The sequence below is a fragment of the Nelumbo nucifera genome, chromosome 2, assembly GCF_055504915.1.
Source record: "Nelumbo nucifera cultivar China Antique chromosome 2, China Antique-T2T, whole genome shotgun sequence".
NCBI classification, from domain to species: domain Eukaryota; kingdom Viridiplantae; phylum Streptophyta; class Magnoliopsida; order Proteales; family Nelumbonaceae; genus Nelumbo; species Nelumbo nucifera.
Genome location: NC_142650.1, coordinates 74,703,651 through 74,775,739, shown reverse-complemented (window position 1 = coordinate 74,775,739; position 72,089 = coordinate 74,703,651). Strand labels below are relative to the sequence as shown.

Here is a 72,089-nt window from a genome sequence, read left to right as displayed (position 1 = left end):
TGTTGTTGTTGGACTCTGTGGGGTCAGCCTTCCCCTGGCCGATGAGGCATTGGCCTGGTGGTGCATGGGTGGATCATCCACTATATTGCCCATGGCTTCCAACGGGGCAGCAACCCTATAGGCAGTGTCCTATCGGACGGCCTACCTCATCCAACTGCTGGGTTAGGTTGTCCATCTTGTCTAGGACCAGCTTGAATTGGTCCATCGTGACTATGTTCTGAGCGTTAGAAGTGTTGTCTTGCTTATCGACCATATTAGAAACTTGATGGATTAAGTTATGTTGTTTTTAGAGGGAAGTCTTGAATATGAGGCCAAGGGCAACAAGGTGATTTCACTAGTGCCCGAGGCCACCAGGTTCGATATGAAAGAGGAGAACAACACACGTAAGAGGCCTCGGGTGTTATCCTAGGGGCAAAGACTCTGACGGTCAAATTAGTTGGGTGCTTAAAGAATGGTTGGACCAGGCAAGAGATGAGTTCTCATAGCTTAGTCCTTAATAGCCAAGAATGGTTCTTAGGATCTTTACCTTTGAGGTGAATGCCCCCTTTTATAGATACTCTTGCCTTAAGAATCGTTGAAAGCAGTTGGTAATGTGTGGCAAGGATTTGATATGACCAGCACCACGTGGCACGATCTGAGACCAGAAGTATCCCTACTTCATCTATTAATAGAGGCGTTGATCAGGCAAAAACTACTCTTCAAATTGTGGCAGAAGATGAAAATTAGTCGAACGGTGATAAAAAGCATCGTTGCAGTCGAATGTTGTGCTTATGTCACACTTTTTTTTCATGAACTAATAACCCTCTGATTGCAGTTGAACGGTGATAAAGCACATCAGACCCATTTACATTACCCTTTAAAAAGTGATACAACGAAATTATATAGAAACATGTGATCCATCCTTGATTTTGGGCTTTCTTTTTACACATAATTTGACTAGTTGCTTCAATCCCTTCTTGTGGGGCTTCGGTCTCCATCATGACATGTCCAATGGGACGGCAAATGCTTCTCTAGTCTCTTGGGGTAGAAATCAACGGAGGAGTTGCCTCAACACATTATTGAGGCGGTCAAGTCAAGAGAGAATGAGTTCCTCCATGTTGCCATCCGTTTGATGGCAGGGGAAATCTCTTCAGTTCCCACCTCTTCATTGTTGCTACTGCCTACAATCGTCTATGGTGGGGTACACACTGCCCTAAGCTTGGGTGGGGATGGAGACATTGAGAGGATAGAGAGGAATTGGAAGGAGAAGGGGTTCTTGTCAGCCACTTTGTTGTTCGTCTCAAGGTTGAGGATGATGAACAATTCATAGGAAGGGTATTTTAGAAATTTCAAAAAATTATCAGTTACGTGATGTCATATGTGAGTAGAATTTGACGATAAGTTAACGACAAGAGAGGTTTTAGACAATTGTCAGAAATAGTAGGAGTCTTTTAAGACAATATGTAAATAATAAGGGTAGAGTTAATCAATTAGCTAAACCATAGGGTAGTTTAAGAAATTTGCCCTATAACTAATATCATATTTTGATGTTCATACGTCATATGTAAGAGAAATTTTAGAACCTAAATTAGAAAGAATTAAACTTAGAGAAATCTTGTATTTCTTAAAAATTTTTAAAACATCAAGCCATGTAAAACTTAAAATTCTTTTATTTAAAAGCCAATTTTCATCAATAAAATGGCCTGTAAACCAAATATAACTTATATTAAATTTAGATGTTCAAACATTAGAAGTAATTGCAACTTCAGAATTCAGATTTGATAACAAAGAAATTAAATTTTGTTTATATGAATAAAAAATTTCTAAAGCGTCCAATCTAATAGTATTCCTAGAAACTTTTTTATACTGTGGGTTTAAAGAATTACGCAACCATTTTCAAACTTTGGATCTTCAGCTAATAAATGGTTGTTCTACATGTACAATATACTTAGTTAATTCTTGTTTCATTTTTTTTGTGAATATTTAAATGTACCAAAACTACTCCCCCTCCCAATTTGTGTTTGTGTTGTTTCTCTCCCTTCATCTTCTTCCTTCTCATGTGTGAGCAAATGTCTGCTCAAATGACCTATACCACCCTTGCTACAATAGCTAAAGTCTTTTCTACATTTTTGGTAAACTGCCATTTTCCCTTCCTCTTAATATCTTCTACTTTAAAAGTTTTCCAAACCGGGCTACTCAACTTAGAGGCCCTCCTTTTTTCCCTAGTATCAGTACTAGGAGTGAAAGTTCCACTTCCATCCATATCAATAGCATCAGTGCTAACACTATCATGATGCGATTGAATATCATCAATAGTGAACATGTTGGGGAATCAGTTTTCGGAAGAGCCAGCCATTTTTTTAATTCTAAAAAAATAAAAATTAATTTAATTGGATTTACCTGGATTACCAGTTCAAAATCCCAGCTTGATTTCAATGGTTGAAGCCTTTCAACGTCCAAACCTCCCAAATTGAGATACTTGAGCTAGTTGAGCAAGCCTTCTTCTTGTTGAAAAGTGAAACTTCAATAAAGTTGAGACTTGAGAGTTGGAGAATGGAGAATCAGACAATTAGCCAATCAAAATTATTCAGATTGTAGAGAATTGAAAATGTATGAGTATGAGAGAGAGAGAGAGAAAGAAGAGATTAAGACAATTGTTGAATTAGTTTGATGAGATTAGTGGAGGATATGACTATTTATAGGAATTAAACATTATTCAATTACCCAAAATACCCTAAAAACTAGTTATTTAATTGTTGAGAGGGGTATTTTGGTCATTGTAAAGTTATTTATAACTTTATCCAAAAAGCCCCCTAAACTAGTTGTTATATAGTTGTTGGGGGCATTTATGTCATTTTTTCTCCCCTCCATAAGCAAAATACATAAATACCCCCTATATGCCTATTTATAGTTGTTGGGGGTATTTATGTAAAAAAACCCACCAAAAAGTTGAAACCAGCCGTTGGAGGGGGGGGGGGGGGCTAACGGCTAGTTTTCGGATGGGCCGAGTGCAGTCCACTACGGGTCCTGCAGGCCGTGCCATGACGGGCCATGGCGCGGGCTGGGCCGGGCCATGACGGCACACGGGCTACGGGTGGCACGGCACAAACTGTCGTGTTGTGTCATGCCAGCACGTGGACTTCGAACCCCTGGCCCAGTACGGCACGGACCATCGTGCCAGGCCTGGCATGGCCCGTGGGCTGTCATGCCATGCTGAGCCGAGCTGGTCCAATTTCATGCTGGGCCGCCTCTATGTTTCAGGGTTGGTTCCAAGGTCTACCTATGGAACCTGTTATTTGCTTACTTCCCCTCTTAAAAAAAATGTTTTTTAAAAACTTTATTTTTAATCAATATAATATATATCAGTTAAAAGTCATGCTATCTTTATTGATTAAATTGAGTAAGTTAATATGTAGAATATCATTATATGGCTCAAAACTTATAATTTAAATTTAAATTTTGTAAATATTACCTTTTACATTAACTATTATCCACATTCAAATATTAACATGAAAACAAATGATCAAATCACTTAAGTAAATGGTCAAGTGAGACCACTTGACCATGGCCTTTGTAACCATGAATGCTTGGGTTCAAATATTTACATCTCCAAAAGTATTTTGGGGTCTATTTCAAGGCAAGTTCGGTTCAAAGGTAGGTTCCACCAAGTCCAACCAACGCTGGTTCATCAGGTGGTTCGAGTAGGCTAAGCCCCTAGACCCTAGAATCGGCCTGGGTGGGAGTCGATTCCAAGACTTTGGAACCAAACCCTACCCTGTAATTGGTCAGGTGGGGTCAGTTCAAGGCCGATTCGAGGTCGGCTCCATTTGGTTTTGGGTAGAACCTACCCATTTGCTCACCCCTAAAAGGGGCCATGGAAGCGGACACCCTTCAGTGGTGGACCCGGTTGGAGGAAAGAAAATTCATAAATCATGGCCATTTTATTGTGAAAAAAAAATCTGTTATCTTTTCTAGTACATATGGGAAAAATGGATGCACTAAAATTTTCCAGAATAAAGATGAGAACCAGGGTAGGATTGTGGAAATTGCTGCAAAAGTATTAACAAAATGTATAATGTGAATTCCAAAACCAAGATAGTGATCCATAGTAGTTACAACAACACTTGGATTGATGGAGGTCCAAAGTTTGTCATAGATTGTATTCTACGAAGAGATCAACTGCCGTGGAGATGTAATTAGCTTATCAGGAATGCAAACAAAAATAAAGGTTGAAAATGCTCTCTATATAGTGTATTCTCACACGTGAAGAGAAGGAAATCAAGCTACCAATTGGCTCACAAATTTTGAGCAACTAGACCGTATTGTCTTTTTGATAGAGGTGTAAAACGGGTTGTAACGTGTCCGCGGGCAGGCCGTGCCGCCCTCCCCAGGGATAACTTAGGGGGTCGGCCTGGCACTGCCCATGGCCCGGGTCCGTGTTGTGTTAGGCTTCAAGCCATACTATGGGCCTAGGCCACAGGTCGGGCCTTGGGCGTGGGCCGAACCAAGCCAGACTGGTTTTTTACCTTTTTTTAAGTTTTTGATTTTTTATTTCTTTGCTAAGTAAAAGTGTAAAACTAAAATATTTAGTTTTCCTTTGGGCTTTGGAAACTATTTGAAAAAAAAAAATAAGAAATGAGAAATCTAACAAATAAACGAAAAAAATACTTAACCAAATAAGAATGGAATAACAAATTGGAAGAAAAATAAGAATTTTATTTCATTGAAATTTGAATGATACAAATTACAAAGCATACAATGGTTGGATACTTGGATGAATGAAATATGAAAATTGGAAAATGGAATAAATTAATAAAATATAAAAAATACAATATAGTTACAAATTGAAAATACAATATTACATTATTAAAAAAATAGTAAATAAATTAAATAAAATTAAAACAAGATTTACAATAATTTGAAAAAATGTTATACAACTATTGTTCATGATTTTCATCATCTGCTTCAGGTGAAATATCGGGTGTAGTGTCACACCTTTGTCTTGTAATTTGTCTTTAACATCCAGCTAATCTTTAAAACATATGCACATTTCTATACTTTCATCATTCATACGGTTTCATTTGTCATCCAACACCCTAGTGCCTGCACTAAAACAAAACTTTGATGGAACTGTAGACCCCAAAGGGGTTAGTAGATCACGTGCCATGGCAGCGAGAACCGGATAATATTTTAAATGTTCACTCCACCAGGCTAAAATATCAAAATTATTGGTTCCCTCACTTAAAGTAGAAATTTTGCTCGTAAATAAAAATTAATTTCAGTATATGAAATTGTTGTTAAGGTAGCAAATTTCTGCCTTCTAATTATTAAATAAAAAATTTTTTCTCTTCTACTATTAGGCTCAAGTTCAGAAGTAGAAGATGTAGTTGTACAACTTATAGAATTATTTCCTATTACTTCATATTCATATAAACTGTACATTTCAAATAATAAACTATTAATTTTATTTTTATTTTCAATTTCAATATTCATATTTTCACAATATGTTTCAAGTAAAGTATCAAAACAATCTTTCCTAATCCTTGGATCTAATATTGTAGCTAAGCATTAAAGAGGAGAAATGTTCTCCTAATAAATTTTAAATTTATTTTTCATTATTTCAACAATATTTTTAAATTGTGGATTATTTCTATATTTTGCAAAACAATCACTAATCACCACTAATTGATAAGGTAAATAACAACTAGTTGGATAATAAATACCCGATAATTCATTAGTTGCATCATAAAAAGGTTTTTAAAAATCTTTTTTACAAATTGTCATTTCCTAGTCTTCCTCAAATATAATATCATTAAGCATTTTTTGATTATAAAAACCGGTCAGAATTTGTTTACGGGAAATACAACTTTATAACATAGCATAAGTAGAATTCTATCTATGTTTAACATCTAATATAAAATGTTTATATTTTAAATCATAATTTTGACATAAATATTTAAATTCTTGTTTTCTTGATCTAGAACTTTTAATATATATTATACAATTTCTAATTTTAAAATTATGAGTAGAAATAATATTTAAAGCATCCTGAATACATAAATTTAAGATATGGCATGCACATTTGATATGAAATAATTTACCATTTAAACATGGTTTTAATTGAGATTTTAAAATATTTATTGTAAAATCATTATTACTATCATTATCAAAACTAATAGAAAATAAATTATTCTCAATTTCATAAGCATGTAAAGTATTTAAAATGCTTGCAGGAATAGTTGGGCCAGTTTATGGCCGTTCAAGCTTAGTAAAACTTAAATTTCTTTTATTTAAAAGCCAAATTTCATCAATAAAATGACCGATAACACAAATATAACTTATGTTAAATTTAGTAGTGCAAACATTATAAGTAATTGCAACTTTATAATTAAGATTTGATAACATATAAATTAAAATTTGTTTATATGAATAAAAAAATTGTAAAACATCTGATCCAATAGTATTCCTAGAAACTTTTTATATTGTGGATTTACAAAACTATGTAACCATTTTTCAAGTTTAGTATCTTCTGCTAGCAAAAATGGTTGTTCAACATGTACAATGTATTTTACTAATTCTTGCATTATTTTTTCTTGAGAATATGTAAATGTACCAAAACCCCCACCCTATTTGTGTTTGTGTTGTTTCTCTCCCCTTTTCTTCTTCTTCTTTCTCATGGTTGAGCAAATGTATGCCCAAATGGCTAGTGCCGCCCTTGCTACAATAGCTAAAGTCTTTCCTACACTTTTGGCAAAAAACTCTTTTCCCTTTCCCTCAACCTCCTCTACTTTAAATATTTTCCCAACCGGGCTAATCAACTTTGAGACCCTCTTTTTCTTTCCCTTAGTATCAATACTAGGGGCGGAAGTTCCATCAATATCAATAGCATCCATATTAGTGCTAACACTATCATGATGTGAATGAATATTGTCGGCATTGAACATTTTGGGAAATTTGTTTCGAAAGGAGCCAACCATTTTTTTTAAATTCAAAGAAAATGAAAATTAATTTAATTGGACATACACGGATTGTCGGTTCGGAATTCCAACTTGATTTCAATGGTTGAAGTCTTTCAACTCCAAGAGTCCAAGCCTCCCAAATTGCAAACTTGAGATAGTTAATTTGGTTGAGCAAGCCTTCTTCTTGTTGAAACTTCAATAAAGTTAAGAATTAGAGAATTAGTCAATCAGAGTTCAAACTTCAAAGAATGTATGGCAATATGAGGGAAGAGATTAAGAGAATTGTTGAATTGGTGTGATGAGAATGGTAGAGGATAGGGATATATATTTATAGAAATTGAAAATAATTTAATTGCCCAAAATACCCTAAAAACTAGTCATTTTTTATTTGTTGGGAGGGGTATTTTGGTCATTGTAAAGTTATTTATTACTTTACCCAAAAGTGGTAAATAACTTTTGGGTTAATACCTCCCCTATTAAGAGAATTGTTGAATTTGTGTCATTTTTTCTCCCCCCATAACCAAAATACATAAATACCTCCCCTATATAGCTATTTATAGTTGTTCGAGAGGTATTTTTATAAAAAAAACCCAAAAGCTGAAACTAGTCGTGGGGGGGAGGGGGCTACCAACGACTAGTTCTTGGGCGGGTTGAGCACGGCTCACTACGAGCCTACGGGCCATGCCATGTCGGCCTGTGGACTTTGAACCCCAGGCCTAGCACGACACGGACCATCATGTCGGGCCTTGCATGGCGCCGATTTACACCTCTACTTTTTGATAATCTCCCTTGGGCCCTGTCCTACATATGTTCAATGGACATATAGGGTAGGGCCATGCTTCAATAGGTTCTATTCTTCCTATTTGTATAAGAGAAGGTGCTATGGGAGCATATTCTATATAGGCTCTGTTTGTTTGCGATACAAATGTTGAACCGGGGTATTTAGGTACCCCAAATTGTGTTTGTTTGACATACATAACTGTAGCGATTAAGAGGGCGAATTTGTTTTTTCTGTCAACTTTGTGGCGTTTCAAGAGTTCATTACTGTACCCATTTTTTGGATACAAAGTTGCACTCTTCTGGTTGACGATGTAAATAGGCTATACGTTTGTGTTGTTTCTATGACTGAACAAAGAGCTGCTAGTCGCCGATCAGGGCATGGTCATCACCATCTCCGACCTTGCCATGGTCATCGCCGGTTGCCGATCAGGTGGCATATTCCTTTGTTCATCTCCTATTGTCATTTTTATGTCTTTGTGTCCTACTTCATGTTGTAGATTTCATTTGGTTTTCGGGGATCATGCGGTGAGGAAAGGCCTGTATTCTTTAAATAGTGTCTTCCCTCTCTAGATCCGAGGTAGATATGAGGTTACAAACACAGTGGGGAATAGGTAGTTGGAGCATTTATGTTTTCTCTCATACATTGTGTCGATGTCAACCAAACACCACCAAATTTGTATGCACATTTACCTCGATAAAAAACAAACAATAAGAGTACGAAAAATGGTTTGAAGATGTGAACCAACTTTGCATAGTACCACCTAAGTTTTAGGAAATTGACGAACTTTACCCTAATGTTTAGAAATTGCCTTAAAAGTATCCCTAAGTTTTATAACAATTGATTCCTCCCTTACTGTTAGTGTCCATTAGCATTCCATCACAATAAATTCACATATGACACCACATGTATATCGACTTTCCTTTAAAACCCAATATTATGCTTTTGTGGTCGATTTTGCCCTCCATTATTTTTCAAAATTTCAAAATAAAACTCAACACCCACCTTATGGACAAAAACATGGAAGGGAATTTCTCCATTGTTTCTTGTGATATTGAAATAGATAGACTTGGAGCTAGTAAGAGAGAAGATGGTATCCTCAAAATCTAGTTTTCGAGTGGAAAATGATCCATCCTGTTCACCTATTCAAAGGCCTTTGTAGCAACAAACAAGGGAGATGACTCCATCTAGTCTCTGGGTAGCAGATGGTCTTTTTGGACATCTCTATTTGTGGGGAAGCTTTGCTAGCATAGAAAGTTTGCTATGAGAAGAAGACAAGCAAGGTGTTATTCTAATGTTTTATTTTGAAAATTTAAAGAATGATGGGTAAAATAATCTTTTCTGTCTTTCCATTAACGAATGCTAATCACAAGGGAGGATTTAGTCCATGTTAAAAAACTTGGGGAACTTTAAGGCAATTTCTAAATAGTAGGGGTAAGTTAAAATTTAAAATTTCTTTTGGAAGCCAAAAACACTTCTAGAAAGCCAAAAGATTGTGAATTTCGAAAGTGGGGTTAATGTCTCTCATTCTCTCACATGCCCAAACCCCTTCATTGTTGCTCTTATTCTGGCCATGTTAAAGTCATAAAGAATTTATTACAACAAGAAGGGTTGTAGAAAACTTTAAACAAAATATCAAAGCAATCGAGAGAAAAGAAAGATTTTGTGAAGTTGAGAACAACATTTTATAAAGGGTAAATTGCAAAAACCTTCCTTGAACTTCTTGACATAGTTGCAAGTAGAGCCAATCTGTTAGAATCCTCTAGCAAGAGGCACGAAAATGTCCAAAATAACCATGCAGTTGCTTTTGACCAAAATTGATTTATATCAATCACTACCCCAAGTCATTTCAATCTCTTTTCCAAAATTGATTTATTTTCTAAATTTCCCCTTCATTTCAATCACTCAAAGGTAAAATTGCAACATCAAACTCTTTTTTTTTGTTTATAAACTTTGTATTGTTTTTGCTATAGAAACCAGCTTTAATAGTAATTTCATGGGTATTTTGGACATTTTCATGCATCTAGTTAAAGGGTCTTAACAAAGGGGGTCTACTTGCAACTATATCAAAAAAGTTTAGGCAGATAATTACAAATACCAAACTTTATGGGAGGTTTTAATAACTTGCCTTTTTATAAATTGGTTATAAAAGGGTTTTGTATATGTTGTGTGGAGTCCTGATCTACTCCCAATCAAAAAACCACGCCAACACATTCCAACAGGGTCCATGGTCACACGTGTTATACTTAGTGGGTCCTAGTCTTATGGTGATATGTGCAAGTGCAGATCTCGTGCCAACATAAAACCGTTCCTACATGATTTATCCCCACACATCTCATGCATGGTGGGTCCCAATCTTGTGGTGGGTTCCATTCTTATCTTAAAATGTTTGGACATAGATCATGTTGGGATCTTGTTGGGACAGTTATTATTGGTAGGAGAGCCCAACTCAATATGAGTAGACACATAATACGTTGGAATAGTGTTAGCAGCTTTTGTGGGGAGGAGATCCAACTTGCTTATAAGATAGTGTTTTAAAAACCAACATGGAGGCTGAATTATTTTCTATTTGGGTCATGAGTCATTGGTTCAACGGCCTTGGTTGAGTGGGTTAACCTATAACATTTTTTGGAGGGCATAGATTGCAAAAATTTACACAAAATAAAAAAAAAAAGGTCACCCTAATCGGATAATCAAGCTCAAAGTTATGACATCCCAAAATTTTCCTATAATTTGTATTTTGTAACGTGTAATTCCTTAACTGGGTCAAATGGGTCAACAGTTCAACTATCACTATAAATAGTGTCAGTTGACAATTTGAATGTTTCGACCTCTTCGGCAATGCTTGGTTGAAAAACATTACTATAAGGTAAAGTTACGATGGCAATGACAAGGGTGCTCAGTTCAGTTGGCCTTTTTTTTTTCCAAATTGAACTGGCCTTTAGTTTTTTTGAATTATATAATACAAATACTAGAACTATATGTAATCAAAATCAAATCGTTACCTTCAGTTTTTCCAAAACACTGAACCGAAATGGTTAGATTAATAATACTTAATTATTATTAATTTGAAATCCTTTAATCCATTTAAAATAATAAAAATTAATTAAATAAGAATTTAGTAAAAGTTAAAACAATGTGATAAAGAATAAAAACTAATACAATTAGGAATGTCACAATCCTCCTTCTTGGGGTGTAACTTGGGAGGGTTGGGTCGGACTGAGGGTCAACCCAATCCTAAGTGTCAAAACTCGACCTCAAGCTTACCAACCTAGGCCCTATTCAAGCTTAGCTCAACATCTTGGGATTAGGGATAACAATTTCTACCCTACCCGATGGGTACCCACCCCGATGGGGCAGGTTTTTTTTCTTGAAGGACAGGTTTGGGGCAGGTCAGGTTTTGGGATTCTAGAACCTGTACGTTACGAGTAGGCTACTGTATTAGACTAAACCTGACCCTTTGATCCCCAACCCGCATATTGTCGGAAAGCATATAAACTTTTATGCACTAGGTTCTGAATTTTAATAATAGTTTGAATTTGATGTAAAGGATAATCGATAATTGATGTGTGTTTTACATCTTAGTCAAATAATTGGAAACATTGTTGTTTATTTATGTTCCTTTACTTATTTATTGCTTATATATAACAAGAAATAATAGAAAATTAGATGCAATTTCAAAACCCAATTCACTCCTACCCTTGAATGCGAGGAGGATTGGGTTGGGGAGGGTTTGAATTCGCAAAATCCAACCCACTTTGAGTTTTGGGGTGGGTATGGGTTGGGAGGATTAGGGAGGAGGGTAGAGTCTAGAATTTACAAAACCCCTTTCGACCCCACTCTTTTGCCATCCCTACTCGAGCTAGAATATATTGATAATATATAGATATGTATATCATAAAATGATGGGAAAGCTTAGATTGCATCGGATTAGTACCTGATGCCGCGCACTCTGAACGCTCCCTCGTGTACTGTGATTTGGACTCTGACTGTATGTCAATCTGGCTGGGCCGAGCTGTGTGGCTGAGTTGGTGTCTGAATGTCCAAGCTAAAGTGAGCTGCAAGGGAAGAAGAGTGAGAGTGCCCGGGTAGTTTTTACCCGGGGAGGACACTCCAATGCTTAAGTTAGTAAGTGAATGGGGATTTCTCTAAGAGTGTGAGAGAGCTTGAGAGTATGAGTGCGCGTACCTCCTCAAGTGAATCGGGCTCCTTTTATAGTCATCAGAGGTTTAGGGTACATTGGCAATGTCCCTGAATTTTTGGCGGAGTTGTGTCCACAATATAAGGCATGTTAATGTGTCGGTTACTAGATCTTCACATCGGTTATAGTTTGTTCGCTCAGATTGTGGCACACGGTTCGGCGAGTTGCTCCACCGGTCGCGATATTAGCAGCCTCAAGAGCGGGATGTGGGGGTGGTTAGACAAACTCACCTTCGCAAGTTGCCTTATCTCGCCTCAGCTCGACTGTCTTTTCGGCGATGTGGCTAGCAATCTTAGGGGCCCTACCAGCTTGCCTTTGCCGAGGTCGAGAGTGGTCTGTGCGAGGTGCTCCGAGCTAACCTGCCGAGTTGGTTTGCTGACCTGGCATTGCGATGTCAACCATGGCTATGTGTCGTCATTTGTTTGGGAGGACCAAATTCCCCTTCATCAATTGCCCCCACTCTCGAGCCGGTGTCAATCTGGTGAAGAGAGTATGTTCTTTTGGGGTATTTGGTCTGGTTTGTCCCATGGGCAGCCCAGCTCGCTTGGGTTCGGTTTACTACTCGAGTCGCGGTTTTGGAAAGTTTTGAATCTTGAAAGAGGTGGGAAAAATTGTGGAGGGAAAAACCCCAGGTCAACAGGGAGCCGGAGCTAGCTCCCTGAAATCAGCAACAACTAGAAAGACAAGTCCGAGGGACCATAAATATGATCACTAGAGGTTCGATTGTCGTTGGTTGCACTACATCAACAGGCAAGAACTCGGTCAGGGTGCTGGAACAGGAAGAAAACAACCTGTCAAAGCGGCCCCAAAGGGAAGAAGTGATCTATTTCCCCGAAAATGACATGCGTGGGATCCAGTACCCACACAATGATGCTCTAGTGGTTAAACTGCTGATCAATGACTTTAAGGTAAAGAGAATCTTGGTTGACTATGGCAGCTTGACAGGCATTCTGTTTTTGGAAGCCTTCAAGCGTATGGAGTTCGGCAAAGCAGATTTATAGCTCGCCCACATCCCATTAGTAGTTTTCAACGACAAGTAGTCCACCCCAGAAAGGTGGCAAGTAGTAGATGAAGAGGTGGGAAAGTTGCTAACAGCGAACTTCATGAAGAAATTCTAGTACCCGAGATAGATAGAAAACCCGGTTCTGGTAGGGCCAATGGAAATTCTAGTACCCAAGCTTGCTCGAAAGACATCTTTCCCTTATCCCGCATAGATCACCTGGTGGATGTGACCTCAGGATACAAGCTGTTGAGCTTTATGGATGCCTATTCTGGCTATAAGCAGATCCTGATGAACCTGGAAGACCAAGAGAAGACAACTTTTGTAACTGAAATGGGTTTATACTATTATAAGGTTATGCCCTTTGGGTTGAAAAACGCTAGAGCGACCTTCCAATGACTTGTAAACCGAGTTTTTTTAGAGTTAATTGGAAATAACATAGAATGTTATGTCAATGATATGGTAGTGAAATCCCGTTTTTCAAATGATTTGGTTGTCGATTTAAATCATGTCTTCAATGTTCTGAGAAAACATAAGTTAAAACTTAATCCAAACAAGTGTGCTTTCAGTGTAACCTCAGGAAAGTTCCTGAGCTACATTATCAGCCAGCGTGGTACAGAGGCTAACCCAGACAAAATCCAAGCAATCCTAGACATGAGACCTCCTAGCTCAGTTAAAGAAACCTAGAAACTGACCGGATGGGTAGCAGCTTTGAACCGATTTATGTCCAAATCGGGTGGGAAGTGTCTTCCCTTTTTCAAAGCTATAAGGAAAAACCAAGTCTTCAAATGGACTGAAGAGTGTCAGCTCGCCTTTGACGAGCTGAAAGCATACCTTAGTTCGCCTCCCCTGTTAACCTGACTCGAGACTGGGGACAAGCTTTTACTTTACCTCTTTGTGAGTGATGAGGTGGTTAGCTCAGTCCTATTAAGACAAATTGACAAGGTACAACGACCGGTATACTACGTGAGCAAGGTCCTGGATGTTGCTGAGACAAGATATCCTAATATAGAGAAGCTCACCTTCGCATTAGTGCTAGCTGCTCAGAAGCTAAGGCCCTACTTTCAGGCCCATACCATTGTTGTCCTGACCAATTGACCCCTGAAGCAGATCCTTTAGAAACTTGTGGTCTTGAGGAGACTGACAAAATGGGCAATAGAGCTCAGTGAATACAACATCCATTATGAGCCACGACCGGCGATAAAAGTACAGGTTCTGGCATATTTTATTGCCAAGTGCACTTTCAGCTTGCCAACCCCTGACACGACTGAGCCCACAAAAGCATCAAAGGTTTCAACTAGTGCGACACCATTCCCAGACTGTGAGATCGCGAGCTGGGATGAGGAACCCGGGATACTCCATGTGGACGGATCATCCAGTCAAAGTGGATGCGGAGCTGGGTTGAACTGTTTGGAGCTGGGTTCCAAACAGGTCAGACTTCGAACTCGCAGCTTTGATGAGCTGGTGCGCTATGTCAAGAAACTCTTCCATGGTTGCTAGAGGGTGTAATTCGATTTCCCACTTCTGTTCAGGGTGTGGTACCCCATTCTTAGCTGCAATAAGTTGTACAACAGGGTCCAAGTCTTGGATTTGAAGGCACTCCATGTTAAATCTCTTGATGTACTCTCTTAGTGTCTCATTCGGTTTTTGGATCACATTTAGTGAACAGGTATCCAACTTGGCGTGCCTCTTGCTTGTGGCGAACTGGTTGATGAATAGCCTGGCAAACTAGTCCATGTTCTTGATGGAACCGAGGGCTAGTCTGGAGTACTAGATCCAAGCTTCTTCTTTCAAGGTTGTCGGAAAAGCTATACACATAGTTGCATTGTTTGCCCCATGGAGTAGCATGAGAGCTTGGAAGCTGTTGGCGTGCTTGACTAGATCTGTCTTGCCTTTTTAGGATTCAAGTGTCGGGGCCCTGAAGTTCTTCAATCTTGGAGCCTTAAGGATCTTTGGGTTCAACGGAGTTTCTCGAGTTAGGTAGGGGGGTTCGGAGAAGGAAACCATCCTGCTGGTGGTGGTGCTATCTCCTCCTTTCTATACTTCACTTCCGGCTGGGGCGAGCTGGCTCTTCTTCCCGGTGTGGTGCGTTGGCCTCTTGTTTCTCTTCTTAATGCCCTTGGTCAAACTCGCGGCGTCTGTCCTGACGAGAACCTCAGCTCGAATCTCCGCTGGGATCTGATTATCACAGGCTGCGTCATCAGCGTAATTTTGGTTGTCATCTCTATTGGGGACTTGGATTTGGCTACGACTTGGATTTCGGTTGTCATCTCTGTAGAGGTACCTGTTGGAGTGGTACTTGCTGATTGTTTCGTGGCACTTGTTGACTGTTGAGCAGTGCCTATTGGCTGTTGTGAGGTACGTGTTGGCTGTTTTGAGGTACTTGTTGGAGGGGTACCTACGGAAAGTGTTGCTGCTGTTGTTGTTGCTATTGCCCCCCTACTATGAAGGCGAACCTATTCTCCCAGGATCGTAGTTGTTTAGTCATCCCTTGCACACACCTTACCAGATCATTGAACTGGCGCACCTCAACCATTGCGGGAGCTGCACCGGGCTCAACCGCGGGGGGAGGCACGTTCATATTGTCCAGAGGCCCGATTGGGTGTAAGGGAACATCAATCAGACCAATGACAATGGTGGGAACTTGGCCATTGACGTGTGGTTGTCGTGGGTAGGGGGACTGCTTCACAATGCCGCTGTTGAAATTCTAAAAGAAAGCAAGAAAAAGGGGAACTTAGCTTTTTTGCTACGTTTTCCATAGATGATGCCAATTGATGTCATGCAATCTAAACACTCCCTCATGTACTGTGATTCAGACTCTAACTGTATGTCAATCTGGTTGGGCCGAGCTATGTGGCCGAATTGATGTCTAGATGTCTGAGCTAAAGTGAGCTGCAAGGGAAGAAGAGTGAGAGTGCCCGGGTAGTTTTTACCCGTGGAGGACACTTCGATGCTTAAGTCAGTAAGTGAATGGGGATTTCTCTGAGAGTATGAGTGCGCGTACCTCCTCAAGTGAGTTCAGGCTCCTTTTATACTCATCAGAGGTTTAAGGTACTTTTGTAACGTCCCTGAGTTTCTGGCAGAGCTGTTTCTGCAATATAAGGCGTGTTAATGTGTCAGTTACTAGATCTACACGACGGTTATAGTTCATTCGCTTAGATTGTGGGACACGGTTCGTTAAGCTACTCCAACGGTCGCGATATCGGTGGCCTTGGGAACGGGATATGGGGGCAGTTATACGAGCTCACCTTCGCAGGTCACTTAGCTTGCCTTAGCTTAGTTGTCTTCTCAGTCAAGTCACCTGCAACCTTCGGGGCCCTGCCAGCTCGCCCTTGCCGAGGTCGAGAGTAGTCTGTGTGAGGTCCTCCAAGCTAACTTGCCATGTTGGTCTACTGACCTGGCATTGCACTGTCGATGATGGCCACGTGTCGTCATTTGTTTGGGAGGACCAAATTCCCCCTCATTAGTACCCAAGGCCTCAACCTAAGCCCAATATTCTTTTAGTTTGGTTTAATTTTTTTGCCCAAACCCAACATGAAGTTTAAAAACTCAAGCACAACCTATGCAAAAGCTTTGATTGACTTTGGTGGGGCTTGGATTGGGTCAACCCAACTTGCATCCCTAGATCTTTTTGCCTGAACATATTTTAACAAAGCCTATGCATTGCACATGTCCCTACTAGTATAAATATTATATATAATATATTTTACAACTTTTAATATACCTAAATATGGTGGTTGGATGGTAAGCTTCTTAAGTTTTAAAACAAATGACTAGGGTTCAAGCCTTTTAATTTACATTTGGGATTATAGCTGATAAGGGCAACTTTTGGACCCTAATATCAATAAAAATAATACTCTTAATATATTTTCTAAAATAGGTTAGCTTTTAAAAAAATATATCAAATAAGGGCAAAAACATTGTTCATCTTCTTCCTCCTACAAACCATCCATCGACGCCATTGCCTGCCACTGCCTCCAGCAACCTTCGACAGTGCCACCGCCTCCACCCACCTCCGCCCCAGCCCTACGAATCTCAACGACTACCACCCACTATTATTGCTGCCGCTGCCACCGCCGCCCACCTCCGGCAATGCCACCTCTGCCCCAGTCCTACAAATCTCAATGACTACCATCCACTAGTGTCGTCGCCTCCGCCCACCTCCGAAAATGGCGATCAGACGACATGAGGTGGCCGGCGGCATTGCCGAAGGTGGGCAGAGGCATTGTCGAAGGCGGTGCTGGAGGATGGTGGTCATTGAGGTTTGAAAGGCTCGGTTGGGGCGGAAGAGGTTTGGAAGATGAAGAAGATAAATAGTGTTTTTGCCCTTATTTGATACATTTTTTAAAAAGTTAATCTATTTAAGAAATTATATTAGAAGTATTTATTTTTATTGATATTAGGGCCCAAAAGTTGCCCTTATCAGCTATACCCCTTTACATTTTCTTTAAAATACATGCATAATAATATAATATGTACAATAAAGAGTCATTAATTAACGTAAGTAAAGAGGTAGATTACTTGACCTTATTTAATGTAGTTAGACATTACCCAACACAATTGGACTTTACCCAGTGTAGCTAGACATTGCTATTGCAACGGTGCCCATCATGGTGGATACCAATCATAGCTTGACCTCTATTTGACCCTCCTCCTATTGGTTATAGAGATGACAATTTGACCCATCCTTGTTGGGCCCTGCCCCGCCCCACATTGGTTGGGGTGGTTTTTTTTACCACAAATTGGGGTTTAGGGCAGGTTTTGGGGAAACTTGAAACACCGGGGGTTAAAGACAGGGCAAGATGGTATTTGTTCACCCCTTGACCCCAACCTCGAACCCACATTGACTATAGTATACTACATCTATACTACTTATAAAAGTGCAAATGAGGTAGTGGATTTTTGGAATTTTTCTTCACTAAACTACTCCTCCCCTTGAATTTGGTTCATCTCCATTGAGAGGGTAGAAAATGTAATTAAAATAATACTATTACATACATTTAAGTACCTCTCATTATGTTTTACATTTAAGTCATTGGATAACTCACATTCTCTCATTGAATCCAACATTTATACTTTTATTTATCGTCATTAAATTTCACTAATTAGTTCATACACAATAATTATTAGGATTAATTACTAACATATACGGTTCATCTCCATTGAGAGGGTAGAAAATATAATTAAAATAATACTATTACATACATTTAAGTACCTCTCATTATGTTTTACATTTAAGTCATTGGATAACTCACATTCTCTCATTGAATCCAACATTTATACTTTTATTTATCATCATTAAATTTCACTAATTAATTCATACACAATAATTATTAGGATTAATTACTAACATATACCCTGTATATTTAGGAAACTACTTAAGTGTACCCTAAACTTTTAGAACCTACTTATATAAATACCCTAAACTGCAGTGGTGGTTGATTAGTTGTGGAACAAAGGGGAGAATTCATTGTCAAAATCCCTATAAAGAGAAAAGGAGTTCTATGGGTAATGTTCTTTCAAAGATTCCACTTTTTGTAATATTTCAGCAGTTCCAAGTTTCAAGTGACATTATACATCAATACAATGAGGCACTAAATAAGCATAAAACAAAGGGCAGATTGGTTTGGCTCATCGGCTCACTACAATGAAAACCCAAAAATAATCTATTTTTTTTTTATTTACTCAACTTAGTTCTAGCAGTGGTGTTTGCAACGTTAAAGAAGAAGAAGATGGAGGAAAGAGGGAGAGAAGAAGAAGAAGAATGAAAAGGGCATATTTTGAAATTTTAATGGATGGTTAGGGATACTTGTGTCTTTTTACATTTAATCTATTAAACTTAATCCTAGAAAAGTTAAAAAGGTATATATAAGTTGTTTTTAAAAGTTGAGGGTATATATAAGTAGTTTATCAAATATATAGGGTATATATAAGTAATTAACCCTAATTATTAATAGAATGGAATTTTATATTTTTAAAATAAACCTAGAAATGAAACCATATTTTCCATCTAGTTGGCAGGTAAGTAGTTCAACCATTTGTGTCAAATGGATGATTTCATGATGTCATAAATAAATAATACAAATTTAGAAATATAAAAACACAAAAAATAACGAAAATAAAGAGATTTTGAAAAAATTGGACATATTTTTATTATTATATATTTGTCATATTAAAAAAATAAATATGATAAAATAGACATAATTTTATTAATGATGGGCATGTAATATATAGCTTAAACCTAATGGGAAATGATTGAGAAAACAAATACACATCTATATCTATATCTTTACTACTATTAAAAGTGTGAAACTTTTGTTTGACTAACATACCCAAATTTTTTAATTAACTCCCATTAACATTCATTGATTCCTCTTCTTGAATAGAAAACCCTTATTTTTGTATTTCGTCCCTCTCTAATTGTGGTGGCACAAAATGTAATTTAAACTACTACATTTCTCCTCATTCATTTCCCTTTAAGTCTTATATTTATAATATTAATCCATTCTTTCATTGAATCTTATATTGATTGATCATATTAATATTAATATTAAAAAACGTGTCACAAAGAATAATCATTTTTATAGACAATAGAAATGAAATATAAATTTAAGACCAACCCAAAAATGGAGTTGTTTCATGTTTGGTGGCAAGTCAACAATTCAATCTTTTGGGTCAAATGTGTAAACCCTTGATGTCATAATTAAACAATAATAAAAATTAAAAAAAAAGATGAAAACACATAAAAGTATAAAAAATACATGAAATTTATAAAAAAAACATTTGGGTAAGTATTAATATATGTTAATACATATTCTATTATAATATATTATATTGCATAGTATAATATAGTTCTAGGTAGGTTTCAAAAAAATAAAAGAAATTAAATTTACAAGTATGCAAGTAGGAATGAGTGGGGAAGGATGGGGTAAATTTGGGGATTTTTGTTCCATGTGGGGACAAAAATGGGGTTGGGATTTCTAACCCAGATGGGGTTCTAGGTGGGGCATTTAAGCTCAGGGTCAGGGATGGGGCGGTTTCTGGATAGTTTTTTGGGGTCTTAATTCATTTCCCTCTTGTTTATTTTGGTGGCCCTTTTGAAAAAAAAATTGCAAACTTCTTTTTTATATAAATGACTGTTTATTCTTATTTTTGAACATTATTGACAATGTGTAGGTGGTTGTTTTATCTCTTTATTATCAAGTACAAAAAGAACTTAGATTTTATTAGATTTCACCTAGAGACTTGTAAAATTAAACACGTAGCTACATCCCCCCCTTTTCTTTGTTTCCTTTAACTTTGTTTCTCTTGCATACTTTTCCACTCACACTAGCACACACTTGCATCAAAATTAGTTTTAGAACCTTATTCAACCTATTAGAAGGACAGTAGGTGAGTGCCACTGAATTTTGGTCCTCCGCCAAAACCCTTCAATCAGCCACCAACTAAAGAAACCTATTTGTCCACCTTTTGATACTTTTGAGTCCAGACAACCTAATGCTTTGCTCATAGGAATACTCATAAGGTAATATCGTGCAATTTTACTTTTCACAGGTAAACAAGGTCAAGTATGAAACAAAACCAAATTTGAATTTACAACAGCCCATTTGCACTCCCATCCATTTACACAGGTTCAACAAAACGCAGCCTTAACGGTATTTGGACCCATGAGCAAGCCCAATATTTATCCAAGCCCAGTTCCAACTCTGTCTTATTTGTTTTTTTTTTTGGGGGAAATTTAGCACTCGGTTAAATGTTCACACTTCACAGGCTCACAGCAGCGTGGAGGACCACTGGGCTTCGGCATGACTGTTGTGAGGGTTTTTAAGGTTCTGAAGTTCAAAATTTCGAATTTCGCTGATGGAGTCTCTGTTAGCTTTGCCGAATCCCGCTGAACTCCCGCCATATCTGTCGCGGTTTTTGGATGAGAATCTTAAGACTCGCGAAGATCTTTTCAGGGCTCCTGCTCTGGCGAAAGAATTGAAGAAAAATTGCATTGACTTGGACAAAAATCTCATAAAACTTCAGACTAATATTTCTTCGCTTATTACCTCATGGACTGCTCGTTCAGATGGCGCAAAGAACGTCTTTCATCAACTGAATCACAAACTTCGTAATCTTTTCCTCTATCCATCTCAAGGTTCGCAGCTTTCTCCTAATTTTTCTTCACTTTTTTTTTTCCTTTTTTCATATTGTTTTGTTTGTTACTGAATTTAGTTTTCATTTAATAAAAAACCATTTTCTTCGGTTTTAATTTCATGGATTTTGATGGGATTATTGGTTCTAGAGGAAATGATGAAGATATGGATTTTGTTTTGATTGTTCTCCCTTTAAAAGGAACCTGTGTTTTGTGTTTTCGTTTATTGTTTATACTTGCATGGAGCTAGATGAAACGGGGAGGGTAGATCTGAAGAACATTCGAAAGATTTTAGGTGAGGAGCTGCCGTTGCTTGCAAAGGAAGTGCGCCGAATTGAGATGGTTCGCATTTATGCTGGTACTAACTTACATTTTATCTGTCAATATCTGTACTCTATAGTATCACGGTTTATTCCTTCCATGTGTTCCATCGCCTGCGGCATATTTAGTGAGGCTAATAGAAATTGCTGAAATTTGACATACTATTTGATTTGTGAACTTGGAATTTTTAATGAACTGTGATATTTTCCAACTGCTACCAGCTCTGGAATCAATTTCCAAAATTTAGAATTCAGACTAAATGCTTTTTTTCTACTTTTCTGATTTGACCAGATCAAATATATCATAATATGTTGATTACGGATCCCCCCCACCACAACACACACACCGAAAACAAAGACAAAGAAAGGAAAAGAACAAAATCTACTGACCTCATTTTCTGTTTTACTTTTTGATTGGATAGTCACAACAGATCTGGTCAAATTGCAAAGTATAATTGTTTAGTAGAGTGGTCGGCATTGAGACAAGGCTCTGATACCAGTTGTTGGGTTTCTGCCCAAATCAGGTGTTCTTCGAGGGAACACTGCCTCCAAAAGAAGATACAGAATAAGGAAAGGAAAAATATCTCTTTATTATGCCCTACTCTCGGGCTATGGCTATTCATATGCTTCTTATTACAATCGTAACTAATTCTGATTCTCCATCGTGTCTGATAACGGATTCAATTGACATGGCGAGGCTTCCTTCGAGTGTAGACTCAAGTGCTTCTGGTGGCTTCTTTTTGGCGAGGGCTTGGGCCTTGTGATTCCACGATGATGGCTTCTTGTCCACAGGGTATCAGGACCCCCTCTTGATGGGCCTGGGCTTGGGTTTGTGGGCTTGCATTTGAGGTCCTATCAGTGGATGAAAGGATGTCTAAGTTCAGTACAATATTCAATACTAAATAATGGTGTGGCTAGAGATTACTTTCCAGCAAAAGGGGGGTTGAGACAAGGGGATCCCCTATCTCCCTTCCTATTCACTTTAATTGTGGATGTCCTAAGTAGGATGATTTTGGAGGCTGATCAGAATAATTTGTTTAGAGGATGGAGGGTAAGAAGACTTGCGGTGGCAGTCACACATTTGCAGTTTGCAGATGACACCATTTTATTCTGTGAGGGAGGCAATCAAGAGTATATAATAAATCTACGAGAAATCATCAATTCTTTGAATCAGTTTCTGAACTGAAGATAAATTGGGGAAAGAGTTGTATAGTAGGAATAAGCTTGGAATATGAAAACATGAGAGTGATAGCTGAGGCCTTTCGGAATACTTAGGACTACCTTTGGGAGGGAACCCAAGATCAGAGGCCTTTCGGAAACTAGTGGTGGAACAAAGAAATTGGCTATGTAAAAGAGGAATTACTTATCCATTGGTGGAAGAATAACCTTGATAAGACCAACCTTAGCTAACTTGCTAATTTACTTTTTGTCCTCCTTTAGAATTCCAGTGAGGGTAGTAGAGGGGTTAGAGAAATTTATGAGGGACTTTCTTTGGGAGCTTGGGATGAAAAAACAGAACATTTAGTAAATTGGGGTCAAGTTTGCAAGTCAGAAGAAAAGGGAGGTTTGGGGCTGGGGAACATAGTTCAAAGAAACACTTTGTTGTTAGGAAAATGGCTTTGGAGGTTGGGGCTTCGAGAACCCCCTATTTGGTAATATTGGTCATTCATTCATCCTACTAAAATATCTTCTTAAAAAGCAATTAAAGTTCTAAAATCATTATTTTTTGTGTGGGAACTAAGAATTTAGGACCCTAACATGGACTTATTTGGGCTTGCCTCGAGGGGCGTGGCACAAAGGTGGCTCGTAGAATCAGGAATGTAATATGTTTTACATCACATTAGCTACTTTAAGTAATGCAATTGAGGAAAAAAAGACATTGTGGGTTTTACATGCTTGAAAATGTTTTATATGTTTGATTTTATTTTTATTGAATATGCTTTACATGTTATATTTATGTGTTTTAATTTTAGATAATAGGTTTTTTAAAATATTTATTTTAAAATTTAAAATTTATATTTTTTATTAATATTATGTTTAATATTTTTTATGATTTTTTGCATTTTTTGATTTTTTAACATTTTTTTTGATTTTTTAGATTTTTTTTTTAAATTTTGCACCTTGCTTCAAAAAGGTGCGTGCCTTGCCTTGCGCCTTGGGCGCAAATTGATCCCTACACCTTTTTTGTGCTTTGCACTTTTAAAACACCGACTTTAACCCATATAAGATTTTTTTTTTTTAACTTGGACACCTTCTGCTCACTACCTTTGGCACAAAAACCAAGAGGCTGAGTCATGTACACCTCCTCCTCTAAATCACCATTCAAGAATGCATTTCTGATGTCTAATTGGTGAAGATCCCAGTTGAAATTAGATGCCAGTGAAAGGACTCTAATAGAGATCATCGTGGCTACTGGGGTGAAAGTCTCCGCATAGTCCACTCCATACACCTATGTGAAGTTGTGAACCCTTTTGCCACCAATCTAGCTTTGTATCTTTCCACTGTACTATCAACCTTATGCTTCAATGTGAACACCCACTTACATTCCATTGGTTATTTTCCTTTAGGAAGATCTACCAACTCCCAAGTGCCATTCTTGTGCAAGACATTAATTTTTTCCTTCATTACATTTATGCATTCGGGTATGGATAAAGCTTTTGCCACATTTTTAGGAATAGGAACACTGTCAATGAAGGTAAGAAAAACACAAAATAAAGGTGAAACATGATCATAGGAAACAAAGTGAGAGATAGGATGATTAGTAGTATAAGATCTAACACTCTTTCTCTTAGCAATAGGAACATCTACATCATTAATAGTAGAAGAATCTATATCAAGAGGATCAAGCATATCAATAGGAACAAGAGTACCTAGCTTAAAAGGATCTACCTCTGGAGAGTCTGATGATGTTGGTAGATAGCTTTAGGTTGCACAACTCTTGAACTTTATTGGCCCTTGCGATGGCGAAGTAAAACACGGAATGGAGGAGGAAGCTGAACTTGAACATGTTTCTCCTCAACCCTACTCTCCCTCTGAAGAGAAACAGGGAAGAAGGGTTCACTCTCAAAGGACACATCCATGGAGATAATACTTATAAGAAGCACGGTTAAAGCACCAATAGCCCTTTTGAGACGAAGGATAACCCAAAAGAACACAAGGAATAAAACGAGGGTCAAGCTTACCACGAGTAGGAGCCAAGTCATGAATGAAGCAATGACACCCAAAGACACGCATTGGAATGGAGAACAAAGGGGTGTTGGGAAACAAAAGCTTATGTGCACCTTATATTCTAACAACTGAGATGGTATACTGTTGATAGTATATGTAACACACATAACAATGCCCATCCAAAAACGTTTTAGAACATGCATATGTAATAATAATCCATGAGCAACCTCAAGAAGGTGATGATTTTTTCTTTTAGCAGCACCATTTTGTTGAGGTGTTTTAGCACAAGAACTTCGGTGAAGAGACCCACCTGTAGCAAAGAACTTCGTGAGATCACTATGAAAATACTCCTTTGCATTGTTTGACTGGAAAATGTGAATCTTAGCCTAGAATTGAGTAAAGCGTTGAAAATCTTTTACAAGCTTCGACACTTCATCTCTAGATCTCATGGGATAAACCCAAGTATATCTAGAGCAGTCATTAATCAATGTAATGAAATACTTATAGCTAGTTTCAAAAAGGTAGAGTAATAGGGCCCCAAACATTGGGATAAATAATGTGAAAGGGAAATTCAGATCTTTTATTTCTTAGGCCTCGTTCCTTTAATAGATTCTATTAGGGGGGAAAGTTGGTCAATGAGATTGTGATTCCCATTGACTGACTCTCCCATGCTCTTTTTGAAGATTTAGGTGGGACCCACAGTAAATATGTTTTCCCTGGGTATCACTTACCCGAGGAAGTGTTACCCTTCTCTGACTTGGGAAAGTTAACTTTCTTGAGTGGAGAGTAAATGCTCAAAATACAATATTGTAAAAAATACCCATTAAAACAATATAATTCAAAAAACATGGACTTGGGCCCAAGGGTAAAAATGACAAAAGATGGAAAAGTTAACTACTTACCTAGGAAAGTGGGTGAGGCAAAAGAACATGGGAAAATTGAGAGGCCTAGGGGTGGATATGAGCCAAGCCGAGCCGAATATTTGACTATTCAAGCTCAGCTCGACAATAAAATACCAAGCTCAAATTCGGGCTCGAGCTCGATTCGAACTAGAAATATCAGTTCGAATTCGGCTCGAACCAAAAACACTTATCTCGAGCTTGGTTCGACTCGAGCTCGATAATGAACCGATCCTACTCGAGCTCGAATCCGAGCTCCAAATACTTGCCTAGTTGCCCTGCTTGTTTAACAATTAACTTTGTTCTTAATCATTGACCTAGGACTATCAAAAACATTTACAAATCCTTACAAATCCAGACCCACTACTATCATAGATAGCTATTCTAAGTCTCTAAGTTTAGATCCAACACATTATGGGCCTCCTACAAGCAAGCATGCATATACAAAGATAAATCCTGCAAAGTTTTTTAGATTAAACTTAAAAGATGGCTGAAGCATTGTAATAAAAGTTCTTGTTTATAAAGAGACAAAAAAAAAGTATATAGCTGTCAAATTTTATCCACATTAATAAAAAAAAACTAATGCACAAATCCTCTTTCCCTTGGCAGCTTCCAAAACATTCTTTGCATCCGGAGAAACAAAAACATCCTCTAGCTCACAACTTTGTCTTCCCTTCTGCATGTCAATCAAAGAGAAATAAAAACAGGATTAGGATAATCTTTCCTATTTAAAAGAGAATGCAAAGTCAATGGCCTACAATTCAGCACTATTTGACAAGATCATGACAGCCTACCATCTGGACAAATGACAACAAAATGAAACAAGCATGTGTTTAAAAGAAAATATTATCTTACTTTCTCCTATTTAAGATTGAAAGGTCCAAGTTGACTTCAACCTCATTTCTTTCTCTTTCTCTTTCTCTTTCTCTCTCTCTCTCTCTCTTTATCTTCAGAAACTATTTATAAAGATAGTTTATTGGATATGTACAGAAAGTGGTGAGAACTTTGGTTTTCCTTAGAATTTATTTAAGTTATTCGATCATAATATTTTTAGTGAGACATTTGATTATTAATTGATATTTGATAAAATTTTGAGGTCAGTAAAGACTTTGTTGGAATGAAATAACATAGCTCATATTTCTGCCAGCCTCTCTTCACATGGATGTGCTATTAGCATGCTTTTCATGTGACAAGGATGCATTTGTTAAGTTATGAAGACATGACTTCTTTGGTAAATTGATAGACTGAAAACCTGTGGATGTAAAGTTCAATTACCTTGTTCAGTATATTGTTTTTATGATCATTTCAGTAAACAACTCCCTGTAGAGTTCAACTGTAATTATTACACTAGATTATTGGCATCTTGTTGTTACTTGCCTTGATTTAGTTCGTGTTAGATTTTATTTTCTTCATCCTTGGTGTGGGTTATGCAATATGCCCCATTTTCTCTGTTAGGAGGTTTTGCATATGGTTATAAGAGTCCAATATAGGTGGACCGGTTGGTAAAGAAAATAAGCAATTAGGATTAGGATTTAATTAGGATATGGTTTGCTAAGAAATTAAGCATCAGAAGTAATTTAATTAGGATTCAAATACACTAATAAACTCCTTGTCTACAACTGAAACCTTGTCAAATTTATTATAAATTTGGGGAAGTTTGCATTTCAGGTTTAAGGAATAAGGGAATAAAGAGGATATCTGATTAATACATGTTGTCCTTTTGGTAAAAGGAATTCATTAAGCTACAATAAATCCAAACTATCTCATTGAGATGATGAGTAACCATTAACCAAGAAACAATGCAACATTTCTGTTGAAAAAAGGATTACCTGTATGCACACTTTCAGCTTTGAAACTTGCAAGCCACTATCCAGAAATGGGTAGAATTATCTCAGTTTGTTTTTTGTTCACCTACAAAAGGATAGTTTAAATTAGTGATAAATAAATGAAAGTATAAATGAGGTACCACTAAGCAATAATAAGCTGAAATTAAATGTAGTATACCTTTTGTTTCTTCTTCACCCCATGAAGGAATCCCCTCCACAAATCAAAGCTTGAACAGTTTCTGGAGCCAAAGATGCACGGTAAGGATCAATTACCCTACCACCAACACTAAAAGTAGCTTCTGAAGCTACTGTGGATATTGGAATGGCAAGAATCTCAGATGCCATCTTTGTCAACACTTGATATTTCAAATTATTAGCCTTCCACCATTCCAAACTATTGAACTCATAATGTGAACTTTCTTCCTCACAAATATATACACCCTCCTCAAGATACATTTCTAACTCTGATTTTGGTGAGGGAATGGTCTGAACTCTCTTCACATAACTCATCAATTTTGACCATCCAGAACTTGATGATTGAGATTTGGAACTAGAACTTACAGAAGATTTGTGACTACCATTCCCTTTAGTAGAGGATTGCTCACTACTAGAAGCATTATAAGCAGCCACATACTCATTATAAAGTTGGTATAAAGCACCTCAAACCTGATTAATGTTCTTTCTAGCTTCATCTTCTGGATATTTTTCTGAAAACACATTTCAACCAACCTCAACTTGCACTTTGGATCCAAGACGGAAGTTACTGCCATTAATAGATTACATTCACCCCAATACTTATCAAACTTCTCCTTCATTTTCCCAACCATTCGTTAAATGAAATTATTTTCATCCATTGACTTCAAATTCAGAATTTCCTTTACCCTATAGATCTCACTAAGGTACAAATTAGAAGTAGGGTAGTCACTACCAGAAATAATGTTAGTAACTACACTGAAAACTTCAAGTACCTCACACACTTTCTCCACTTTTTCCCAATCTTCAAGAGTTGGCAAGTAATCATAGTTTGGCTCCTTTTCTTGAAACCTTGGAAACGCATCTTTGAATTTCAAAGTACAAGACATCATCTCAAAAGTTGAATTTCAATGGGTGGGGCAATCAAAAACCAACTTCTTTGCACCAAGTTGTAATTGTTGTAGAATTTCAGAAAAAGTTTGTTTCCTTGCCTCAAATTGGTTAATGTTCTTCACTCACGCACATTTTCTATGATGTAACCAATCTCACCAAAACCGTCTTGAACCAACAAATTTAGAATGTGTGCACAACATTGGACATGAAGTAACTTTCCATCACAACAAGGTTGAACGGTTGAATAACTAAAAATTACATATTTCAATATTAAATTCATTTTTAATGACGTGGATGCAACTTGCAAGATGAACCGAAATCACATAAGTCTCTATAGAAGCCATAAGAAGAAGAAAAAGGAGACTTGGAATCGATTTGTAGCTTGTCAATTTTTCTAGGGCTTTTGAGCTTGTCGTAGTGATTTGCAGGTTGCAGCTTTTCAACGAGCCAACAACCTGGAACCGATTTGGTGATTTGCAGCTTGTTGTAGAGTCACAGACTGTAATCGGTAATCCTCTTCACTTGTCGCACTGCTCCCTTGCTCTGTTCATCTATTCGTGAACTTCTCACTTCTCAAACCTCAGTTCTTCCAACTCCCAAGTTTCAATCGAATGAGGGTTTTTTCTTTCCCTCCCATCCCATTACACAAAGTAAGAAAAAATCTAAGATACAATAGGGACCACAATATAAGTCTGTTTACACCAATAAAATTAAATATAAATCATATAATTATATATGAATATTACATATAAATATAGAAATTATATATATATATATATATATATATATATAGGGCTCGAATAGGCTCATGAGCCTAACGAACTGAATTTCATAGTATTCGAGCTCAGCTCGATTAGTAAACGAGCTCGATACTCAAGCTCGAATTCGGTTTGAAGCTCAGTTTGGACTGAGCTGAGTCGAGCTTTTCACGAGCCGAGCTCGAACAACTTGTGAAAAGTTCGGTTCGTATCCACCCCTGGAGAGGCCTCATTTACCTGGGAAAATTTAACAAAAAAGAACATGGGTAAGTCCATTGACCCGGGTAAATGGCCTCCTGGTAAACGAATGGGGTCTTAAAGGAAAGAACTTCTACAATGTTTACTTAATTGACATGTCTGACACCACAACTCATTTACTGACAGACTTAAATAATTTTGGAAACACTACTTTTAACAACTCAAAAGAAAGATGATTGTGTCATAAGTAGGCTTGACTCTCACTAAACGGACTTAAAGACATTGTAGCCACAAGACCAGTTTTATTCTCCAACACGTAGAGACCATCCGCCATACTTCTACCAATTGTCCTCTCAGAGGTCAAATCCTGGAACACACAAGAAGTGGGGAAAAAAGTTACTAAGTCATTTAGGGAATGAGTAATGCTACTAATGGAAAGTAAATTAATAGGCAATTTTGGAACATGCAATACATTAGAGAGGGTAAGGCCAAAAGGAAGGGAGATAGTTCCATGACTAGCTATGGTAGAAATGACCCATAAGTCAATCTCACCTATCTCTCCCAGAAAGGAGGTTATATGCTTGAAACAAATTTCACTTACCAGTCATGTGATTTGAAGCCCCTAAGTCAATTATCCAAGGAGAGTCAGATGTATAAGATGGCACATTGAAGGTAGTGGTAGAGTTACTTGATGTAGATGCAAAAGAGGTAGGAGTAGGGCTAGAATCCACCTGACGAAGTCTTACCATATAATTCCAAATGGTCATGAAAAGAGTTGATAATCTCTTCCTTGGGATCAGAACTAGAGGAACGTTCTTGAGATATAGTGGGGTAAGTCTCTTGAGAGGCCACATTTGCTGAGTTATATTTCTTTGACTCTGTTGAATTGGCTTCTTAGTCTGATCTCTAGTGTGTTTGCATCACTGACAATGAGTGCACCAAAGTTTGTCTTTATCACTCACCCTCTTTTGAAAGTCACCCTTCTTAAAAGAACCTCTCCATTTCCATTTGTACCTCCTTTGACTACAAAGGAAACTGGATACCCCTTTTAATAGGGGTGAGCAAATGGTTTATTCGGTTAAAAACCAAATTGAATAAATCGAAAATTTTAAAACCAGAATTTTAAATGGAAAAACTGAACTGAAACCGAAACTTTTGGTTCAATTTTCGGTTATTTTGTTTAAAACCGAATTTCATCACTATATGTATTTTAATATATATATATATATATATTATAGATATTATATATGTATTATATATTAAAAATATATTGTTCAATATATATATATATATACTAAATTATGTATTTTAATATATAATATAATACAATATGATATATTATACATGTTATATATGTATTATATGTTAATATATATTATATAGATAATAAACTTAGGCTAACTTTGTTTTTTCGGCTAACTGAAAAACCTGAAAACTGAAACTGAAACCGAAATAACCAAAAACCAAAGAAAACCGAAACTGCAAATTTCGGTTTTAACTGAACAATGCTCACCCCTACCTTTGAACAATTCATTACATTTCTTTAACTCTCTTCAAACTGGACTAAGGCATAGACCTCCTGGACTAAAGGGAGGTCCTTACTTTCCAAGATTTGCACCCTGATAGACTCATACACAGGATTCAGTTCCAAGAGGAAAGCAAATACTCGATGTTGGGAGACAAGGCACTTGTAGGCTTTTGCATCTTTATCACATTTCCAATTCACACTTTGATAATGATCCAACTCCTTCCAAATCAATGTCAAATCTGAGTAAGATATTGACAGACTTCTCTCCCCTTTGCTTACAACTGGATGATTCAGCTTGCAATTGGTATATCTTTGCATAGTGCCTTTGCTCTGAATAGTTAGATTTTTGTTTGTTCCCATGTTTCATAAGTTGTTTCAGCCCACATAAAGGTCTTTCTCACTTGTGGCAGCATAGAAACTAAGAGCCACAACATAACTATACTTTTCTCTTGATCCCATTTGTCATGTTCAGCATTTCCAATCTTTGGATCCTTTACTTTACCATTGATATAGCCTATTTTCCCTCTAGCAGTAATGTAGAGCTTAATTCCCCTAGACCCCTCAAGGTAGTTAAGTCCATCAAAGGGGATTACAGCCATAGGGAAATTCATATGCAGCCTCCCCACTCAGTCCATTTTGACTTGCGGAAACACTGGAAGATGCAGAATAGGACATGATCCAGTTCATTGTTCAACTCCAAATACAGCTGATGGAGGCGCCCAAGGATCACTTCTAACACAGGTTTCTAGGTTGTTTTCAGGTCTAAACAGATTCAACAGCCACAGTGCATCACACTTCCAGGCCACTTAATCACCACAACCACCAGGAGAGAACACAACTAGTGTTGTCACATCAAAAAACCAGGTCATATGTGACCTACAGGAACTTCATATTCAGTTACAAGGATCACACGATCCACAAAGTGGTTAAAAAATCACAGAACCTTCTCACAGCATTCAGCCACCTTAGATTTATAGGTTTTCTTGGTACATGCCCAAGAAGAAGAGAGAAAGGAAGAAAAACATCTTTTATATCAGTCATTGGTGTGTTTCTTGAGCCCAATCTGGAGAAGACAGCAAGAAGAGGAAGAGAAAAGATGATCGATCTGCTCTTAGGCCTAGTATTTGCGCTCTGATACCATATTATCAGTAAAAAAGGCAGAAAAAGTGGAGGAAGAAGAGAGAAGGGAGAGAAGAGAGAGATTGGGGATCTAAAACGGTGCTGGTGGTGCCAATTCTAATCAATATATATGGGACGACATATTAAAAAATCTAAAAAAGACAACAGTGTTCTTGTGGCACATACTATATAAAATATTAACAATTTCAACACATCTAATGGTATTTTTTCCTGTGCTTTTTTCTTCAACTCCCTTGTGCAAATAACTGTAGGGGGAGAGGATTTCCTAGTGAAAGAGATTTGGAGCAAGCCCATTCAACCCAAAATTCCAGCTCTTTGCTTGTAGGTTTTTCTTGGAAAGGTGAACACCTGTGACATGCTGCAAAAGAGGAGACCACACAAGTGCCTCTCCCCTCACATGTACTATCTTTGTTATGCAAATGGTGAATCCCTACATCACTTATTGATCTATTGTCCTTTTGGGCTCTTTGTTTGGGAGACTTTTTTCTCTCTCTTTGTTTGCAAGTGGAGCACTCCTTAGGATGTGGTGAGTCTTTTCAACCCAAGCTTTTTAATGCAACTAACAAGAAGGGGAAGGACAATGCGGAAATCAGTTAGGGTGGCTATGATGTGGACTATACGGAAGGAAAGGAATGCAAAAATATTCAATGAGAAATACAGACCAAAAGAATTGGTGGAAACCATAAAGATAAAACTTGCAAATTGGGTAAAAACACTTAAGCTTTTCCAACGTTTATCCATAGCTAATATAATGCAGGCATGGAAGGAAGTGGCTTATTCCTTTAAGAAGAAAGAAAAGATAGGGATGGAATGGAAAACCCTCGACTTCTAATAAATTAAAGCTGAGTTTTGATGGGAGTTCCATAGGAAACCCGGGGCTGGCAGGCATTCGTGGTGTATTTAGAGACTCAACAGACAAAATGTTGGCAATGTATTCAAGGCCTATAGGGGTAGGCGGCTCAATAAAGGCTGAGTTACTAGCCTCTTTTTAGGGGTTAAAACTTTCCAAACAAGAAGATTTTAAAAACTCGAAGGTTGAAGGGGACTCAAAACTGGTAATCTCTTAGTCTAGCACTAGGGGTAATGCTCCTTGGATCTTGTAGTGAGAATGGACCAAATGGGCCTTAGTGTCTTTATTCTTTTAAGTTATGTTTTAAGTTTATGTTCTTTCAATTATGGGCTTCTTTTGTTTTATTTTATTATTTCTTTAGTGCTATCCACCCCATTAAGGGCATCTAGGGAATTGTACTCAGTTTAGAATTAAGAGAATAAAAGATATCTTAGGGGGGCTAGAAAGGATCAAGCTCTTCTCTTCTCTCCTTTCCCTTCTTTTCTTCTTCCTTTTTCTTCTTCTACAAACCTCTGTTGAAACCTTTCTTTCTTCTTTCTTTTCTTCTCTTTTTCTATATTTTCTAAATTATTGCAGGTGTGTTTCACAACTTGGTACGGAGCAAGTTCTTACCTTCAACATCTTTCTCCTTTCTTAGCCCATACACAGTGTGTATGGAGAACTGATTGGCTGATCAATCAGAAACTTATGTAGCCCAGTTAGGAGGGTTTTTGGAAAGTTTTGTGGAGATTTTCATCCTTAGTTGAAGTCTAAGGAAGGTTCTTGGAGATTTTTTCCGAAAACCCTAGATAGTTGGAGAAATCCTGTTATAGTTCCTAGAGACACTTTGAAGCTGGTGCTTGGGGATCAAAGGGGATCTCTTTGATTTCTATTAAGGGCGGTTTGGGTTGGACAGAGTTCTGGAACCTTTGGTAAGAGCGGTTGAAGTTTCTCTCCTTCTTTCGTCCTATCAGGTCCTATGAAACCCTAGTTTTGGATGGTTGAAGAGTAGTTCTTTGCTTGGAACAACAAATCAAGCTTAGTAAAACTCTAATTTGATTTTCGTTTGCATCTATTCACTCAGTGGAGCAAACTGGAGGAGAAATCAAATATCCCACATATTCCGGGTTCGGACATGGGGGGCTAGTGGAGACTTTGTGAGAGGTAGTGACCATTGTGAAGTTGGATGGAACCAATTAGTTAGCTTAGTCTTAATCAATAAAATATGTGTAGTAGAGGAAAATGGGGTTACATCACCGGGAGCAAGAAGAAACCGATGGAGGACGATCCTACCTATGAAAGGTGGATGCAGGAAAACTACACAGTAGTGGGCTAGTTAGTGAGCTCTATGTAGCTACATATTAGTCAGCACTACTTGTGGATGGAATCTGCAAAGGAAGTGTGGGGTAATGTCACAGAGACCTATTCCCAAAAGTTGAATGTTGATCGGGCCTACAAATTGAAGAATGATGTGAATAATCTAAGACAAGGGGAGAAACCCTTAGTTGTCTACTTCTCCATGCTGAAAACTCTTTGGCAAGAGATTGATTTGATGGAAACTATTGTTTGGTGTTGTACAAAGGATTCAAAAACACATAGGAAGTTGGTGGAAATAAATCGAGTCTTTGAGTTCCTCACTGAACTCAACCCAGAGTATGATATTGTGAGGCAGAATGTTCTGGAAAAGGATGAGGTGACTTTGTATCAGGCTTATGCTACGGTGAGTAGTGAGGAGAGCAGAAGATAGGTTTAGTTTGTAGAGTCGCAGGTTGTTCACTATGCTAATGTTGGAATGAAGTCGAAGGTTAATGTTGGGTAGAAAGATGTTATCTATGAGTATTGCAAGAAGCCTTACTAAAGACAATTGTTGGAAGTTGCATCCAGAACTCATTCCTAATAGACTCAAGAATGGAAACAATGGAAAGAGGATTAAGAATGGAGAAGGTGGAAATGCAAATGTAGCCACCTCTTCATAACATGAATAAGGGCATAGTGGTGACAAATTAGTGGGAGAGCAAATTGCAGCCACTCGGGCTGAGTATGAGAAGTATGGCTGAATAATCAGTCATTTGGAGTCTATTGCTACAACATCTACTTCATCACAGACAGTTCCTTCCTCTACGTATGCACATTCAGGTATTCGTGCCACTACAAATCAGGCTACTATTTTAGGTTCTCATAAAATCCCTTGGATAATTGATTTTGGTGCCTCTGGCAATATGGCCAGTGTTTCACATTTATTCACCTCTTATCAACTCATTTCTGGTCGAGACAAGATATCCCTAACCTTATTATCTGTTTCGTGCCACTACAAATCATGGTACTATTTCAGGTACTCATAAAATCTCTTGGATAATTGATTTTGGTGCCTCTGGCCATATGACCAGTGTTTCACATTTATTCACCTCTTATCAACTCATTTCTGGTCGAGACAAGATATCCCTGACCTTTTTATCTGTTCTTCATGTACCTAAACTTAATACCAATTTGCTTTCAGTAATTTAACTAAATCCTTGAATTGCTGTGTGACTTTTTTCCCTTCATATTGTGTTCTTAAGGACATGAAATCTTAGGAGGTGACTGGGAGTGGCCATGAGGCAAATGGGATGTATCTATTAGACATGCCTGAGTAGAGCCAAGTTGTTTTGATCATAATTCATAAAAAAAGAACTTGAGTAGAATTAGGGTTTCCCTATTCAGGGTGTATAAGTATGCACTGTTTGCTAAAACCCCTTAATTATATTCCTTGAAGGAAATACCCTTTGATTTTGATTTTATGTGAAAGAGCTACTTTGTAAGGGTTAAACCCGATAATAGGTATAAGCAGTCCCATTAGCTTGGACTCTTAGCGGGTTATACGCATGAGTGGGCCCCACAATTTGGTAAATAGGTCATGAGACCCATACGCCATTGGGTACTTATGTATTTAAACTTATACATCTTAATAGTGAGTCTCGTTGACCGGTAAAAAGTGGGACTCACTATACTGATTTGGTGGTGGGCATGACCCACCTTAATATTTTAAACTTAAATATTTTGACAATGGGCCCCGCTGACAGGTGGGACTCACTAGTTTGATTTAATGGTGGGCATGGCCCACTTTAATGTTTTGAATTTAAATATTTTGATAGTGGGCCCTGCTGATAGGTGGGACCCACTAGTTTGATTTGATAGTGGGCATGGCCCACTTTAATATTTTAAACTTAAATATTTGACAATGGGCCCCGTTGACAGATGGGATCCACTAGGTTGATTTGTTAGTGGGCATGGCCCACTAAAAGATTTTAAACTTAAATATTGACAGTGGGCCCTGTTGACAGGTGGGACCCACTAGTTTGGTTTAATAGTGGGCATGGCCCACTTTAAGGTTTTAAACTTAAATACTTTGGTAGTGGGTCTCGTTGATAGGTGGGACCCACTAGGTTGATTTATTAGTTGGCATAGCCCACTTTAAGATTTAAACTTAAATATTTTGACAATGGGCCCCGTTGAGAGGTGGGACCCACTAGATTAGTTTGATAGTGGGTGTGGCCCACTTTAATGTTTTTATATTGAATATTTTAATAATGGGCCCCACTAGATTAGTTTGATAGTGGTGTGGCCCACTTTAATGTTTTTATATTGAATATTTTAATAGTGGGCCCCACTAGGTTGGTTTGATAGTGGGCATAACACACTTGAATATTTTAAAGTAAAAAAAAATTCCATAGTGGGCCCACTTATAACCCACTGTTAATTTGGTAGTGGGCATTTAGATTATATTTTAGTTATCTATTTAGATATATATTTTTTATTACTAAGGTGGATAGGATCCATCGATTGAATCTTAACTAATTCAGGGGGTAATGTAATTCATCTTCTTAAAGTGGATAAGATCCACCTTATATAACAATAGGTCCCTTTGTAACAATTGGCAGCAAACTAAAACAGTGGGTCCTAGGGGTCTATCATTTACAAATGGCAATATTGGCTGCAGCAAACCAGTACATCTGTCCTCCTTCTCATGTCTGCAACGCATGTGGTGTCCCCTTTTTAAGTGGATAAGATCCACTAACAGTGTACAATAGGTGGCAAAGTGCTGTTACAGATCAACACACCTGTCCCATTTTATATGTATTGACAACACTGTGTTAGCCTATTGAAATACTTTAGGGTGGATAGGATCCATCGAGATATCAGAGGCTCCCCAGATATACATATATATATTTAATTTGAAATAAGCTTTCGAGTTCTAATAGAACTCTAAAGAAGAGAGAGAGAGAGAGAGAGAGAGAGAGAGAGAGAAGATAAGGATTGAAATAGATAAAATTTTACAGAGATAGAAGGAAAGAATAAGATTTATACCTGTGTAAGCCTATCCTTACACCTTAATCAGCTGAACTTCAACTTCCCTCTCTTCCTCTCTCTTCCTCTCTCTTCTCTCTTTTTTTTCTTTCTTTCTTATCTCTTTCTCTCCTCCCTTCTATCTGCCGACCCAATTTTCTTCTCCTCTCCCCCTTATATAGAGGGAAACAGTTATGGGGTAGGGAGGTTAGAGCAACCTCCCCACTCTTCATACATGGGGTGGTTGCTTAACTCCTCCCCATAACCAGAACTTAAATTTTGAACTTATGTGGAGTGGGCCAGCTGTCAAATATGCCACCCCCTCAAGCTTTATTAATTTATATTATTTTATTATTTTTTTACATCATATATTTTTAGTCCTAAACTGACTGCCCCCTCAAGCCTTATCTTCTTATCTAGGAGATAAGGTTAAAGGAGATAAGGCTTGACCTTAGTCCCTTTTTAATGAGACCACTACGAGATGTGATTTCTGTTGTAGTTGGTCCCAAGGACACACCGAGAATCCCAAGAAGTGATCTGCAAGAAGTCTTTACCTATTGTTGATTCCTCAAATTCAAAGGGATGTGGTATTCGTCATCTCTTGTGTTTCTCAGATGAAGAAGTTTGTGACATAAATTTCAAGAGGGCAAGATATCCAAGACCCAATGAATTTCAAGAGACGAGTAATGTGGCAAGGGTTGTTGACTCTCCCATAATAATTTCTGATGAACCATTAGATATGGAGCATATGAGGATATCACTCATCCATTTGATGACCTTGATCCCATTCTCATGCCAAGTAGCAATGTAGGTGGACATGATCTTTCAAACGACTTTCATATAGTTCATCATACTGATTCTTCTCCTCAAGTGGAGATGATAGGTGGGATTGTAGCAGAGGATTTGGAACAACCAAGTGATGCAAAAGAAGATAATCCTTTTGTTACTGCAATATCTAATTTTCATGGCAGCATAAATTCACTTATTTTAAATTTGATTGAGACTACCATCAATACGATAAGGAGGAAGATTGAGAAGGCATCTCCTAAGGCATTGATTTTGGGTAGACAAAAGATTGAGGATATAATCAGTTTGTTAAAGGGTATGGCCCTTTAGTCTCCTTTAAGGCAATCTAAGGTTGAATCTATTATCAAGAACACCCAAATCATCATTCAACAAGTTGTTGAAATCGAGGAGTTAGATGATATTATTTGAGCAGGTCCAAATATAGACATGCTTCATTTTGAGAAAGTATCTTCTCAACATCACGACTGCTTGAAGCAAATTAAATAGGTTAATGAGACTGTTGGGACTTTGGGAGAGAAGTTTGGATATCAAGAATTCTGATTTGATTATGTTAGAGAAGGAGCTCCAATAGATTGAAGATAAAGCCAAATCCTTAAGAGAGAAATTTGAAGCTGATAAGATATCCAAGTTAAAACTTCAAGGTGACATTGAGGCCTTGAAGCAAGAATTGGAAGGGCATGAAAAGGCCGAGGCAGAGCTCAAGATAGCAAAGCTTGAGGCTAGTGGAAACATTCTTGTGGAATTTGAAGAAAAGAAGAAAGCCAAAGCTTCCTTACTAGAGAAGTACTCCTCTCGGGGTACTCTTTTTGATGGTGCTTGATGCATTTTTTATATATATATACATATATTTTGATAAATAATGAAGAGAGATTTTTTTAGGGAATGTTTATCATGTTTAATGAAGTACTTATTTACATTTTTTTTGTTTCAAGAATGAATATTCATTTTTTTTTATTTTGCCGTTCACAGTTTAAACTCATGCGGGCTAGGAGTATAACATCAATATATGTTTAACAATGTTGTGGCTGCACCTATATGTGTTAGGCTGCCTACGTACCCGTTTAGGGATCAAGCCAACGTAGTTCATGTTCTACAGTTTAACCACATGAGAACAAATGGTGGGACTTTTTTTTTTTTTGCTTATCTCAATAGTTTAACCACGTAAGAGACATTGGTGGTTTGTTTCATTAGTTTAACCACATAAGAGGCATCGGTGGTTTGTCTCATCAGTTTAATCACATAAGAGGCATCCGTGGTTTTGCTTGCTTTTTTTTTTTTTTGTTTAAGCGTAGAAACGCTTAATTTTCCATTTACACAACGATATTTCACTTGGCCCTTGGGGTCCGATAGCTCATATGCACCTCTTGGGAAGACTTTTGTGATAACATATGGACCTTCCCATTTTGGCTCAAACTTCCTTGAGGTTTTCCTTGTAACTTTGATAGGCCTTTTGACAGTTGGAACTAAATCTCCTATCGCAAATGATCGATACTTAACTTTTTTATTAAAGGCACCTGCAACTTGGGCTTGGTAAACTTCTAGCCTTTGTTGAGCTACAAGCCTTGTTTCATCGAGGTCCTCTAATTCAGCGAGCCTTATTCTTGCATTTTCTTCAGGATGCGTAAGCTGTACAACAATCCTTAAAGAAGGGAGTTGAACTTCTAGGGGAAGAACAGCTTCTGCCCCAAATACCAAGTTATATGGTGTGCATCTTATAGCTGTCCGAACTGTAGTATGATGAGCCCAAAGGGCTTCTGGGAGGTGTTCATGCCAATCCCTTTTGTTACTTGACACCATTTTCTTAAGAATTTTGCATATGACTTTGTTGAAGGCTTCGACTTGTTCGTTTGATTACGGGTTATAAGCTGAGGTCTTTGCATGATGGATTTTATATTTCTCGCATAATTTCACCAATGCCTTACACTTGAAGTATGTGGCGTTGTCAGATATGATTTTAGATGGGATACCATATCTATATATGATGTGATTTCGGATGAAATTAGCAACATCAATTGCGTTAACCTCCTTTAATGCTATTACCTCTGCCTACTTAGAGAAATAGTCTGTAGTTGCTATAATGTATGAGTGGGATTTTGAGGATGGTGGTTTAATAGGACCAATTACATCCAATCCCCCATGTTTCAAATGGCCAGGAAGATGTGGTAGGATGCAAGGGCAATGGTGGTTGGTAAATAAAGTCACTATGTATTTGGCATAACTTACAAGATGCTGAAAATTTTATTGCATCTTGGACCATGGTAGGCCAGTAATAACCTAGCCTTTTTAATTGACCGGCAAACTTTGGTCCAGCTTGATGGGCTCCACATGTACCAGAGTGGACTTCATATAAGGCATCCTTTACTTCTGCATCTGATAAGCATCTTTGTAGGACTCCTTCAAAAGATCTCCTATACAAAGTATCACCGAAATATGTAAAGCGAGGGGTTTGGTGTCGGATATCGACCCTTTTCTTTGGATCGATAGGTAACCTCCCATGTTGTAAATATTCAATGATGGGTTGTCTCCAATCTGCATCTTCCTCAACTTCATAAACTGTGACCATGTTCATAGTTGTTACTTCTTGTCTTTGACAGGTGATGCAATTTTTCAGGATTTGCATTGCATCCAATATAATAGTGGGCAAAAAATAACCCAATTCTTCTAAATGTCCTACCAATTCTAGGACATCCTTGTGCACATAACATTCTCTTGCATTCACCTCTTGCAGGGCATGAAGAGCTTCATCTTTGGATAAGCACTTTAACAAAATCCCATTGACGGATTTCTTGTATAAAGTACCATTTATATATCTAAAGTGTGAAGCTTGATGTTGTATACTTGCACTTCTTCTTGGATGCAATGGAACAAGCCCATATTGTAAATAATTAATTATGGGCACTCTCCGATCTATAGCTTCTTGTTTTGGAATGGTAGAATACTGATGTATTTCATTTTATTGCCAATCGACATATTTATACAGTAAGCTGCTGCAATAAATAGAAAGTAGAAAAATAGAAAGAAAAGAAAATAGAAAGAAAGAAATAGAAAGAAAAACTTTCTAAATCAATCATTCCACAATCCTAGGAATATATACAATTCTATTTTTACACAACTATCAAATATAGATCTGCACCAGTAACCCCACGTTTTCCAACACTCCCCCTCAAGCTGGTGAATAGAGATCCTCCATTCGTTGCTTGGCTATAATTCTTCGAAAGTCTATACTATTAAGCCCTTTAGTAAGTACATTGACCAGTTGTCCTTTTGTAGACACATAGGGAGTGCAAATCAACTTGCTGTCCAGTTTCTCTTTTATAAAGTGTCGGCCAATTTCGATGTGCTTTGTCCTGCCATGTTGAATAGGATTGTGAGCAATATTGATGGCTGACTTGTTGTCACAATATAGTTTCATAGGCTCTTCTCGTGGAATCTTCAGGTCTTCTAAAATTATCTTCAACCAGAGTAATTCACACACTCCTTGTGCCATAGCCCTGAATTCTCCCTTTGCACTTGACCGAGCCACTACATTTTGCTTCTTACTCCTCCAAGTGACTAAGTTTCCTCCCAAGAAGGTACAATAACTAGAAGTGGACCGTCTATCTACTGGAGATCCTGCATAATCGGCATCTGTGCTTCAAGAGCTAGTCCCCCATTTATTCTGAATAAAATTCCTTTTCCTGGATTGGCTTTCAAATAGTGCAGAATTCGATGAGCAGCCTGTAGATGAACTTCTTTAGGATTATGCATAAACTGACTTATTACACTTACAACATATGCAATATCCGGTCGTCTATGTGCAAGATAAATGAGTTTTCCAACTAGTCTTTGGAACATCTCCTTGACTACACTTGCATTCTCGTTGGCCTCTCCAAGTTTATGATTGGGATTTATAGGCGTGGAAGCTAGTTTACATGCCATATTTCCTGTTTCTCTCAAAAGATCAACAACATACTTTTGTTGAGAGATAAAGATGCCTTGTTTAGAATGTGCAACTTCAATTCCGAGAAAATACTTTAGTCTCCCCAAGTCTTTTATCTCAAATTCTCTGGCAAGGCAGTTTTTTAATGCTTCCTTCTCCTTTTTATCATTCCCAGTAACGATTATATCGTCCACATTGACTAATAGTGCAGTAACTCCCCCTGAGGCTGTGTGTTTGATAAACATTGTGTGGTCACGTTGACTTTGCTTGTAACCTGTACTAAGCATCACCTTCGTAAACCTTTCAAACCATGCTCTCAGAGATTGTTTGAGACCGTATAGTGCTTTCTTCAACCTACAAACTTTGTTCCCTTTAATGCCTTCTCCAAAACCCGATGGAATGTCCATGTATATTTCCTCTTCTAGATCACCATGGAGAAACGCATTCTTTACATCAAACTGTTGCAAATCCCAATTTATGTTAGCAAGCCAATGATAGTAGCACCCTTACTGTATTCATTTTAGCTACTGGGGCAAAAGTCTCTTGATAATCTACCCCATAAGTCTGTGTATATCCCTTGGCTACCAGTCGTGCTTTGTACCTTTCTAATGACCCATCAGATTTGTACTTAATTGTGAACACCCATTTACAACCTACCGTCTTCTTGTTTCTTAGTAGATCCACAACTTCCCATGTGTTGTATTTTTCTAGTGCCTCCATTTCCCCTCTCATGGCTTTTCTCCACTCCTTATTAGAAAGTGCCTCGGCTAGAGTATTAGGAATTGGAATGGTATTAAGGCTGGCTAGAAAACTTTTATGGGATTTAGAGAATCTTTGGAATGATACAGATTTGGCTAAAGGGTACAATGGGCGTTTGGTACATTCTTTGGTTCCTTTTCTCAGTGCAATAGGTAGGTCATACTCATACTCAGACTGTGAAGGTGTAGGTTCAGGTTCTGAGCATCCCTCAGTTCTAAGATTAGGAGTTGAATCTTGGACTTGCGCAAGTTGAGGATTTGGATTTCTTCTCCTAGAGTGAACCTGCATATATTTCACATTATCATGCACATCATTCGTGGGGTTAACAGTGTCCGAATTTGGTTCAATGGTCGGGTTGTTTGACTCTTGTTGAGACTCGGGAATGTGGGGCTCAGAGGAATGTGACTCAGAGGGATGTGATTCTTGACGATTGGATGTTTGTGAGGAGGGTAATACATCTAGGGAGAAAAGACTTGTGACCCATAGATTCGAGGCCTTATCTTCCATTAATGAGGGCTCCCCCTGAAGATAAGGTTGAGTGAAAAAAGATTTTCCTTCCTCAAATGTGACATCGATGGAGGTGTAGAATTTTCTGGTGGCTGGATGATAGCATTTATAACCTTTCTGAGTTGGGAAATATCCCAAGAAGACACCTGATTGCTCGTGGGTCTAATTTTCCCTTATTATGGACATGAACAAAGGCAGTGCAGCCAAAAATTCTTGGTGTGAGATTATTTTAAGTTCGAATATCAGGGTAAAATTGAGAAAGGACTTGTATTGGGCTTCGGTTGTCAAGAACTTTAGATGGTAGTCTATTTATGGTGTAGGCAGCAGTAAGGACAGCTTCCCCCCGATATTGTTTTGGCACCTGATTTTGAAAGAGAAAGGCTCGGGTGGTTTGCAAAAGATGGCCATTTTTTCTCTCAGCTATCCCATTCTGTTGGGGAGTATTAACACAGGAGGATTCATGCACAATGCCTTCTTTCTGAAAAAAATGGGGACAAATTCTGATTAAAATAATCTGTAGCATTATCAGATCGAAACCTTTTAATTCTCACACCAAACTGAGTTTGGACCATGTTATGAAAGTTGGGAAGAATCGTACGCACATCAGATTTAGACTTAAGAAGAAAAATCCATGTGATCCTAGTGCAATCGTCAATAAAGGTGACGAACCATCTAGAACCAGTAATGTTGGAAATTTGAGAAGGGCCCCATATATTTGAATGAATCAAATAAAAAGGAGTTGAAGATCTTTTATTGCTGATTGGGAAAGAAATCCTTTTGTGCTTAGCAAGTTCACAAATATCACAATGAAAGGTTTCAACATCAATTCCTTTAAACAAGGAAGGAAGCATTGCTTTTAAAACAGGAAATGAAGGATGATCGAAACGGAAGTGATGACGCCAAATTAAATCTTTATTGGAGGTAGATAAGAATGATTCGTGTGTGACATACATAACAGTGTGAGATGATTTGCTGGTTGCTTCAAGGTAGTAGAGTCCATCCCTTAGCAAGTCCAATCTTCTTCCCCGAAACCTGGTCCTGAAATACACAACAAGAAGGAAAGAACACAACATTGCAGTTTACATCTTGGGTGAGTTTATGTATAGAGATAAGGCTAGTGGATAACTTAGGAACATGAAGCACATTTTTAAGCACTAGGGATGGAGTAATTTGAATATTCCCAATCCCTGCCACTATGGTGAAAGAACCATCAACAACAGAAAATTTTCTATTACTAGGACAGGGTGTATAGGTGAGAAAATGTAGTGAAGAGGGTGTCATGTGCTCAGTAGCTCCAGAATCAAGGATCCATGGAAAAACACTAGCCGAGGCATGTAATCCTAGAGATAAAGACTCACCTGAGAGAGCAAGAGAGGTAGAACCACTTCCTGGTTTCAAGGATTTCAAGAAGCACCTTAGCCTTTCAAGTTCTTCATCATTAAATGGTCCCCGACTTGAGTGTTCTTGCTGCGGGGTTGTGGAGACATTATGGGCCTGTTGAACTCCTTTTGAAACTCCTTGATTTCCCCATTCCTTGCTGGATGTGGGAGGTTTCCCATGAAGTTTCCAGCACCGATCTTTTGTGTGTTTGGGCTTCTTGCAATAGGTGCACTAGAGGTTATCGTTAGAGTCACGGGTAGTTGTGTCACGAGCCAAGTTGTGATTGTTCTCACCCTTTGAACCACTGTAACTTCCTCCCCTTGCCACCATGGCTGAGCCTTCGGGATCTTTAGGCTCAAGCATGATTCCACGACGGCTTTCCTCAGCTCTGACAAGGGCTATGACTTCATTCAATGGAGGCACTTTTTCTTTGCCAAGAATTTGTATTCGGACCTGATCAAATTCAGCATTCAGTTCGACCAAAAAATCATACACCCTATCTCTTTCAATAAAATTCTTCAAGATTACAGCATCATCTGGGCACTTTGTCTCAAGAACTGATAATGATCAAGCTCATGCCATAAATTTTGCAGCAGATTTGCATACTCTATAACACTTCTGCTCCTTTGTTTGGCTGCCACTGTCTTCACTTTGACCTCATAGGCACGAGCAACGTCATGGGCTTTGGAATAGGTTTGTCGGACAACATCCCAAATAGCCTTTGTAGAGGGAAGAAACATACAAGTATCACTGATCTCGGGTGTCATTGAACTCCACAACCATGACATAATCATGGAGTCTTCTTCGTCCCAAGCATCAAAATTTGGCTCGCCCAACTTTGGCCCTGTTCCAAGAAGGTGACTAATTTTTCCTTTTCCCTTCAAATAGGTACGCACTAGTTGTGACCACTTCAAGTAGTTCTGGCCATTCAGTCTATATGTTGCCTGAATATTCTGCAAATCACCAGCGTGAGGATGAGAATTTGTTGCTCCTTCATCGGTTTGGACGGGAGCACTTGTTGCAGTCATGTCGAACATTGTTAATGGAGGAAAAATAAGGCCAGCAGGAAAGGAGAATAAAGGAGGGAAGAACTGGCTTGAATAAAGGAGGATAAAGGAACACTTCTGGTTACGTATCAACACTGAAGGCCAGAAGAGAAAAACACGAAAAACTGGCAATGAAGGCCGAAAAAAAAATCTCAAGGTTGACAAACCTAGAGCTCTTATACCATGTTTTGGAATGATAGAATACTGATGTATTTCATTCTATTTGCCAATCGGCATATTTATACAGTAAGCTGCTGCAATAAATAGAAAGAAAAGAAAATAGAAAGTAGAAAAATAGAAAGAAAGAAATAGAAAGAAAAACTTTCTAAATCAATCCTTCCACAATCCTAGGAATATATACAATTCTATTTTTAGACAACTACCAAATATAGATCTGCACCAGTAACCCCACGTTTTCCAACACTTGTTGAATTGTGACAAAATTCATAAATTCTATCTCTTGTTCTCTTTCATTTACAAGAGGGAGGATGTGTCTTTCACCAATGGTAATCTGCAATTCTCTTTGCTTAGGCAAAGTTAGAGATGCAGCCAATTTGGCTAAAGCATATGTTTTATCATTTTCGGACCTTGGCACATGGTCTATGGAAATGTTAGCAAATTGAGCCATAAGTTGTTTGGCTTTATTATAGTAAGGGATTAGATTCAAGTTTTTAACCCCATATATTTCCTTTAGTTGGTTAATAACCAATTGAGAATCGCCAAACACTTGTAAGTGTTCAAGATTCATTTCTCGTGCCATTTCCATTTCGATTATAATTGCTTCATATTCAATAATGTTATTTGAACATAAAAATGTAAGGGAGAATGAATAAGGAATCAATTCCCCTGATGGTGTGATAAATATGATGCTTGCACCTACACTGTGTTTTGAAGAAGCTCCATTGAAATAGAGTTACTATGGTTTTGCAATCTCTATACATAAGACTCTTTCGTCTGGGAGATCTTCTAATAGTTCCATCGTATCAGGCACAGGGTGAGCTGTCGAAAAATCAGCTATTGCTTGACCCTTAACTGCCTTTAAAGGCATATATTTTATTTCAAACTTTGGAAGAATTAAGGTCCACTTGGCCAATCTTCTTGTTAAAACAGGTCGGGAGAGCAAATATCTTAAAGGACAAGCTCTTGAAATCAAAGTAATTGGGTGCACAAGCAAATAATGCCGTAATTTTTGCACAACAAATTTTAAAGCTAGGCACACCTTTTTGATTAGGGAGTAATTAAACTCTGCCCCCACTAATGTTCTACTCAAATAATATAGGGCATTTTCTCTCCCCTCATCATTATTTTGGGCTAGCAATGCCCCTAGGGAATTTTCTGAAACTGAAATATATAAAATTAGTGGTTTTCCCTTTATAGGCGCTGCTAGCACTAGTGGATTAAGCAAGTAATTCTTTATACTTTGGAAAGCATTTTGACATGCTTTATCCCATTCAAAAGGTGTATCTTTTTTCATTAACCTTGAAAATGGTTGACACCTCCCAGACAAATTAGAAATGAATCTTCTTAACCTACCTTGTAAACCTCGCAATTCTCGTAGGTTTCGAGAAGGGGGCATCTCCAATATCGCCTTGATTTTTATGGGATCGATCTCAATTCCTCGATGTCAAACAATGAATCCGAGAAATTTTCCTGATGTTACCCCAAATGCACATTTCAAAAGATTCATTTTGAGTTGGTGTTTTCGAAGTCTTTCGAGGACTCTTCTTAGATCGCTTACATGATGGCTTCTTTTTCATGGTTTTTACAATTAGATCATCAACATAGCACTCTATAGTGTTATGCAGCATGTCATTAAATATGACTGTCACAGCCCGTTGGTAGGTTGCTCTTGCATTTTTTAAACCGAAGGGCATTACCGTGTAACAGTATATCCCTTTTGGGGTAAGAAAAGCGGTCAACTTTTCATCCTCTGGGGCCATCTTAATTTGATTATAACCCGAGAAGCCATCCATGAAGGATACTGCTTAAAAACCTGTTGTAGCATCCACTACTAATTCCATGATAGGTAGTGGAAATTCATCTTTAGGACAAGCATCATTGAGATCCCTAAAATCTATACAGATACGTATTTGTCCGTTTTTCTTTTTAACAGGAACAATATTAGCCAACCAAACAAGATATTTCACTTCTCTAATAAAGCCCACATTAATTAATTTATCAACTTCAATCTCAATTTGCATTATAAGCTCAGGCCTAAAGTGGCATTGAGCTTGTTTTATAGGACATTTATCCTTAGATACTGCTAACCTATGCACAACTATTTTAGGATCAAGTCCTAGCTTATCCTGATACCCCCAAGCAAACACATCTTGGTATTCACAGAGTAATGCTTCATAGGCCTTGAATTCTTTTTCAGTAAGCAAAGCACTAACAAATATGGGCTTGGGATCTTTGACAGTACCGAGGTTAATTTCACGAAGACTATCTTCGGTTGCTTGACCTCCGTCTTCAAGTTTTGGTGGAGCTGGCTGAATGTCTCTGATTTCTTTAATTGATTGATCCTCATCAAGAAAATCGGTTGAGTGAGGAGCTTCTTCGAGAGACTCTACCTTGATTTTGAAGATCTGTATTCTGATTTCCTTCAATGGAGATGTGGTTAACTTTAATGTTGAACTCTCCATCCTTTTCAAGTTTCTTAATGATGACTTTTGGTCGCTTTTCTTTTTTTATGATTTTTTGGGATGGAAATGTGAGTTTGTTGAATACAGAAACTCGCTTCTTTAATTCATGACCATTCAAGCCTTTGAGTCATTTAAACACAGACACTCGTGGCTTGCTAAGAATTGCCTTTTCTTGATCTATAAAGGCCGGTGCCTTTGAAGTTGATGCCCCATCACTATATGTGGGATTGTCATTACCTCTATTTGCAAAGGATAATGGCCTGAATTTGCGAAAGACAATCCTCTTATTCCTTCTATTCTTGTCATGAAATGAAGTTGACACAATCAATTGAGTTTGAAGAATGGATTGGTCAATCCTCCTCAATAGGCAAGTGTAACTTGTTGTAAGCGTTGACATCACGCTTTGTAATGATGTAAGTGTATTTTCCCCCGGCTATCTTTGACTCTTTGGGATATGCCTAAAGACGGCTTTAGGTTTTGAGTCAGTTTGATGGCCTTGTTTCTTTTTTACTTCACTTTGAGGAAGCATAGTGATCTTGACTTTTGGGGTCATCGACGAAGCCTTCTCTATAGCAGACTTTAATTTTGCATTTATTTTGTCTCTCACGGCTTCGGATGTAGGTATATTGGGAGCTTTGTAGAACTTAGCATTTGCATAGTGAACCTCCTTCCCTTGGAATGTATCCGAGTCGGCAACAACTTTCTTTACCTCTCCATGCTTGCTGAATTTAAAACATTGGTGAAGTGTGATGGAACTATTCCATATGTATGCAACCAAGGGCGTCCTAGAAGGACGTTGTATGAGGTATCTGCATCAATGACATGGAATAGAGCATCTGAATATAATTCTCCAATCTCAGCCTTTAAAGCAATGATTACCATTGCTTTTTGCCCTTCTTGATTGAACCCTTGAATAGTGAAATATGAAGGAGATAACTGGCGGGGTGTCAAACCCATTGATGGATGTATCCCCTACTATGCCTGACACATATAATGGACGATTGTGATATTCCATCCCAAGTTGAAGATCTTCATCATCAAAAGAAATGCAGGCCATGCATGAGGCACATATGTTGGGGGAATTGGGTTGTATTTCAACTTGATCAACTTCATTCCTGAATTGTTCAGGATTTAGTAATGCTTGAATTAATGCTTTTCTCAGCTTTGGGGAAAGCTGAAGGGCATCATAAACACTTAGGGGATACGTTTTAAGTGAACCAGAATATCATACTTAATATGTAATTGGGCTTCCCGCACTGCCTTTTGAAAACGAGGCTGAACCCCTATTGGTATATCTGTTTTAGGGTCTTTTGCCTTACTTTGTCCATGTGCTTTTAATTCCTCCTCATTTTCTTTGGATCCTTCATCTTCAATTTCTGGTTGTTCATTTGGATCATTATCATCATCATCTACCTTCTTGTTTGAAGATGATTTTTGTGGAGGAACACGATGTCAGCTGTATTGTAGGGTGACTTGATCCACCTCATTTTCAGCCTCATGTATCTTTTCTTCATTGCAAGATACCATATAGCATGGCGCTATTGGGGTTATGTTCACTTTGTCCAAGTCTTCATTGAGTATTTCTTTTGGCATATACTCTTTTAGAGTAATAGGAAATCTCAAGGGCTGCTCATATTCATCCTCTGAAACCATTAGAGACTTCTTCTTGGCTTTTCTTCTTCTTTTACTCTTCTTGGAATTCTTTTGACCCCTAAACTTAATGCTCAGAGATGGAGAAATTTCTATTTGTAGGGGTTTAATTATCCCTCTTGACTTTTTGTTGATTACTGTCTGCCAATTTTCTTCCACTTCTAATGTGGAGTCATCATCAAAACACAAAATGCTTGGCTCCTTCATCAACTCATATAATGAGGAACTGTTTGGTTTTTCTTCTTCTACAAGGGATATGTTGTTTGCAGCTGCAGTTGTTTCTTTTGTAGGACATTCTGCTATTTCAATTTCCCCTTTATCTATCATTGCTTGAATGATATCTTTGAGGACAAAACACTCTTTTATGGGATGACTGACCATTCTGTGATGAGGACAATATTTTGGATCTTTTGTCTTATTGACATCACCTGGTCATTTTGGTTATGGCAATTTAATAGCTTTCGCTGCCATAAGGTCTTCAAAAATCCCTTCTACATCCTCATTGTCGAATGAGTATTTCTTTTTCCTCCTTTCTTGAAGAGTTAAAGGCTTGGAGACACCTTTCCCTTTTTTTGAATCCTTCTTCTTAACATTCACAAAGGTGGCCATTGCCTCTCCTTTGCGTGTAAACTTTTTGCCATATTTCTTCAGTTCTGGAGGTGGATTAGGCTTCTTTGCTACAACCTTCTGTCTAGCGATTTGTCTTTCAACATTGCTAGCCTTGGATACTAATGCGTCGAATGATTGTGGTTCAGCTGTACCTACAAACATGGCAAGCTCTGGTAAGAGGTTGTTGGCGCACATTTGTACAATTGAGGTTTCCTTCAATTGTTCAACACATTGAAGGTTCATATTCCTCCAACGTGTGATGAACTCATTAATGCTTTCATTTGGTCTTTGTTTAGTTTCAGCTAGGTCTGTTATTGAAAACTTTCTTTTGGAACTAACAAATTGTGCCAAAAAGGCACATTGCATGTCATCCCAAGTAATAATTGATCCTGGCGCTAATTGAGTATACCAAGTGAAGGCTGCTCCTTTTAATAATTAGACAAACTGCCTTATTGGCAAGGCATCTGACATTGCAGATTCACCACATGCTGAATAGAAATGGGCAAGATGTTCATGAGAGGATCCATTTATCCCATCGAATTTCTCAAAATTTGGATTTTGATAGCCAGGAGGAAAAGGAAGTGTGTCATAATGAGAAGGATAAGGCTTTCTATATCCCAAAACTGGTGGAGTCAATGATGCCTGAAACTCCTTAATTCCTTCTGCAATCAATGCTTTTATATCCAATTGAGAAGTAGGGGTAGGAGTTGGAATAGACTGTTGTGAAGTTTCCCTAGTGAAAGTGCTAGCTTGTGATGCCAATTGTGCAGCTAAGGATGCAATTTCAGCATCCTTTTCAGCCAGCCTTCGTTGCATCTCTTGGATTTGTTCTTCTAGGCTTGAAGTGCCTGTTACGAGAACTGGCATAGAAATTGGTTCCTGGTCATCTGCAATGATTACACTCTTCTGAAACTGAGAAGACACTTCTTCCATAGACTCTATGTCTTGAATTAATGATTCAGGATCTTCATACATCGGGTTGATTTTTTGAACTATAGACATCCCATGAATTGATTCTGTCTGACTGTTTGAACTTACACTTGAGGTCTCCTCCCAACTTTGTAATAATCGAGCCTTCGCTCTTGTAATGGGTCCTCTATAGTGTCTAAGTTCTTCAGTGGGCATGGTGTATGCCCCCAGCTTGAAAAAGATCTCCGCTTGCTTGGCATACATATATCCTGATATGAATGCTCATTTCTTTGCTTCCATATCTGAGTTTGAATTTTGTGATTGTTTTACTGCAAAACCAACAAGTGACATAGAGACTTCAGCTTGAGATTTCTTAGTCTTTGAAGATCTTTTAGACCTACGAATGGTATTAGAAGATTCTCTTGATGCCTCTTTTGTAAAGGAAAAAAAATTGATTGAAAACAACTATCTTTCTACGACGGATTGAGTCGTTTCCACTTGATGACCCAAGTTCAATAAATTCTTTTCCTTTGAAACCTCGGTAGAGGTTTTGGAAATAGAGTTTTCTTCAGAGATGGTCACCATCATACTGGTGCAGTTGGAGGAATGGGTAAATTAACTGGAATGGTACTAATCATGATTTGGGTAGGTGGAGTTGTCCTAGCCCTAGGTTTGGTGATCTTAATTGGAGCAGTTACCCTTGATGTTGAGATCTTCGAGGTTGTAGAAACAACCTTCTTGAGTGGAATAGTTTTAGGAGGCGCAAACCCTACAACCTTAACAGAGTTAAGCATAGCCTGTACACGTAGGCTTCTCCTTACAGGAGGTGTCTTAACGACCTTTTTCTTTTTCTCTTTCTTGATGTTCTTCTCAACCTTAGGAACCGAGGGCAAAGTAATAGCGAGGGGGTTCATTTCCACTGTAAAAATTGCCTTGTAGGAAGGTTTCTTCGAACACTCTACCTTTCCCTTGACTGCGGTAGTAAGTTGACGATAATACACAATTACTTTGGAAGCCATACTTGTTAACCTGTGTTATAAAGAAATCCTAAGTCTTTCAACAAAATCAAAGATGAAGGGGAGAATAGGGCCCCACCGGGCGTGCCAAAATTATGTTTTGATCATAATTCATAAAAAAAGAACTTGAGTAGAATTAGGGTTTCCCTATTCAGGGTGTATAAGTATGCACTACGGCTAAAACCCCTTAATTATATTCCTTGAAGGAAATACCCTTTGAATTTGATTTTATGTGAAAGAGCTACTTTGTAAGGGTTAAACCCAATAATAGGTATAAGTAGTCCCATCAGCTTGGACTCTTAGTGGGTTATACCCATGAGTGGGCCCCTCAATTGGTAAATAGGTCATGAGACACAAATACCATTGGGTACTTATGTATTTAAACTTATACATCTTAATAGTGAGTCCCATTAATCGGCAAAAAGTGGGACCCACTATACTGATTTGGTGGTGGGCATGACCCACCTTAATATTTTAAACTTAAATACTTTGACAGTGGGTCCTGCTGACAGGTGGGACCTACTAGTTTGATTTAATGGTGGGCATGGCCCACTTTAATGTTTTGAATATAATATTTTGATAGTGGGCTCCATTGACAAGTGGGACCTACTAGTTTGATTTGATAGTGGGCATGGCTTACCTTAATATTTTAAACTTAAATATTTGACAGTGGGCCCCGCTGACAGATGGGACCCACTAGGTTGATTTGTTAGTGGGCATGACCCACTAAGATTTTAAACTTAAATATTTTGATAGTGGGCCCTGCTGACAGGTGGGATCCACTAGTTTGGTTTGATGGTGGACATGGCCCACTTTAAGGTTTTAAACTTAAATACTTTGATAGTGGGTCCCATTGACAGGTGGGACCCACTAGGTTGATTTATTAGTGGGCATAGCCCACCTTAAGATTTAAAACTTAAATATTTTGACAGTGGGCCCCGCTGATAGGTGGGACCCACTAGTTTGGTTTGATAGTGGGCATAGCCCACTTTAAGGTTTTAAACTTAAATTCTTTGATAGTGGGCCCCACTGACAAGTGGAACCCACTTGGTTGACTTATTAGTGGGCATAGCCCACTTTATGATTTAAAACTTAAATATTTTGACAGTGGGCCCCACTAGTTTAATTTGATAGTGGGCATGACCCACTTTGAGATTTTAAACTTAAATATTTAGACAGTGGGCCCCGCTGACAGGTGGGACCCACTAGTTTGATTTGATAGTGTGCATGGCCCACTTTGAGATTTTAAACTTAAATATTTTGACAGTGGGCCCCGTTGACAGGTGGGACCTACTAGATTGGTTTGATAGTGGGTGTGGCCCACTTTAATGTTTTTATATTGATCATTTTAACAGTGGGCCCCACTGACAGGTGGGACCTGTTAGGTTGGTTTGATAGTGGGCATAACCCACTTGAATGTTTTAAAGTAAAAAAGAAAATTCCATAGTGGGCCCACTTATAGGTGGGACCCACTGTTAATTTGGTAATGGGCATTCAGATTATATTTTAGTTATCTATTTAGATATATATTTTTTATAACTGATGTGGATAGGATCCACCGATTGAATCTTAACTAATTCAGGGGGTAATGTAATTCATCTTAAAGTGGATAAGATCCACCTATATGACAGTGGGTCCCTTTGTAACAGTTGGCAGCAATCTGAAACAGTGGGTCCTAGGGGTTTGTCATTTACAAATGGCAATATTGACTGCAGCAAACTAGTACATCTGTCCTCCTCAGGTTTGCAACACATGTGGTGTCCCCTTTTTAAGTGGATAAGATCCACTGACAGTGGGACCCAACAGCTGGCAATTTACAAGTGGCAATATAGGTCTTTTTAGGTCTGCAACAGTGTTGCTACAGGTGGCAAAGTGCTAAACCAGCACACCTGTTCTATTTTTAGGCAGATAGTAGTGTGCAACAGGTGGCAAAGTGTTGTTACAGATCAGCACACCTGTCCCATTTTATGTGTATTGATAGCACTGGGTTAGCCTACTGAAATGCTTTAGGGTGGATAGGATCCACCGAGATATTAGAGGCTCCCCAGGTATACATATATATTTAATTTGAAATAAGCTTGAGTTCTAACATTACTCTAAAGAGAGAGAGAGAGAGAAGATAAGGATTGAAATAGATAAAATTTTATAGAGATAGAAGGAAAGAATAAGATTTATAATTGTGTAAGCCTATCCTTACACCTTAATCAGCCAAACTTCAACTTCCCTCTATTTCTCCTCTTCCTCTCTCCTCTTTTTTTTTTTCTCTCTTTCTTATCTCTTTCTCTCCTCCCTTCTATTTGCCGACCCAATTTTCTTCTCCTCTCCCCCTTATATAGAGGGAAACAGTTATGGGGTAGGGAGGTTAGAGCAACCTCCCCACTCTTCATATGTGGGGTGGTTGCTTAACTCCCTCCCATAACCATAACTTAAAATATGAACTTATGTGGAGTGGGCCAACTGTCAAATCTGCTCCCCCCTCAAGCTTTATTTATTTCTATTATTTTATTTTTTTTACATCATATATTTAATGTCCTAAACACAAGTACATGCATTTATATCAGAGTCCACTAGTCGTATTATGTTATGTCATAATCGTTTGGGTCATTTGTCTTCTCTTCATTGAGTTAATTGTTTCTAGAACTTTTTAAAGGAATTAGTCTGTTGAGCATTGTAATAAAAGATCGACTATTCCTTTTAATATTTTTCACTTTAATGTGTGGGGGCCTTACCACCTTGTATGGGTAGCTATATATTTCATCCTGTTTACTAATGACTTTTCACGATATACTTGGATTTGCCTTATGCGCTCTTGTGCTGAAGTGCCTAAACTTGTGAAACAGTTCCATGAATATATACTAACTCAGTTTGATACCCGCATCAAAATATTCCAATCAAATAATGCTAAGGAATATTTTGAGAAGGATCTTACCTCCTACCTTGAGAAATTTGGGGTTGTTCATCACAGCTCTTGTGCATGTACTCCATAGAAAAATGGAGTAGCAGAGAGGAAAAATAGACATATTGTGGACGTTGCAAAGAGTATTCTTTTTGCAATTTTGCTACTCATGTTCCTATGAAATTTTGGGGTGATGCCGTTTTAATAGCCACTTATCTTATTAACCGTATGCCTTCTCGAGTCTTGGGGTTAAAGTCTCCTTTTGGACTCCTTTTTCCTGGTGTTGAGGTTTTCTCCATTCCTTTGTGTCTTTGGTTGCATATGTCCGCTTTCCTAGTTCCAAGAGACATAAGCTTGAACCTAAGGCTTAGAAGTGTATCTTCCTTGGTTATGCTTCCACATAGAAAGGATATTGTTGTTTTGATCCCATTAGTGGCACCTAGTTTGTTTCCATGGATGTCACATTTGTAGAGTCAATCTCTTTTTATAGAAATCCTTCTAAGGGGGAGAGTTCTCTTAAATTGTTTTCTTCATCCTTTCCTTTGCTAGCACTAGTTGAGTTTCGTGTCAAGCCCTCCACAGTTGCCCCCACTCTTGTGGAGGGATCCTCTCCTTCGAGGTCTTCCATTCCTGCTCCTCCCCCTCTTGCTAGTTTTCTAGTTTTTATCACTCATCCTATTCTCCTAAGGTGGTACCAGCGGCAAAGGATAAGGTAGACGCAGGTTGGTCTCACATTTCCAATTGAGTCTTAGGTGCTTCCAATCACCAAGGAGAGGACAGGTCTGACATCTCCACCACCAACACCCTCATTTCCAAACCTTTACCACTCATACCCTCTTTGTTAAAAGGAGAAATACTTTGGTAACATTTCTTACTGTTTATGTGGATGATATTGTTGTTATTGGTATTGATATCAAAGAAGTTAATGATCTCAAGAAGTTCCTCAATTCTGAATTTGTTGTTACTGGATGATATTTTCCGAACATTGAGGTTGCTAGGGCCAAAGAAGGTATCTTTATTTCTTAGTGGAAGTATGTGTTGGATCTTCTTATTGAGACTGGAAAACTTGGTGCTAAACCTACCTCTACCCCTATTGATGTGAATCATAAATTCTAAGCTAATGATGGAGAGCTTTTAGCTAATAGGGCAGTGTTTCAGAGATTACCAAGGAAACTTCTTTACCTATGTATGACTCGTCCAAGTATTTCATATGTTGTGAGTGTAATCAACCAGTTCATGCATGCTCCCAGAGACACACATATGGTTGCTACAGAAAGGTTACTATGCTATCTTAAAGGAACTCCTAGGAAGGGTATACTATTTGTTAAACATGATCACATGAAGGTAGAAGCATATACAAATGCTAGTTGAGCATGTAATGTTGATGATTGGAGGTCCACATTAGGCTATTGTGCTTTGGTAGTTGGGAATTGATGATGCACAATCCGGCCGGTCTTAGCTGTCAACGATCTTGCCTCTGAGCTGGGTGGTAGGGGACCTGAAACGGAGGGAGTGAAGAAGCTCCGGGGAGAACCCGGCGTAAGGGCTCCGAAGCTCAAGTTAGAGTCTTTTCAAAGGCAAGATAAGCCAGATAGCGCAAAAGTTAGCATACCTCGGACCAAATTTCCCTTCATTAGGAATATTGTTTCCTGGAGGATTAAAGAATCAATCAGTGGTTGCTAGATCTTCAGTTGAAGCAGAATGTAGGGCTATGGCCCATGGTTTCTGAGTTATTATGGCTTAGATCTCTTCTCAATGAGATGGGTGTCTCATGTGACAAACCATTGATGTTATATTGTGATAACCAGGCTACTATTAACATTGCTCACAACCCGGTTTAGCATGATAGAACTAAGCACGTCAAGGAAGACAAACACTTTATATGGGAGAGAGTGGCTTCAGGAGAGGTGTTCCTTCCTTTCATTGCATTAGAATAACAACTTGCAGATTTCTAAGGGAGTTCCAAAAGCAAAGCTTCAACATTATTTAAGCATGATTGACATCTATGCTTGGCTTGAGGGAGAGTAGTGAGATGGGATGAATGGGCCTTAGTGTCTTTATTTCTTTTAAGTTATGTTTTAGTTTTATGATCTTTCAATTATGGATCTCTTTTGTTTTTGTTTTATTATTTCTTTAGTGCTGGCCGCCCCATTAAGGGCATCCAGGGAATTGTACTCAGTTTAGAATTTAGAGAATAAAAGATATCTTTAGTGCTGGCTGCCCCATTATGTAGTATTAACTGTGTTTTTCTGCTTTGTTGTAATCTGTATCCAATTCTTACTTTTTAATAAAATCAATCTTTCACTTGCTGATAAAAAAATGGTTATTGTTTTGGGTGTTGTTGGGTTAAATGTTAGGTTGGGTGTTGTCTTAACACCTCCCTGATGATTGTATTCTCTTTCTCTTTTTTTCATTAATAATTATTTTTCTTTTTACAATACAAATGGTATATATTAATATTTGATTGCCTTTTTAAGTGAGGCTCTGCAATATCATCATAGATCTTCATGAAACTTCCATTTTAAGGCTTTTTGTTGTGGTCTATGGGCTTTTCGTAGACAATCATGCATACAAGCAATGCCTTTATAGGTTATAACATATAATTCAAATTAAAATAAAAAGTGCAAATTTATTAAACTACCCCTAAGTTTTAGGAAATTGACTATCTCTATCCCTACTGTTTACATATGATCTTAAAGTATCCTTAAATTTTCTGACAATTGACTAGATCCTCCCCTTCCGTTAGCATTCCATTACCCCTTTTGTGGTCAACTTTTCCTTCCTTTATTCTTCAAATTTTCAAAATAAAACTCAACATCTTTCTCTGATTATCGAAGTGCAATGTCTTCTATCTATAAAACGCACCATTCTTTGTCATCACTGATTATTGGCATGGAAGTAGACAATGATCCCTTCCTCAAAATTTCAAAATAAAATCCAATAGATGAAAACCTCGGAAACCCTATCTTCCTCCATGCAAGCACCACAACAAGAGACAAACTCCGGTGATTTCTCAGTGGCACCTCAGCGGAAATGCTTTGCAGAAAATCACTACAGAGCATGACAGCAATTGGGACTGGAGGGAAACATCAGAAAACATTCAAGAATTTTCAGGCTTCTGAGTTTTGCATTCAATTCCGCCTAACTTTTTGACAATTGAGCATTTGTCGTGTGCACTGATAGAACTTTTGTGGGATGCTTCAACTGTTCCTTATCCATATCCCAACAACATGATATTTATTCATGAATGCTTTTGGGAGAAGCATTTCCTAACATGACCACAGCAGAGGTCACTCGTTTTGTAAATGGTTGTTTGAATAAGGAACGATCTATCCACATTTAAGAATCACATCCGTGACTCTCTTGTGCAGTCAAAAGAGTTCTCAGCTCAGGATAACAAAGATCTCTATGCTGAAGAAGTGAGAGAGAGAGAGAGAGAGAGAGAGAGAGGGCTTATTCCTCACAATGAGCTGCAAGATGAGATGGTGGGCTCATAGCTGACATGGTGATCTATCAAAGTGCTAAACCCTTTTGTCTGCCTCCAAAATTTCAAGGGGTTCCTTATATCGATTACCAGGTTTTCTGTGGAGGTGACCAGATTGACATCCTTCAATTTTATTTTCTTTTCCCCAATTTTTCTTGGTAGATTGGTGGATCGTGAAGGCACTGCCCACTGCAAGGGCTGTCTGCGCTACTGTTGAATCCGACCAGATGTTTTTGTTTGACTATTGGAGGCGTTACAAAGCTAGTGATGCCCCAATCGTTTGAATGCCTCTTTAGATCGGTTGGTGATTCAGCATAGTTTTACTGTATGCTAACTCAGCAGGGGACTGCAGAAATGATTCTGTTTCTGCTAAAAGCTATTGTATTTTGTGACTTTTGTCAATGGTTGAAGAGGCTTCATTTTTTTTCTCCGTCAAAAAAGAGAATGAATTGCAACAAAGGGAATCTGGGTATCCTTGATGCACACTGGTGGTTGTTTGCAATGGAAGCTTCCCTTGAACCTGTAAAAAGTAAAAACACCTTCAACTCTTCACTGTTCTTCATCACCGAACGTGCTGCCAATCGAGTCAAATACTTCTCCAAGCCACCCGTTTCTGTTCCACAAATTCCTGTTTATGCTTGATCTTCTGTATTAAGTGCAGCATTTGTGGCCAATAGAAGAGCAAATGGGTTGTTGGGAGTGGAGAGGTTGTTTTGCTTTTCAAAGTTTTCTCTTTGAGAAGATGGAGAAGATTAGTAAGGTGTTATTCAAATGTTTCATCTTGAAAATTTAAAGAAAAATGATGGGTAAAATAGTCTTTTCCATCTTTCCATTAACAGACGTTAACAAAAAATGAGGATTTAGTCAATTGTTAGAAAACCTGAGGGTACTTTAAGACAATATATAAACAGTAGGGGTGAGTTAGTCAATTTCCTAAAACTTAGGGGTAGTTTAAGAAATTTGCCCAAATAAAAATTCATTATTCATCTCATTGTTTTGTTCTAACATAAGGGTTCCATTCGAAAACCCTAGAACTCAAACAGCAATAGGGTCAGAAATTAAGTCATATAAAGGAATCTAGGAGTAGCTACAATAGGTGACAAAATTAAAGAAAGTGGACTTAGGTGGTTTGGTCACATGCATAGAAGACCATCTACAGCACCTGTTAGAAGAAGTTATCTGTTACAAGTTGATGGGGCTAGAAGAGCAAGGAGCAGACTGAAAAGGATTTGGGTGGAAGTAGTAAGAAATGATTCAAGTGCCCATAGTTTGATGATAGATATGGCACTGAACTGAATGGAACAGGGAAAAAGTATTCATGTAGCTGAGACACCATATATCCAGGACAAGCCTTAGATGATGATGATAAGGTAAACATCAGGCTTTCATGTTAAATCTCACTTAGCACCTCTTACCTGCTTCTTACCCTTTTTGGTCCTACATTACACACTTAAATTATCATAAATGTTTTTGTGCATTGTTTATAGTCTGTTTTATCAGAAATTAGGATCTTGAAACGTAACATGATTCTACTATCTTGTTTCACAACTGTTTCATCCTAGTTGTACTTCAAATTTACAGAGACCACCCTACAGTTGGAAGCTCTTGTAGGAGATCTGGAAGATGCTGCTTTTTGTGTGATGAGCCGCAACAAAGATCTTTTCTCTGTAAATCTCTCAAATGGAAGACATCGAACTGTGAGGCTTCTCAGATGTTTTGCTCTTAAATTTTATTTTCTTTTTATCAATTTGTGTTCCTTTGGTGAGATATAAAAAGTTAGAATGGCGTGATAGTCCTATTTTTATAGGTCCAGCAGCTTAATATCTTTTTCTTGGTTTCAGGATTTTGGACAAAAGCAAGATGATCTGCTTCTTTCTGTAAAAGCAATGAATGACATTGAAGACATATTGATTGATGTTGCAAAATGTCGGCCACAATGGATTCATCTTCCAAAGGCTGTTGATGCTAGAGTGGACAAGACTCTTGCTGTTATAAGGCTCCAAGCTCTTGCAGATCACCGAATTCTTCTTTCTTCTCTTGGATGGCCACCACCTCTTTTAGCATCGGAATTGGAAAGTGACAAAAGTTTAGGCCTTCCTAACCCACTAGTGCTGATGAAAGAGGATAAGAAAGATAAGTATTGTAAGAGCTTTCTCTCTCTCTGTTCTTTGCAACATCTGCAGACCCGAAGAGAAAAACGGCAACTTGGTTTTGGACATGAAAAAGATCATAGTCCAAGTTTATGGACCATTGATGAACTTATTTCTCCTATTTCATCGAGAATCATGCACCACTTCTCTGAATGGTCTGAACAACCAAAGTTTATATTTGCTCTTGTATATAAAATAACTCGGGATTTTGTTGGAGGAGTGGATGATGTTTTGCAGCCTTTGATTGATAAAGCAAGGTTGGTAGGTTATAGTGCTAGGGAAGCTTGGGTATCAGCAATGGTGAAAATGCTTTCAGGGTATCTTTCAAAAAGAATTTTCACTGTTCTAGCTAATAAATACAAGGATAGAAACATGAAATCAGAGGTTGTTTCTTCATGGCTCCATCTGGTTGACCTTATTATTGCTTTTGATAAACGGATGCAAGCACTTACAAATTTGGGAACTTCTTACCTTGTGGGAGACTCTGCAGGGCTTCCAGATAGAGGGGTGTCTATGTTATCAATATTCTGTGATCAGCCTGATTGGCTCAAAATTTGGGCCAGGATGGAATTCAAGGATGCCAGGAAGAAACTGAAAGCAGAGATGGAAAATGAGAGGGCTTGGGTGATTGACAGTAAAAAAGAATCTGAGCTTAATACTGAGCAAGAAGTGGAACCATTTCATCTCTCTACTAGAGAAGACTACAGAGCCCCATTCGTTGCAGAGGCTGTTGTTAAACTCACATGGGCAGTAATAGAAAGGTGCCAAACTTTACCAAGCATTAATCTCAAAGCAAAATTTATCAGATCTTCAGCTTGTAGGATTTTGTGGTACTTCATTGATATGTTGTGTCAGCATTGCAAGGAAGCAGAAGTCATATCCTGTGGTGCAGAAAATGATGCCTTGATGAGAGTATGTGGATCTATTAATGCTGCAAGATACTGTGAATCCGTTCTGCAGGAATGGAATGATGATGTGAACTTCTTGGAGATGAGAATTGCTGAAGATGATTCAGAAAACGGGGTAAGAAATATCCCGGATGACCGTATTTGCTTTTTTGGAGAACAAATAGAGTGCTTGATTGATCTAGGGACCGACTGGCTCATGGATTTAATAACTGATCTTCTGAATCATTTCAACACTCTTTCCTTGGAATATGTCCAAAACAAGGAACAGTGGAGTCTAGAACTAGAAGAGTTTGGTCAGAATAGAGTTTTGGGGACTGGGGATTTAACAATATCCACCAATTTTGCCGAAGCTTTAGATGCTTTGAGAAACAAATTCCGTGTTCTGAAGGTGGGCCTCAATACCAAAGATTTCTTGGATTTATGGAGAAGTGTTGCTGGTGGGCTTGACCATTTTATTTTTTACGGTATTCTCATGAATGATGCGAGATTCTCCAAAAGGGGGGCTGATCAATTTGAAGCTGACATGCGTGGATTGTTCCTTGTTTTCAAGCTTCTATGCCTTCGCCCTGAAGCGTTTTTTCCTCGTATCCAAGATTCTCTCAAATTGTTGGAAATGGATGAACATGATATGAAGCATTTCCATACTATTTTATTAAAGGAAAAGAAAAGTGAATGCATGCGTCTCAATGGAATTGTACACATCTCCCTAGGTGAAGCTGAGAAGATTTTGAGGAATAGGAAGTTTTGAGTGTGAAACCTCCAGCACCAGGGAGATAGAGAGGTCTGCTATTTTCTTTGGAAAATTGAAACTGTTGTATATTAGTTCTAAGATGTACAGCGTTTAGAATCTTGTACAAGGGAGGTGATGCTTATTTCCATGGATGGTAACATGGTTCATGAGCAAGGCTCAAATATCAGTATTAGGAAGCGTACCCCCCAAGGAAAGAAATAGACGTGTATTACAATATGTTGGATGCGTATGTTTAAATTTTGTATTTTATTTCCATCATTAATATAAATACTCTTATTTATTATATTTGTTTTTTAACATGATAAATATATAATTTTAGAGATGTGTTTAAATTTTTTGTAATTTTTACATTTGTATGTATTTTTAAACTTTTATTATTTAGCTATGAAATCCATTTACCCAAATAGTGTAACTATTTATCCACTATACAAACAAACAAACAATTTAGTTTTTATGTTGGGTTTGAATACATAAGTTTTGTATTGTTAAAATTACTGAGTATGGATTTAATTAGTAGAATTTATTAATGAGAAACAAAAACATTTGAAATAAAAAATCAAAGGATGAAGAATGAGAATAATTTAAATAATATTTTTTCTTTATAATCAGAGAAAGACCAAATTCAAGAGTTGGGATGTTTTAATCAAGAAAAAATCTACAAGATTTAATGAGGAAATGTGAGTTAATACCTTGAATATAGGACTTAATAAGAGGGAATCGATGAATTTATTATAAGTATAGTTCAAATTACATATTTTTCCTATTATAAAAGAGGGATCAGTTAAACAGTAGGGTTATTTTAATCAAAAAAATTCTAGAATCTAAACCTCATTCATATTTTTAATAGTAGTATGGATAGTAGTTCAAATTACATGTTTTACGGATTATAATAAAGAGGGATCAAATTCAACAATAGGGGTATTTTAGTCAAGAAAAATTCTAAAATCTAGATCTCACTCACTTGAAATAGTAATATAGATATAGATTGGTTTCTCAAAATTTTTAAAAATTGATTGGCTCCAAGAAACAACTTGCCCGGATCATTAATTTATCATGGGAAATATTTGATTAAATTATAAATACATATCTTTGAATAAAAATATCAGTTGTAAAAACTTAAATCCTAGTCACTTGTATTAAAACCAAGAAAAACGTCTAACCATAATTTTTCATAGATAATATGCATGATATTTTATTTAATGTTGTCATGGGTTAATGGGCTGACCCAATAGTTGGATAATTTGAACTATGATCTATAGCCTTTTTAGTTTTACGAATGATCATTTTTTATGGGGCTACAATAGGGTATAGCCCATTCCCATTTGGGATGACAATTTTCTCCATCCCTGCTGGTTACTCCATCTTCGGCAGGATTGGAGAATCATTTCATACCCAATTGCAATCGGGGGAGACTGGATATGCTCCTCATAGAGCGCGCCTCACAGTGACCTCATAGACACATCCCACCATGCATTGGGACATCTCCCGTACTTATATGTTATTATTCATGGGAGATGTTCCCTATGCATGATGGAATGTGCTTGTGAGGTCAGTGTGTGGCGTGCTCTATGAGGAGCAGATCCCAATTCCATTATGGGGATTGGGATGAGGAATCATGCCTCTTAGTAGGTACATAAAAGGGTTCGACTATAATATGGAAAAACTATGATATAGAGTGCAGCTCACATTGACCTCACACATCCCACCATGCATCAGGAACATCTCCCATATTTATATGTTATTATTCATGGGAGATGTTCCCTATGCATGGTGGGATGTGCCTATAAGGTCGGTGTGAGGCATGCTCTATAGGAGCAGATCCCAATTCAAATTGGGGACAGGGAGTGGGATGAGGAATCATGCCTCTTAGCAGGAACATAAAATCCAGTCTTTAACGTACATAGATTTTTCCTAGTGCAACGAATCGGCATACATAGATTTCCTTGTTCAAACTTATCTCTTATTGGCTTAAAAAAAACTTATCTATGTTAGGGAAATATATGATATGGAAAGAGTTTTGACCAATCAATCCACCCATGAATTTTGATAAATAATACTTGATTCGCTACCATGTTTATGATTCTAGTTTATTGGTCAGTTGTTTTTCGGATATCATATCTTTTCCATATCATAGTCGAACTCATTCAAGGAGTACCTTTTGAGATTTAAATTAAGGGACAAAAGCGTCCTCTCCATGTAGTTGAAACTATAAGCAAAACATGTAAACAAAGAGAGCTTTTTTTTCATCTTTCTCGTCTCCGACTACCGAAGCTTTTTGTCTCCATGAACTCAAGACTCTAGGATGTCTCCTTCTGGTTCAAGCATTATATCGATTTCTTAGTTTCCAACTTTCACTTCAGATCTTCTTTTGAAGTTTAAACTTATTTTTTTACATGTTTTTGTAATGAGGTGTGTGAGTAGGGAGGTAAGGCTATGTACGGGGGTCTCCTTGAAGGACAAAGGAAAGCCGGGAGCAGGAGGTAGGCTAAAGGATACGACGAATGAAATGATAGAATGACGATCGCGTTATGAGTTGGACCCCTATTAATAGGGAGAGATTCCGAGGTCTCGAAAGGAAGGAGCCAAAAGTGTTTGATTCCAATTAGGGAAGGGAATCTCGGATTCGGTGTCAGTTGTTTGGGAACATTGTTAGGGTTTCGCCACGTGTCTTATGAGATATCTCAAGGACAAGCTTTCCTTTTGGTTGAGGATTCTCATAATACACGCGTGCTACTTCCTTTCATGACCCTTTTAAACCTATGTGGCGTGGATGATGTCACTACTTATCTCGCGTATCCTCTTTAATCCTGCAAGGCGTCTCATCACGCACATTATTAGCGACACATGTGTTTCTTTTACTTGTTTCTGACCTGCAATGAACTTGTGCCCGTCGTAGTTGTACGATGGCTTTAAGCTCATCGCAAGTCCACGTGGGTCCTGAGCTCATTGCAGCTCATTTCATGTCATGAGTTCATCGCATGTCTACGCGGGTTCTGAGCTCATCACAAATGTGCGTGTGAATTATGAACTCATCACATGCATTCATGTTGTATTGGTTTAGAACCTTCTGTGCTCTAATGGTCTAGGTGATCATCATATACCTACAAGGTGTTCATTGGCTACTTCTTTCTACTCACTAGGGAGAGTTCTTTTTATGAGCCACTATATGATTTTCTTCTTTTTTTTTGGAGGTTCATTGGGGTCTATGGACTCATCTCTATCGAGGTGAGGGATGGAGATTGATTTTTCTCCCCAATGAGGATTGGGGTTAAGGATGAGGAATTAGTAAAAATTTGAGATTGGGAATGGGGAGTATCGTTGCCGCCCCATTGCCATTCCTATTTCCCATACCCATAACCCAAACCCTTGTAGCAATATGATTTGACCTGGGGTCTCTCTTGTAACTATTTAAAGACCTTACCAACTAAGGATACATCACAATTAACATAAGGGGAAATCCCCTAAACTATTCCTAAGTTTTAGGAAATGGACTTATACTACATACCCTTATTATTTGTAAAATCCCTTAAAGTATCCCTAGATTTTTTAACAATTGACGTCATCCTTAAAAATTATATTGAGGCTCAGTTTGAAAAGAGTACAAATACAAATATGTATAGCAAAGGGAAATTCTCTTAAACTACCCCTTAATATATTAATTAGGAAATGGACGAACTGTACCCCTACTATTTACATATTCCCTTAAAGTACCCTCAAGCTTTTTGATGGAAAAGACGAAATATCACATTTACCCCTAGGCTAAAACAAATGAAAAATAATGTGAAAAATTAAAATTCATATGAATTAGGAAATGACTGTCTTACCCTTTCGGTTTAAGTCACCTGAAAAGGTTAGACAACTTAGTTTGTCAAGTGAACAGTGTCACAACTCTCCGTCTTGTTGAAGCTCTCCGAACGCAGTGGTTGCTACGGCGTTTGGCGGTTCTGCGCCATTGAAAGGTGATGCTACTGCCTCAGGTTCCGAGGGTTGCACAAAGTACCTAGTGTCTTGTTGTTGCCTTCTCCTATTTTCCTTCTTTTTTACTGAGTTGTTTGTGGGGGAACAATCTCGAATGGATAATGGTGGCATTGACTGTCACATTCAGTGACTTTAATGTCTATAGAAAGAGGAAGGGTGTATTCCCAACAAAGGTCCCAACAATCGGCCCCAATACCTTTGCAATAGTACATTTGGAATCTTCTATAATTGTTGGGTGTGGTCAAGGATTAAAGTACCGGTATCGGGTATCGTATCAGACAACTTGGATATGAATATGCTTGGGAAACGCATGGATATGAACGAAAAATATGAAAATGCTTGAATATGCTAAGAAAATGCATACAAATTCAATAATTATATTCATAACTTTAAGTTTAATGTCAAAATAATTATAAATAATGTATAACTACATAGGGATTTTATATTTTAATGGTATATCTGAAAGAATATATTACTATTGATATAACAGAATGCATAGATATTATACAATTTTATTGATAATGCATCAATTTTTTTATTAAAATCCAAGGCACAAAACATATGCAACCATTATATTTGAATTATTATATCAATTATTTTTATTTTACTATTTTCAATTTTTAGCATCAACAAAAAAAATCAACTAAAAATTAATTTGCAAATGTTCAATAAATAATACTTTTATATTTGTAAACAATAAATATGTTTATATAAAATGTAAATAAAAATATCAATAATTTATAAAAATATATAATCTTAACTTAAAACATACCAAATCTATTAAAATTTTTAAGATGCATATCATATGAAAATTCATAAATTTTAATTACTAAAATAATTATTCCATTATTAATATTTTTATTTTTATGAATTTTTAAAATAAAAAATAAACTTTTATTTAAATGTGGATTAGTGTATTTGATAGATTCAATTTATATTATATTCTCAAATATTTTATCTTTGTAATTAATAAATGCATTGTTATTTAATGCAAATTAAAATATTAATTAATAATTTATAAAATAATTATTATAATTTGTCAAGTCTACACAAATAATTATAAGTATTAAAATAATTATTCCATTAATAATATTTTTATTTGTATAAATTTATTTAAATTAAAAATCATTCATATATATGTGGATTTGATAAATTATTTATTTTATTGGTTTATAAAATAATAATTTTGAATATTATTCTTTTTAATTTGTACTTGGAGTTATTGAATATATTATTTGTTCAAATTAAATATAAGAATTAATTTTAGTAAATGATAATTTATTTCACTTATTATATTGAAATAGAAGGTGACTTGATGGTTAGATCCTTGCGTTCCTAGATGCTAGGCAACCTGGGTTTCAGGGATCAAATCATGTTAAATCCCTTTTTCTAGTGAAGCACTTTTCTTTTAAACTCAAATTTGATACGCCTTTATATCAGTGCATATCGGCCAAAACTGTGTGATACGTATTGGTACGCATGACTAATACAGATACAGTGCCAATCGTGGTGTTTCTCGTATCCTCCCCTACCAATACCGATACGATACGCCTTGTATCGGGCATATCGTATTTGATATTTTAATCCTTGGGTGTGGTGGTTGGACCTTGTGTTGGGGGCTTCATCCCAACAATCATGTGCATGTGTATGGAAAAGACGCTCGTTCATGTGTTTATATTGTTGTTTAGGCTAGTTCTTTTGTATATAGGCACGTGTATTCGATATAAAGCCTGAATGGTTGGACCCATGTTTTAGCTGTTTTGAATAGGTGATTGGTGTATGCCTACCTTCTCAAAGATCCATAAATGGTTGTTTAGCACTCTCTTAGAGATCCTTAAATAGCTGCTACCCCATGTGTACAAACTAATTTAAATTTGTATAATAAGGGCAAGCAATATATAAGAGGTGATAAAAATGGGCTTGCATACTATGCTTATGTTTTAGCATGTTTATCTCTATGTTTATCACCCTACACAATAATTACACAGTGGGGTTATAACCTATGTTAATGTTAAGTGTTAAGCTTGGGGTTAGACACCATGTGTTTTAGCATGTTTATCTATATGATTATCACCCAACACATTAATTACACAGTGGGGTTATGTTTAATTACACCATGTTTATGTCTATGTTTTAGCATGTTTATCTCTGTCTTAACCTTTTATGTTTATGTTAAGCATGTTTATCTATATGTTGATGTTAAGCTTGTTTAATGGCATGGTTATCAACACTTACACAGTGGGGATATACCCTATATTTATGTTAATCATGTTTAGCTCTATGTTAATGTTAAGCTTGTTTAGTGGTATGACTATCAACACTTACACAGTGGAGTTATACCCTATGTTTATGTTAATCATGTTTAGCTTTATGTTGATGTTAAGCTTGTTTAATGGTATGATTATCAAGACATTGTTGTTAGGGTGTATATGGCTTAGGGGTCCCCTAAACCATATTATTTGACTTCGGGTGTATTCAAGACAAACATACTAAAATGATGAGATGCCCCATAGGGGGTTCGTTAAACCATATTATTTGAGATAGACACACTTATGTAGGTGAAATTCTACATAGGTGTTCATGCATAGGGGGTTCCATATTCATGCATTTCATGTAGGTGAAATCCTGATTCATTTAGGTGCACCCCATTGTGTAATTAATCCTGATTCATTTAAGCTTGTTTAGTGGTATAATTATCAAGACATTGTTGTTAGAGTGCATATGGTTTAAGGGACCCCTAAAACCTATTATTTGACTTGGGGTGTATATAGGATTTTTTTAGTTAGGGAAAACAAATTATATGTTTGATTTTTTAACTGGGTCCCCTAAACCATATTATTTAACTAGGGGTGCAATTTGGGTGAGCCTAACCCGAGCCTTCCAAATTCTTGGTCTTTGGGATGGGTCTGGGCCCAAAAGATTGGGTTTTTAAAATTTTTGAGCTGGGCTCGGGCCTAGCCCTTAGGAATCCCAAACCTGACTCTCACCCAACCCAATCTTATCCCAACCCGAGCTTGTTCTGATTATATACATGTATATGTGCAGGGTGTGTATGGGACAGATACCCACTTTTTTTCTTTTGTTTGGGAAAGCAGATAATGTGTTTGATTTAGGGTGTATGTATGGTTGTTGGACTGCATTCATGTAAATGTATATATATTCTATTGCATAATTAATGTTGATATGGACTTGCATATGTCACATAACTCTTCTATTTCATTTAGTTGCACTCCATGTAAATTGTAATTAACCGTTGTCTAAACAAGTCATTATCCATGTTTGTGGTTTGGAATTGTGTTTTCATTTGTAGGGTATGGGTGGTGGCAAGTATATGTTTATTGAAAATTATGATGGAGAGTGGAGGACAAAGAATGGGAATCTGGAATATGTTAATGGCCATGTAGGGTATGTAGACAATGTTGATAGTGATAGAATTTGCTACCTTGACATTCTTGACGACTTTTGTGGATTAGCTGATATACCTACTAGCAGTATGGTAACCATTAAATACAAAATACCTGGTTGTGAGCTAAAAGAGATTATAGGACAGTTGAGTGGTGAAAGTTGTTGGCAATGTTTTTCATCCATGGGAGCTTGCGTTAGATTTTGTTCTATGTCACTTATGTAGAAGCCAAAAGTATTAATCCAATTCAAGGAGATGATAGAGATGAAGTAGAATTTGTTGATTTAGGTGATTATGGTGAGCAAGCTGATGAAACCGGATATGAGGTAGAGGGGGATGAATATAATGAAGAGGAAGATGATTATGTTGAAGATTATGTAGGAGAATATGATGATGAATTTTCACATGAAGGATCTAAAGATGAAGGAGAGGATGATGGTGGTGGTAATGAAGGCATTGGTAATGGGGTTGATGGTAATGTGAATGATCTGTTGTCTAATTATGAACCTGTCAGTGATTATGAGAGTCCAACAAGTTCATGTGATGGGAAGGTGAAAAAGAGGAATAGGAGGAATGATAATGAATTTGACTTTGAACATCTAAGATTCTAAGTAGGTATGGAGTATGTCAATGTTAAGGAATTCAAAGTTTCCTTTAGACAATATTGTGTGGTTAAAGACATTGAGATTATAAGAAACAAAATGAACAGAGTAGGTTCACTACAATTTGTGTTGGTGAGGGATGCAAATGGAGGATACATGTGTCTCTTAGTCATGATGGAGGTAGTTTTTTTTGTGAATACTCTTGAAGATAATCACACTTGGATTTCAACAAAAATGGAGGAATATTTGTGTGTGTGGATGCAGACATGTCAGTTCATGCACTTAGGGCTGAGATTAAAAAAGTGTTTGGAATAGAGGTATATTGGAAGAAAATTCATAGGGCCAAGTTAAAGGCCTTTGATAGGATTAGAGAGTGTTTGAATCAGTCATATACTAGGCTGCCTCAGTACAGTATTGTATTGTATAGTTTTTACTGATCGAAAAAAATAGTATTGTATAGTTTTGTTGGCTAGCAATCTGGGGTTAGTTGTAAAGTTACATGCCCCACTTGCTTCAAAAGGAGACTTAGTTGGGACCTTTAAAAGATTGTTCATTTGTCTAGGAGGAACAAAGAGGGGATTCTTGGGGCGTTATTGGTTTGGATGGCTGTCACATGAAGACTGGTTTCTTACAAAGAAAGTTGGCTAGGAAGATTATAGCATATTCTTCTATAGAAGTTGAGAACAAGGAAAATTGGTTATGGTTTCTCACAAAGCTAAGAGATGCCTTGGGTATCGATGACCCACATAAGTGGACTTTTATATTTGATAGGCAAAAGGTATATGCCATATTGCTATAACTCTAATCTCATCTATATCATTGAACCACATGTTATTGTATTGTATCAACTTATTATATAATTATTTCCATTGACTTGTTAATTTCCTTACTGTAGATGCTTTTCACTAAACATAGTGGTAGGTGTTTTTTGATATATGCCTAGTACTAAAAGTAGTAGTTGATGTTTACTAATATATACATAGTACTAATAGTTGTTGGTGTTTTCTAACAGGGGATAGTTGATGGTGTCCATACATGCATGCCTGGAGCTAACCATAGGTTCTGCCTAAGGAACTTATACGACAATTTTAAGAAGATATTGAAAGGCAAGTCACTGAAAGATGTTGTTTGGGTTTCTGGTAGGGCTTACACACAGGTTGTGAAGAGTTTGTCACAGGATGGTTATGACTGGCTTCGCAGAGTCCTTTAGGAAACATGGTCTAGGCATGCTTTTGATCCAATAGTTAAGTCAGATGGCTTTAACCAATAATTGGACTGAATCGTTTAACTCATGGATTGGGGAGGCCAGGGCAAAGCCAATTGTTTAGATGTTGGAAGACATTCGTAAGAGATGGATGGAGAAGATTACTGAAAGCGTGATAAAGTCAACACCTTCAATGGTGATGTGCTGCCAAGGGTATAGAGTGTCATTGACAGAAGAAGAAAAGAAGCTAGGTAATACACATTTACATGTTTTTTTCTAACATTTTGTCTATTTTGAATGGTCAATGCATATTATTCTAAGCATGGTTACCTATGCATGC

At 37.6% G+C, this 72,089-nt stretch overlaps 1 protein-coding gene across 2 annotated transcripts; it reads left to right on the top strand.

Annotated features, from left to right (window-relative positions):
- The first annotated feature begins 20,652 nt into the window (after nt 1-20,652).
- LOC104604179 (RINT-1 / TIP-1 family) lies at nt 20,653-62,845 on the top strand. Of its 2 annotated transcripts, XM_010268446.3 has the most exons (4): nt 20,653-21,057; nt 21,305-21,412; nt 60,335-60,450; nt 60,595-62,845. In XM_010268446.3, the coding sequence occupies exons 1-4, from the start codon at nt 20,778-20,780 to the stop codon at nt 62,557-62,559; spliced, it is 2,469 nt and encodes an 822-aa protein (XP_010266748.1). In that variant the 5' UTR covers nt 20,653-20,777; the 3' UTR covers nt 62,560-62,845. The 2 variants fall into 2 exon arrangements, with proteins under 2 accessions (XP_010266748.1, XP_019054449.1); XM_019198904.2 differs by lacking the exons at nt 20,653-21,057; nt 21,305-21,412 and adding an exon at nt 57,837-60,123.
- The last annotated feature ends 9,244 nt before the right edge of the window (nt 62,846-72,089 follow it).

Coding starts and splice junctions, on each gene's coding strand:
- LOC104604179 (XM_010268446.3), top strand. CDS start 20,778: ATGGAGTCTCTGTTAGCTTTGCCGAATCCCGCTGAACTCCCGCCATAT. Junction 21,413..60,334: donor GATGGTTCGCATTTATGCTG/GTACTAACTTAC, acceptor TCAAATTTACAG/AGACCACCCTACAGTTGGAA. Junction 60,451..60,594: donor CAAATGGAAGACATCGAACT/GTGAGGCTTCTC, acceptor TCTTGGTTTCAG/GATTTTGGACAAAAGCAAGA.